This window comes from Manis javanica, chromosome 3 (assembly GCF_040802235.1).
Source record: "Manis javanica isolate MJ-LG chromosome 3, MJ_LKY, whole genome shotgun sequence".
NCBI classification, from domain to species: Eukaryota; Metazoa; Chordata; class Mammalia; order Pholidota; family Manidae; genus Manis; species Manis javanica.
Genome location: NC_133158.1, coordinates 179,426,486 through 179,487,637, shown reverse-complemented (window position 1 = coordinate 179,487,637; position 61,152 = coordinate 179,426,486). Strand labels below are relative to the sequence as shown.

At 45.3% G+C, this 61,152-nt stretch overlaps 1 protein-coding gene across 2 annotated transcripts; it reads right to left on the bottom strand.

Moving 5' to 3' along the window:
- Nucleotides 1-11,045: 11,045 nt before the first annotated feature.
- CCK (cholecystokinin) lies at nucleotides 11,046-15,870 on the bottom strand. 2 transcript variants are annotated; one of them, XM_017672982.3, is made up of 4 exons: nucleotides 15,548-15,870; nucleotides 14,832-14,896; nucleotides 14,239-14,454; nucleotides 11,046-11,443 (listed from the first exon to the last, which is right to left on the bottom strand). In XM_017672982.3, the coding sequence occupies exons 3-4, from the start codon at nucleotides 14,450-14,452 to the stop codon at nucleotides 11,310-11,312; spliced, it is 348 nt and encodes a 115-aa protein (XP_017528471.1). In that variant the 5' UTR covers nucleotides 14,453-14,454; nucleotides 14,832-14,896; nucleotides 15,548-15,870; the 3' UTR covers nucleotides 11,046-11,309. The 2 variants fall into 2 exon arrangements, with proteins under 2 accessions (XP_017528471.1, XP_017528469.1); XM_017672980.3 differs by lacking the exon at nucleotides 14,832-14,896 and having other exon boundaries at nucleotides 15,548-15,865.
- Between the last annotated feature and the right edge of the window lie 45,282 nt (nucleotides 15,871-61,152).

Below are 61,152 nucleotides of genomic sequence, written 5' to 3'. Positions count from 1 at the left end.
CATGATATTGTACATAAAAAATCCTAAAGACTCCACTCGAAACTACTAGAGCTAATATCAGAATTCAGCAAAGTTGCAGGATACAAAATTAACACACAGAAATCTGTGACTTTCCTGTACACTAACAATAAACTAATAGAAAGAGAAATCAGGAAGACAATTCCATTCACAATAGCATCAAAAAGAATAAAATACCTAGGAATAAACCTAACCAAGGAAGTGAAAGACCTATACCCTGAAAACTATAAGACACTCTTAAGAGAAATTAAAGAGGTCACTAACAAATGGAAACTCATCCAATGCTCCTGGCTAGGAAGAATTAATATCATCAAAATGGCCATCCTGCCCAAAGCAATATACAGATTTGATGCAATCCCTATCAAACTACCAACAGCATTCTTCAATGAACTGGAACAAATAGTTCAAAAGTTCATATGGAAACATCAAAGACCCCGAATAGCTAAAGCAATCCTGAGAAGGAAGAATAAAGTGGGGGGGATCTAACTCCCAAACTTCAAGCTCCACTACAAAGCCACAGAATCAAGACAATTCAAAATGGCCATCCTGCCCAAAACAATATACAGATTTGATGCAATCCCTATCAAACTACCAACAGCATTCTTCAATGAACTGGAACAAATAGTTCAAAAGTTCATATGGAAACATCAAAGACCCCAAATAGCTAAAGCAATCCTGAGAAGGAAGAATAAAGTGGGGGGGATCTAACTCCCAAACTTCAAGCTCCACTACAAAGCCACAGAATCAAGACAATTTGGTACTGGCACAAGAACAGAGCCACAGACCAATGGAACAGAATAGAGACTCCAAACATTAACCCAAACATATATGGTCAACTAATATTCGATAAAGGGGCCATGGACATACAATGGGGAATGACAGTCTCTTCAACAGATGGTGCTGGCAAAACTGGACAGCTACATGTAAGAGAATGAAACTGGATCACTGTCTAACCCCATACACAAAAGTGAATTCAAAATGGATCAAAGACTTGAATGTAAGTCATGAAACCATAAAACTCTTAGAAAAAAACATAGGCAAAAATCTCTTAGACATAAACATGAGTGACCTCTTCTTGAACATATCTCCCCAGGCAAGGGAAACAAACACAAAAATGAACAAGTGGGACTATATCAAGCTGAAAAGCTTCTGTACAGAAAAGGACACCATCAATAGAACAAAAAGGTATCCTGCAGTATGGGAGAATATATTTGTAAATGACAGATCCGATAAAGGGTTGACATCCAAAATATATAAAGATCTCACGCACCTCAACAAACAAAAAGCAAATAACCCAATTAAAAAATGGGCAGAGTTGCTGAATAGACAGTTCTCTAAAGAAGAAACTCAGATGGCCAACAGACACGTGAAAAGATGCTCCACATCGCTTGTCATCAGAGAAATGAAAATTAAAACCACATGAGATATCATATCATACCAGTAAGGATGGCTACAATCCAAAACGCAAACAACAACAAATGTTGGCGAGGTTGTGGAGAAAGGGGAACCCTCCTACACTGCTGGTGGGAATGTAAATTAGTTCAACCATTGTGGACAGCAGTATGGAGGTTCCTCAAAATGCTCAAAATAGAAATACCATTTGACCCAGGAATTCCACTTCTAGGAATTTACCCCATGAATGCAACACTCCAGTTTGAAAAAGACATATGCACCTCTATATTTATCACAGCACTATTTACAATATCCAAGGAATGGAAGCAACCTAAATGTCCATCAGGAGATGAATGGATAAAGAAGATGTGGTACATATACACAATGGAATATTATTCAGCCATAAGAAGAAAACAAATCCTACCATTTGCAACAACATGGATGGAGCTAGCGGGTATTATGCTCAGTGAAACAAGCCAGTTGGAGAAAGACAAGTACCAAATGATTTAACTCATATGTGGAATATAAGAACAAAAGAAAACTGAAGGAACAAAACAGCAGCAGAAGCACAGAACCCAAGAATGGACTAACAGTTACCAAAGGGAAAGGGACTGGGGAGGATGGGTGGGAAGGGAGGGATAAGGGTGGGAAAAAAAGAAAGGGGGCATTACGATTAGCATGTATAGTGTGGCGGGGGGGCATGGGGAGGGCTGTGCAACACAGAGAAGACAAGTAGTGATTTTACAGCATCTTACTATGTTGATGGACAGTTACTGTGAACGGGGACGTGGGGGGGGGGGACTTGGTGAAGGGGGGTGCCTAGTAGTTTAATGATACCAAAATAAAATAAAAAAAGAATAATACAGCAAACAGTATGGCCTTACAATCTGAATTGATTAGGCTCTTAGTCACAAATAAGAAAAACTTGCTCTAGTTGGTTTAAGGAGAAAAGGGACTTACTAGGGGTTAATAGGTAGACTACACAATCTCCTAAGGACAGAAAACCAGGGCTGGAAGCCATGAAGGTAGGAACATGCCCAAATCATGCCCCTAGCCCGCTCCAGGAGAATCCCTGTCCCCGCAGCCCAGTCTGCCAATGTTGTGTATGGCAGGAGGAGCTAGATGCACAAACCCTACCCCAGCGGCTGGAGAGGCTGGGGGGGAGTCGTTTCTGACCCCAAACAGGGTAGGATGTTCAAAGGTACCGAATAGGCAAAAACAACACTGACTGTCCATTACAGTCTACCCCTTGTCTGTGTAACACCCAACTACATTTTTCTTCCTTACTTAACTTCAAAACATAAACATCCCCTTGTGGATAAAATGAGGATTTCTATGGCCAGGATTCTCACCTGGCCCTGATTGCCTAGCTCACTGCACACCTGTGGGCAATACATGGCTGTCAACTCCATAAAAAAGAGCTCCGCCCAGTGCTCTGGATGCGACATGGTGGCAGGGTTGCAAGGTTACAGGAGAGCAGAGCAGAGGCTGGAGTGGTGGCAGTGCTGAGGACAGAGGCTCAGAGGACGGCTGTATGGGGTGACTGTGCAGAGAGAGAGGCCTGGAGCATGGCTGTGCAGGACGGCTGCAGAGAGGCCCAGAGGACAGCTGTGTGGACAGAGGGGCCCAGAGGCAGAGACCAGCTTGCTGCATGCAGCCTCACTCTGAGTGAACGGGATTTTAGTGACTGACCTGCCACCTGGAAATAAAGTTGAGTATAAACCCTTTCACCCCAAGAACATTTTGCTGTTATTTTCTTTGGTCACACTGAATCCATAGCGAACTTGCCCAGGGCTAAAACCCATTGGCAAGACACCCTTCAACAACAAGCACTTGTATTTAGTACAATACAGCTCTCCCTCCTACAAACAATGAATGCATGGTCTTCTCTGAAGGGACATTCATGATCTACAGTAGACATGCAGACCTCTTCTTGCTCCCTTGGACCCTGTCTAGATGTGCTGGGGCCTGTGGCTGTGCTGAAATGCTCCTCACTGAACACATCTACACGAGAGAGCAGGGGAAAACCAACCATACCAATTATTCAGTTGTTGTTTCTCAGCTCCAAACTCACCATTTTATACCCTGCTGGGGCTGGGACTCTGCAAACCATTTCCAAGCCAGGGGCTGCCAACAAGAGCACTACTGAGAGGCTTGAGAGGGGAGAGAAGACGTGTCTTCCCATCTGTGTGTGAGTCCCTTCAGCATCAGCCTGGCAGTGCTACTTCACCCTGGCGGCAGCAGTCGGTCCCGGTTTTTAGCTTTTTCCTCATTTGCAGAACCAACCTCGTTGCACACATACCCCTACTCAGAGATAACCACCAGGCAGTGCTCTCCCCTCAGAGGCCTGGTTTCCATCTCCTCACCACCCTCCTCCAAGCTTCTAAGTTATGAACCCCAACTTCTTCCCTTTGTTCCCCCAGGCCTGCAGAGGTGGGGGCTCCACTTCCTGCTGTTACTACCACTATGTTCCCTCTGCTTTCTTCAGTCTTCCCACACCTGTTTAAAGCCTATGTTGAAAAATCCAGTGTGGTAGTCCTTGTTTCCGGTTGGTAATTATGACTTAATTCCTGCACCATCTATTTCATGTTCCCTTTGTCCTCAGCTGGTCAAAATTCTTTACTTATGTCTTGCCTGAGGGGGATTGCCCCTGTGCAAGTTCACTCTGGATTCAGTTAGACTGAGTAACAACAAAGGCGTGTTCTTGGGGTAAAAGGGTTTATACCTGGCTTTACTCTCCCTGCAGGAGGTTGAGCACTAGAATCACATCAGCACTGGGCAGAGCTCTTTATATAGTGACTCAGTCAGTAATAGCTTATTGCCTGTGGGTGTGGAAGCAGCAGCCTAGCAGTAGGCCAGTTACATCATCAAGTAGTTTAGGGTCAGGTGAGGATCCTGGCCATAGGAACTTTCAGTTTCCCCACAACTTAATAGGAGTAATGCAAATCTTATTTTTGGAAAGATCTGAACCAAGCCATGCACTTTGGGCTTGCAGGGAATGTGGAATGATTAGTGAAGCAAGGAAGTCATGAGTCCCAGTTGTAGTCTCATGACCTGTGTAGAAATCAGGACTTCAGTGTCTGCCTACACTGCTGTGATTATATATAGAAATTGTTGGTAGAAACAGGCAGACCAGTTAGGAGCTATTATAATAGTCCAGGAGAGGTGTAATGGTGGCTCAGACCAAGGAGGTGACATGGAAGCAGTACAAAGGGAGTGGATTCTAAATACAATATGAAGTTAAGCCAACAAGATTTGCTGATGCATTAGATGGAAGATGTGAAGGAAAGAGAGGACTCAAGAGTCCAGCAAGGATTTGGGCCTGAGCAACTAGAAGGATAGAGTTGCTGTCAACTGAGTTGGCAAAGGCATTGGTGGAGAAAGTTTGACGGGGAAGATCATGAGTCCAAATTTGGATATATTGAGTTTGAGATGCCTGCAAGGCATCCAACTGAAAATTATTCCTAAATCTTTGCCTTTGGACCCAATTTGGACCTCCCACTAGAATGTGGAAGCCCTGAGGTCAGGGTCCATGTCTCTCATTTCAACCTCTCGTGCTCAGCAAGGTGCCTTGGACCATGATCATCTCAGAAAATAGCTTTTGAATCAGAAGATGAGAAAATAACTAAACAACTGACTTGGGGTTTCAGCCCTGGACAAGTGTGCTATGGATTCAATGAGACCAAAGAAATGACAGTGGAACATTCTTGGGGTGAAAGGGTTATAACCAACTTTACTCCCACGGTGGCAGGTCAATCACTAGAATCCCATCTACTCAGAGCAAGTCTGCGTGCAGCAAGCCGGTTTCTACCTCTGGGCCTCTCCACCCTGACGGCTGTCCTCAGCGCTGCCACCACTCCAGTCTCAGCTCTCCTCCAGCCTTGCAGCCGTGCCACCGTGTCGCCCAGAGCACTGAGTGGAACTCTTTATATAGAGTCAATAGCAACATATTACCCACACGTGTGTAGTCAGCTAGCCAACCAGGGCCAAGTGAGAATCCTGGCCACAGGAACTTTCATTTATCCACAGAACCACAGCCAGATTCAACCCCTTTCTGGTGACCAACACAAAACAGAAGGAATTCATTTGGATAATTTGTATCACAGTTTGATTCAGTCCCAGCTAGGCCTCCTGCATGGGTCTAACTCTGCAGCGAACTGCCTGTCCTCCTGTGCCCTGGTGTCGGATGTCACCTCCCTCAAGAAGACTTTATTGAGTCCCAGTTTTGGCTTATGAGTTCTCATTATGTAAGGAGAGACACAGAAGGTAAAGGTGAGGTGAGAAGACACCGAAAATTGTTTTTCCTTTCAATTTTCCTTCACTTGAATCTGGAAAACATAAGGTGCTCACTAATTAGGAGTTACCATAGTAACCAAGTTGTCTAAAATATACCTCAGAGATCTTTTCTTTCTTGGTTTTAATTCTGTAAAAGCATTTCACTTGTCAGCCATTCTTACTCTTTCTTCAGTTTCCTTCAGTGGTTTTCTGAACCCAAGAGCCTTTTAGCAGCCATAGTAAAGGTTCAAAATTACAATATAAAAGAACCCACTCATTCTTAGAAAACATTTCCAAGCCCTGAATTACTTGGTTTTAATGTTTCAGAGGACAGGTGGGATAACCAGCAGGTAGGCAAAGAGAAATGGGCCTGAATCCTGCAGATTCAACATGTGTGCAGCTGTTGCTCTATAGGAAGAAGCTTGGCACCCAGAGGAGTGTGTTTTATTAACTGTCCATTTGAGGGCATTGCCGTCTGCCTTGCCAATGGGTTTCAGCCCCGGACAAGTTCACAATGGATTCAGTGTGACCAAAGAAATGACAGTGGAACATTCTTGGGGTGAAAGGGTTATACCCAACTTTATTCTCACAGTGGCAAGTCAGTCACTAGAATCCCATCCACTCAGAGTGAGTCTACGTGCAGCAAGCCCATCTCTGCCTCTGGGCCTCTCTGTGTCTGCAGCGGTCTCAGTCTCTGTCCTTAGCGCTGCCACCACTCCAGCCTCTGCTCTCCTGCAGCCTTGCAGCCGTGCCACCGTGTCACCCAGAGCACTGTTCAGGGCTCATTATATAGAGTCAATAACAATGCATTGCCCACCCGTGTGTATGAGCTAGCCGACCAGGGCCAGGGGAGAATCCTGGCTACAGGAACCTTCACTTTATCCACACCATCCTCTGTAGGGGTGGAACCAGGTTCATTTCTTATTAGGTAAGTTACTGTGAAGTTTACTGACCCCTGGTCCCAGTTCACTGCAGTGGTTAATAGATGTCACCTTGAGAGCACCTCCAGGCAGCTGCCTGGCTGGCCTGCCACTTATTTCACAGTTTTGCTACTCTGCCTTTTCTCCCAGCCTCTGCATACTACCTGTCATAGTTCTTGGTGCACTGTTCTATGGCTTTCTGAATCTCCACTTGGCCGTGTCTCTGTACCTGCTACATCAACACAGTGTCTGTCACACAGGCACCATTCCCCACATGCTGTTGAGCAGTAAAGGGGGTGTTGCAATTTGTGCAAGTTGATGCAGGAAAGCAGTTGAATCGTTTCCAGAATGGAACTTCAAGAAAGACCAAACACACTGAAGTCATTCTGGCTGTGGTCCAGAGGTGTTTGGACAGGTGAGGCATGAATTGTTCCCCATCCGGCCTGCTTCTATTTGCCCAGACAAGCATGTGAGCCATGGGAAGGAAAAGATGGAAAGCTGCTAGTCTTGGAGTTTGACTCGATGTAATGTTCCATTTTTCAGTAACTCTTGTTCTCTCTTGAGATTTTCCAAGCCAGAGGTCTTTGGAGGTCATTTTAAAGGATTAAAAATTAAGATAATAAAATAACCCACTTAGTCTTAGAGAATAGCCTGAGGGCATGAATGATTGGGTTTTTAATTTCAGCATATCTTGAGATAGTATTTCATCAAGATTCTAGAGTTCCAGCAAAAACTGCCAGGTTCTGGCAACTGAGAGAAGGCAAGGGCAGGCCTGGAGTCTGTGGGTGGTGCCTTTCTTCAACTTCATGCAGCTGGAAATTGGAGGTAGAATCTGGGCACCCCCTCACCCGGGATTCCCTGATCCTGGTTCTCTGGGGGGACACAGCTCAGAGCAGGAGGCAGACACAAACAGGTCATTTTAATAAATCCTACCAGAACCCAGGGCCCAAGGGAAATTAATGAGGCAACAATTTTTTTCTCTTCTTGTTCAATGTCTGCTTTATTTATCTTCAGGGCTAGCAATAATTTGAAGATGCTGAAAAATATACCCAAGGTGCCTTAAAATACAGCTAAGTGGTCAATTCTTTGCCTTTTCAAACCTCAGACAAGAAAAAGGGATGGTGTTTTTGTGGTGGTGTTTATTTTAAAAATGAACATAGAATACTTCAGCCCATCCTCTCTTCCCTCTCACCTGTGACTGGCCGGACCTGAAAGAAAGATGCCGTCCGGGTTCCGCTGGCCGGAGCGCACTGCCTAAGGGTTTCCTTGCTTTATGGGAGAGCTATGTTAGTCAGGTTTTGGTAAAGCAAATCTCGAGAAAGTGAATTCCATCTACCCTGTGGCTGCCAGCCACATTGAAACTTGAGCAGTCACTGTCAGCGCAGGCCAAGCCCCTCAAGCCAGGGGTCCAGAGGTATCAGCAAGTGCAGGGACCACCAGGCAAGTTTCTTTATGTCTCAGCCTGGCATGGAGGTCATTTCAGAGAGGGCTGCAGCTTCCATCACTGATGCATTGTGTGATCTTGAGCAAGTTTATTATCTACAAAATGGGGTCAGGGGGTTGGTTCTGCTAGAACAATAGCCATTGGGCTTTTCAACTTGTAAATTCCAATGGCTCAAATGAAAGGAACCTTTAGAGCAACCTTAATGAGCAGAGCTGAGGGTGCAAACAGCAGGAACAGCTTCAGGAAGAGTGGCCTGGGGTGGGAGTCCTGTAAGCTGAAGGCATTCACAGGGGCAGCTGGTAAAGGAAGGGAGATGGGGCAGAGTGAGTGGGGAGGAGGGATGGGGGAGAGAAGGAAGTGCGGGCACAGGAGTCCCAGGGCTTTCCCATGGGGTGCAAGTTCCTCAGGCCTCTTTGAAGCAGAGCCTAGGGAGCTGCTGGCTCTTCTGTGAGACTTGCTCAGCTTAGCTGCTGATGTGACCCTAGGAAAGGCTGAGGGAAAGCTGGGTTATAGGTCCTGATTCCTGGGCCCCGGTTCCACCAGGTGACATAGAGACAAGAGCAGGAGACAGCAGGAAGGGGACCAGCCTGAATCCAGTGGAGGTGCCAAGCGTCTTAGTCTTTAGGCTTCCTTCCACCTTGCCCAGTAAGCTCCTTCAGGTCTCCTCAAAGCCACCTCACATTACCACATTTGCTAATTCACTCTAATTCAGACTCATGTAGATGCAGCTTCCAGACAAATCTCCAAGCCCCTGCTCTGCCAGATGGCAGCTCTAAGTGACCTCATAAGAAGTTCTGGAACCAACCAACTTGGTCCTGGCACTGCCACATGTGGGCAAAGTGCACTAAAAGTGAGTTAGCCTCTCTGAGCTCCAGCATCCTCTTTGAAAAGTAGGTTCACAATTGCAGATTTGGGATAGTGTCCTGAGCTGATGTTTATGGGGCTCCTTGGACAGCGTCCTGCACCCAAGAGGAGGCCAGGAAATGTTCCCTCCTTCCCCTTTCCTGCACTAGAAAAACTTGTGAAAGGCTTTGAAATGGGCAAGGGGATTCCTGGGCGTCCTTTCAGTAGGATGCCAAGCATTTATCAGATGCTATGGGTCTGTGTCCTTGTCTGGGCTACATACAGTCTGTAAGCCATAGAAAACTGATATTAATGTGAAAAATTCTTGTCTACAGAAACATAAACAAATATTATCCCCTAAAGGTACAACTAATGTCTATCCTGGATAACAGATCATCCCAAACATAACATTTTATGGGCCTATAGAGATGAACCAGTTTGGGGTCTATTAGCAGTCATTTCAGCATTCTTGACTGCCTGTATGTGTCTGTCTTTCAGATTCTCCTCTGAAATGATGTTACTGGTCCTTCTATTAATCAATGAATTAAATGACACCTCTGACACATGTTCATTTTATATTTATATGAGTTATGGCTTTACCTTTGAAAATAACATTTTGATAGTCATTTCCCTGATGATTTATAAATCACCAATTCAGATCAGACCTTGATCATCCATTCCCTGCTGCTGATTTTATATTAAATTCCAAGTCCCTCATCATCCCTGTACCCAAGACATAAAGAATACACATACACACAAACACACATCCCTATATAAATCCAATATCCCCTACATATTTTTTTATGTGTGTTTTTGCAAGATGTGTGTATGTGTGTGCTCAACACACAGGCATCTGGATATTTTGCCGGGGATTGGACACCTAAGATATGAAACTGTCTTGGACATGAAATTACAGGGACTGAATGAGGTCCCTACATTCGTGAGGGAACAATATAGTGTGTTGTATGTTCATGATCTTAGTTTTATGCTAAATACTAACTTCAGTTCAGGTTAAAGAGCTGCACTGACCTTGTCTTCCTCGGAGGCCTTTCCTGGCATCCTCTCTCCACCACTAAGGAAGAGGGTACTGAGACTGCAGTGGTAACTGTGGCCTGAGGAGGGCCCCTTGAGACCAGTTATAGATTTGCCAACATTCTTTTCAATGTCTGTTCCCTTTGGGGCCCTCCTGGCCCTGTGGGTAAGAACCTGAGGTTCCTGGGGGCCCCAGGCAGAGGCATGGGAAGGCTGGATGGTAGGCGGCTGGTATTAGATCATCTCTGGGTGTTCCCTTGCACTAGTCCCTTTTACTGATTCCTACAGTGGCCCAACAGAGGGATTGGCATATGAAAGGACAGCTTTCTGCTCTGAATAACCACCAGAGTCAGCCCTCATGCCCTGAAATATGTCTCAGAAGTACAGCGAGACCCAAGAGACTGTAATCACAGGCTCTTCTCTACACCACCACAACTCCAAGGGCAGTCTGGGGCCAGCAGCACTGGTGTACCCTGGGAGTGTGCTCGGGCCCAAGCCCAGACCTGCTGAATCAGAATGCATGGTCTAACAAGATTCCCAGGTGATTCATAAGCCCTGCAGAGTTTGAGAAGTGCTAGACTGATGGAGGAAGCACTAGCTGAGGAGCCATGAGCCCTCCAGTCTGTGGATCTGTTTAGCTGGAGAACCACTTTCACCTCTCACAGCCTGGATCCTCATATGTGAAAACAAGGCATGGCCCTCTATGCCACAGGGCCATAGAAGATCACATCCATGTAAAAGCACTCACCAGGAGTGCCCCACAAGAACCCCAGAGAAATGGGGTTGGCAGATGAGACCATCCCATGTTCTCAGGCTACCTCTTTGGGCTTTGCCCAGACACACGAGCACTCACTACAAACAGGGCAGGTTCTCTTTGGCACTGGAACCCAGACATGGTCCCGGGCCAGGGTTGCCAGTGCTGGGCCAGGGAGTTGACACAGAAGGCCCTTTCACCTCCACCTTGCCTGCAGCAAGGCAGTCAGCTCTATGCCTGACCGACCTCCTTTCTCAAGTTCTTTCTGGGACCATCTACTGCAGGATTTACCCTTGGGCACCCTCTTTGAACATTCTGAGGACTAAATGGAGCCCTTTGCCCTTGGTAGACACAGGGAACAAAGGGGCAGAATGAAATCACTTTAATGGCATAGCAACACTTCAGACCAGGAGTCACAGACAAGGGAAACATTTTGTCTTCCATTCATACAGTTGTGCTGAGGTGCATGGTACACTGGACAATCTTACACAGAGTTTTCACATTGAACATGTAATAAATAGATACTTAAAACATCAGACTTCAGAGATAATGAGTTATGAGTGTGATTGCTTTCTCATTCTGCCCCCTCTGAGATGGGAGCTTCCTTCCTGTCACGCTAAGGCTGGATCCCCTACGAAGGGTACTCGTACTCCTCGGCGCTGCGTCGGCCAAAATCCATCCAGCCCATGTAGTCCCGGTCGCTTATCCTGTGGCTGGGATCCAGGTTCTGCAGGTTCTTAATGAGGGACATTCGACCAGAAGGAGCTATAAGGGGCAGGGAGGAAAGAAACAGGGCCATTACATCCAAGAACATCTGTAGTTCAGTTTGTTAAAGAGAACAGTGGGAAAGCCAGAAAATGTGAAACAGGTGCCTTCTTAAAGGTATCAAAGGGCTATCAAGATAGTGGGATTGCTGGACCTATATCTAAGCGAAGAGAAGGATTCATGCCTGTGTAACTAGAGAGAGGGTGTGGGTGTACCTGGCCATCTGTAAGGATTTCGGTGGACTCACTGATGCTGGCCGTTCACAGCGGGAACCTGCCCTGGTTTTCCTAGTCCCAGGGGTGTTTCCCTTACATACTTGGCTCTCAACCAAGGATTTCCCCACTACTTACCCAGATTCTAAAGTTCACCCCCCAATATCCCTGAGCATATGTGACTCATTAAGGCAATGCGATTACAATATTTTGATATTAGAATTATTTAAAAAATGGGATCAAGTTCCAATGCTAGATAAATAGTGTTTAAAAATATGACTCATCTCCTTGCCTGCTAATGATAAATACCACCCACCAAGGTCTGGCCACAGCCTGAAGTTCCAGGTAATGGAAGCAAATTGGCAGCTTCCATGGGAGCAAGTGGCCTCCATGGTTGGTGGGCACTATGTTCTGCCAGGGAAGCTGCCCTTGTTACACACATCAATTTCCCCATTCCACACACATGGTGCTCACATTTGCACATTTACCAGGGTCCTCATCATTTCCCCTGTGCAGACACAGACTAGATACTTACAACTGATTTATGGAATTGAATTGAAGGGCTTGGCTCCTTTAAACTTTAAACCCACAGTGGGCAATATACCCAGGAAGATGAGTGGCTTCCAGACCCTCTGGAAAGGATTTAGCCCTGCTGCTGCCTAGATGTGCAACGTCATGTGCGTTACTCACTCTTCTAGGGCCTGTCTTCCACACCCACCAAACGAGCCCCGTGTGCAGGGCTGTCGTGAGTGCTGAGAGAGACAATCCAGATCTAGCCCTGGGGCTTTGCTGGGCACGGGGCAGGTGTGCGCTGCACCACTCTCCAGTATTACTGCTTCTCCTCCCATCATTGGAAGTAAAAAGTGCATTATTTTATTTAGAATCATAAAGCATAGCATATGCTGTAGTTGAATAAATATCCAACATCTCAAAATATGTAAAATATTAAAAGAAACTATATAGATGTAAACATTTATTCCTAGGTCATATTTTTCAACTAGAGGACTATAGTTGTTTTCTAGTCAGTCCTGACCCTGGGTGTTGGCAGCTAAGTTCCGAGTGGCTGCTGTTCCCCCGTGGGTTTACTTGACACCACAAGCTAAAGGCGAAGGGAGAAGGGGGCTGAGAAGAGACACTAGGGAGGCTCTTTCAGCCAAGATTTATGGGATAAAGCCACTGTCGGGTGTCAGCTCCGGGGAAACAACTTGGTAACTGGCTTCTTCCCTGGAAATGTTTATGGTGAATTTTTCCTGAAGGTGGGGAGGGGCTCCAGATTCTGGCTCAGGTAAAACCTAGACTACTTCAGACTGGCCTGACTGAAATCCAACCCACACCCAAGGACAGTTTTTTAACTACTTTCAGGCAGTCAGCAGGAACCCAAAAAGTTTTCAGGCTTTCTCTGTCATCTGAAAAGTATTTCTGCATATTTTAATTTAATTAGCAGGAAAGCAAAATGAAACACAGTAGTTGGGACAATTTCCCAAAGAGAAGATGAAATATAATAAATCATCTTCTGTTCTTTCCCTGAAATTCCCTGGTCAGAGAGGTCACTGTCTCACTTTCATATGTAGGTATCGCAGACTTTGGAGAGCCAAGCCCTCCATTTTCCCCCCATCTAGTAAAGCCTTGAGTTAAAGTTCAAAGCCAGGCCCTGGGACATTGCAGAGGAAGAGAGCCTCATGGGAAAGGAGCCCCCACCGGCAGCATTTGCAGTGGCTTGTCTGGTTGTGCTGGTCTCGGTCAGTGCACCTCCCTGCTGCTTCTGTGTTCACCATCAGTCACTGAAGTTGGTCCAAAAACCTGTCCCAGCCCGGATAATGATTCTTTTACAGATGAGACCCCAGGAGAGAGACAGAACTGAGTGTATGTGACTCAGCTGGCAAGCTGCTGAATTACCTTATTCCTGGAGAAAGACTTTGAGACTGAAGAAACTGTGGCTTGTTCAGCTCCTGCTGCAACTGGAACCTTCTCTCCAAAAGCAAATAAAACTAAACAGGATTCTTACTGGGTAATCATCTTAAATCACTACACAGAACCCCAAACTGCTCCTGACTCTTTTCTTCTCTTAGAACCTTGGTGAAAACTGACACATTGCTACTTCTTAAACTGTCATTGTCAGATCTCAAGCATTCTCAGCACTGACCACTTCCAGGTAGAAGGTATCCAAGTGTCAGTGGCTCCTGGGTGGCTCCTGATTCCTTTGCATTCACACTAGAAGGTATTTGGTGAATCCACAAACACATTTTGAGTCAGTAGTTTGCTCTTTTATATTCTTTTAATGCCTTCGTAATATGGTGTTGAGCTTAAACAGCAGCACCGTGTCAAAAATTAGTTTAAAGAAAATGTTTTTAAAAAGGTTTCCCTTAACAAAGTAAGCTCTCCAAACTCTGCTACAAAGGACGTCCAGAAAACAGCATTGTCTGGTGCATAACAACTCGAGAAAAGAAAGTGGGAACCCTTTAGCTTACAGCTGTGTTTCCTCCGGAGGGGTTAACCATCTCCACTAGCCAGACACCAGAGAGGGTCAGGACCGGGAGCAGAGCGCAGGGGCAGAAGCGAGGGATAGGGAGGCGGCATTGGTACCTTTCCGGGCCTGGTGGATGTATCTGGCCAGCAGCGCGCCCAAGTGCGCTCGGGGCTCGCCGTCCACCCTCTGCACCGCCCGGAGCTGCCTCCTGGGCGCCGCCTCCTCCCCCTGCGCCCCGCGGCCGACGGGGTACGCCAGAGGCGCAGGCTGAGCCAGGGCGCCCGCCGCCAGGACAGCCATCAGCACGCACAGGCACACGCCTCCGTTCATGGCTGCAGAGAGCAAAGGGGAGGGGACATGAGCGAAAAGGTGGGGGCGGGCATTTGCGGGCCCTCGCGGAGAGTCGGGGGACCTGGGGTATGGAGAAGGTGGCCCAGCCCAAACGCACGGGGCCCCAACCACCCGGGCTGATGCAAACACCAGGGCTCTCCAGGCGCCGACTGGAGCCGGTGGCCACAGCCTGCGCGTTCGGGCGCACGGCGTTTGTCTTTTGGTTGAGCCACACCCGGTGCCCCCGGGCCGACAGAGACCCTGTGTTTTATCTGCCCCGGTTAGCAGAAGGAATGTCTTCTGCTTTCCTTTAGTTTAGTTACAGTGCCCACTTGTCCTAACTGGAAAAACAAGAGATTAAATATAGTGTGAAAAATACCGTAAAGGGAAGACTCTCGGGGAAGAAATGAGACTCTTGAAGAAATGCAGCACCTCTCCAAATAGCTAAGGAGGTTTCAATAGGGAAATAAATGGTGAAACAAAGAGAAGCACAGTTTTAAATGGCAATAAATAAAAGCCATATTTATAAAGTTATTTTCAAGGTGTACACGGCACTTGGCAATAAACCACCACACATAACACTGGCACATGTAACAATGAACACATTTAAAAATGAAAAATGTGAGCCGAGTGCTCAATGGTAGGCAAAGCTCCACTGCATATTAAATGCACTGAGCATAAAACACCCATACATTTCTATCCCCAAAGCCACGAATATTTCTGCAATATTTAGAAAATGAATTTAAATCTTACATCTCGATAGTTTATTTGGAAAGGTTGCAAAGCACATTGCATTGCTGTGTAACATCTAGGAAATCCCAGTTTGCATGCTAATCCCAGCAAGTAGACATTCCAGCATTGCATGCATAAGAGAACAAAGCAGGCATGTGGAATCTCTCAAACAGCTCTACCCACCCACCCCTCACTGTTTTTTTTGACTTCAAGAAATGTCTCTTGAGCTGTTGGAAAGAAGAGAAAGAAAACTGAAAAACAAAATAGAAAGGGCACCAAACTGAAGATAGCATTCATACTGAAGACAGCATTCTTCAAAGATACTTGACATTTGGATTCTCTGCTGGAGAGTGGGGCACCTACCTTCGTAGTAGGACGCAGCTGGCTTCGCTTTGCTACCAGAGCAGCTGGGGAGCGGAGCCAAGTTCAAGGTGGGCGGGCAGCAGACTGCCTCTTAAATAGCCCCGCCTGGCGCTGTTGGCCAGTCATCTATTTACCCAGTGCTGACGCAGACCCCCAGCAACACATGCTCACAGGGCAGCCACTGGGGGGACAGGCGACTGAAGTGACTCCTGGGAGAGAGGGGCAGGGGCCCGTGGAGTCGGGTTAACCCCTCCCAGGCAGGGTGTCCGGTGTCCAGCGCCGCTCTCTGCAGGAGGAGCTCCCTCTCGCTTGCCCATTCCAGCAGGAGCTCGCCAGGATGGGAAACCTAGGTGTTGGAATCTATTCGGATGGAGTAGAGGCCAGAAATAACAGCAGGCAGGGCCGGGTGTCAGCAAAGCGTAATTCTGAGATGGAGGGATGCCAGCACCTGTCAGAGATTCCTGGGCATCTCTGGCTTTTCACCCAGTGAGTGGGCTTCCTGGGCGAGGGAGGACAGGTCTTTGCTTGCTTCTCAGCCCCTTGACTTGCCCTTCAAGTTCTCCAGGATTCTGAGTGCAGGTGTTCCCCAGTCAGTGGAAGGGCTCTGGCCACACCTGGCTGTTGACGTTTTGACCTCTGACCTCTGTTCACACAGCTGTAAAATGAGGTTGGCACCATGACTTAATTGGCCTTTGCTCTGAGTTTGGGAAAGGCCTGTTTTCTCCGAGAGGAGTTCCCCTTGATCGCTGACAAGTAGGGCCAGTGATTGTCTCCAAGAGCCCTTCTCTCCCTCTTCCCCTCTGGCTTCATCATCCATACACACCCTACCACTTCCCCGCACACCAAACACTCACATGTGGGCCCCGCTGCAACTCGGGCTGCTCAGGTCAGAGATAGGGACCTCACCCCTTGTCCTTCACCCACCTGGAGCTGCAACGGGCAGCTGCCACCGCCATGCACCCTCCCTGGTGCCCCAGATCTAGGTGACCCCAAGCTGGTGTGCAGTGGTGGCCTGCACCCATCTGCACCCTGAAGCCGTGTGGGTTGGCGCCTGGTCGGTGCTCGAGTTCTCTGAGTCTCTGTGATAGGCACAGCCAACCCCATCTCACCGATGGCAAGCCGAGGCTCCAGAAAGAGCAGCGCCTTGCCAGGCTCCTCCACAGGCCCTGCAGAGCCAAGGCCTCCCAGCCTGGGACCTGGGGGTCGCCACCCACCCCTCACCCAGGGGTCCTCCACTCCTCCCACTTCTTTCTCTCATGGAGAAAGACTTGGAAGCACTTTTTTCAAAATTAGAATCTGTACTCACCTGTGGGGCTTCTAGGATGGCGGGGCTGTGGGGACAATTTCAAGGGGCTTGGGGTCACCATGGCCATGGGAGATTGGCCAGGAGATGCCTCTGTTTGCCATCCCCCTTTCTAAATGCCAGAGGCATTTCTGCAACCTAGGGGCAACATTTTTAAAACAAAGCAGCAGATGAAATGTTTTCCAACAGTTTCTCATGAGGCTGCTCAGTTTTGTATGGTTCAGTTGGGGAAATTGTTTTATTTGTGATGGTGGCCAAGACATGGCTGGGAACAAAAGCTGTTAAAGAGCAGAATCACCTGAAGGGCTCCTTCAAACATCCCCAGAGTTTCTGATTCAGTAGGTCTGAGGGAGGCCCAAGAATCTGCATTTTAACAAGTTCCCAATGCTGCTGCTGCTGATGGTCCCACTCTGAGAAACACTGCTGTGGGATTTCCCTGCGGTAAGCCAGCTACTTAATGCTCTTCCCCCGACACTTGCTTTGTGCCAGGGCCTGGGGATGGCACTGTGGACAGGGGCTGACAATATGTAGTGGGGAGCAGAATGCAAAGTAAATGCCCCGAGATGATTCTGGCGTATATGGGAACGTTGGGGGGGGGGGTGGTAGGTGGCAGGAGATGGTCCCAGAGAAATGTTTTGATGAAGGGAGGGAAGGAATGAGGTTTTGATTTTAGAAAGATAAGTTCCAAGAGGGGAGAAACTGTAAGCCAAGAACTATTAGGGTCTGGGGATGGGGAGGAGCAGGGAGAATCAAGACAGACTTATATTTAGGATAACAAACCCTTATGAAACCCCTAAACAATCCTCTAAATAATGATGAAAGTAAGTGTTTGGCAGAGATAATTCAGAAAAAATTTTTAAAGTAGAAAGAAAGAGAAAAACTCCATCACTCAGAGACAGCCACTGTTAACCTCTTGGTCTCCAAGAAATCATAGAGGCACTAAGACTAGATGTCTGAAGCTGGCTCTGAGGTTCCAGGTGGAGAGACAAGGGTGGGTGGTGGAGTGCTGCCCAAGACAGGGAATTCAGAGGGAAGGGCGGATTTGGGGGATGGGGGTGCAGTGGGTAATATGAGTTATGGCCAACCCAAATGGCCAATATGAGTCCAGTATGGGGTTGAGCTCTCTGTGCATGTATCATCCAGCAGCAAGTCAGAAACCTGAGCCCTGAGCTCAGGACAGATGGGCACTGGAGGCAGGAAGCAGAGTCTTCGATGTGTGGGTGGCGGAGTGCCTAGAAGGGCAGGTGGAATGGGTGGGCACCCCCAAGCAGACCCTGAGGAGTTGACAGCAAGCAGGTGTGAGCAGAGGAAAGAGGCCTGGCAGAGAGCCAGAAGGGGACTGGCCAAGAGGCCAGAGTAGAGATGCCACAAGGAAAGACCAGAGGTGACAAGGATATTCTGAAGCTAGAAGGGCTCCTGCAGTGGACCTTTTAAATTTGTAATAAAGTTGTAGGGAATTCTGACCAGAGGTGTCTTGTAGAAGATCCTCTGGGAAAATAAGTTAAAAGGGCTCTGAACTCCTTGGCCACAGTAAAGAATTTTCCTTCTTAACAGGTCACAAGGTATTAATAACTCTGACCTTTGTTCTGAAGCAAGATGGTCCTAAGCCCACACTTTTCATGTAATGCACATGCATATCTGCAGTAAGGAGAATCCATCCATTCACTAAAGATATTTGCTTACTGCTTCCTGAGCGAGATGCTTTGGGGCCCTGTCATCACAGCTACACGCCCACCTCCGGCTCCAGCTGCAGCTGGACTGGGCTGTTTCAGACACTCAGACGGCATTCCCTTCTCCCATTTCCAAACTACCCCTCTGAACTTCTCTGCCTCAAAGCTCAGCCCCAGCAGAGATTCAGCCTGAAGTACAAGGGTCTCAATATTCCAGAGGACAACCTGAGCCACTATGGGTTGGGAAGCCCAGTTTCCTACTTCCTGTATGGACCATTTCCAGAATTTTCTGGAAGCTTCTCAAAGTTCCTTGACCTGCAACAATGATCTTAATAACATCCTTTTAGTTGGCTTTTCCTTCTTCCCTGTCTTACTCCTTTAATTGCCTTACTTCTGGTATCTGGTATCGTCTCTCAAATAAACCACCTGCCCACAAGGTTTTATCTAACTTCAGGAAAAGCCTACCAAAGATGCCAGTTGCCTATCAGGCTTTGTTCAGGCCCAACAGGGAGCCAAAGGGACAAAATCTCTGTGTTCGTGGTGCTCCATTCTAGTGGGGGAGACAGATGATAACGCTAGCATCTGCAGTAGGTTGTGGATGGGCACAAATGCTTGGGGACAAAGCAGACCAGGCGGGCAGTATGAGGAGGGCTGGGCAGGGGATTTGCATGAACATGTGCAAACCCCTGCTTATGGTCCCTCTGTTGGGCTCTGTGGTATATTAAGGACAAGGGAAGTTGTAATGGCATTTTACTTTGGAGGTTGTTTTGGTATTTTACCAAGTGTGAGATGGTAATTAAATTTTACTCTAAGCCCATTCTTTCATCTCAGGAAAGGAATAGAGAAGGACAGTGACCTCTCTGTTCCCCCCACCCCACCACCCACTCCTTACCATTGAGGGGGACTCACCGTGGGGGCCCAGAACACCCCATGACGTGGAAGGTCCTGCCCTCATGCAGGAGACTGGAAGCATGGGCACCATGCCTGGATTTGGCATTTGAGAGGGAATAGTGGTGAGAGGAAACTTGTGATTGTTTACTGGTTTTAGAATCTAGAAATTTCCATGTGACTATGGTGAAAAAAGTTTAAGTGAGTCCCATTCAGAGTTGGGAAGGCCCCAGGGCAGCCTCTGAAAGGAGGCTAGAAGGGCTCTGAAAGGCTGCTCTGGGTGATAGTTTCAATGTAAGATGTTTTTTAGCCATGGGAATCGTCTCAAAGACACAAGTCCATATTGCATTTGTAGAAAGCTTCATGGAATTTCCAGGGATATATAGAGCTTCCTAATTTATTCATAAAACTTAAACTTTGCCAACAGTAATCCCCATTTAATGGAGGTCAGGAGACTGCTGTGATTAGAAATGTATTGGTGTAAAGGCTTCTCTTTTGGGTCTTGAGTTTTTTTCTCTTGAACATGTATTAGAAAGGCCACTATTTGTCCTGGAACTTTTTAAAAGCCCACATAGCCAATGTAGTCTGCCATTATATGGGATGATCTGACTGCAAAGAAAGAAATAGCAGTGTCTTTGTGGACAAGGTTTCCTTTTCCTAATGATGAGTTCCCTTAGAACCCCTCTTCTTAGTCTGGGTATTCACAGAAGCAGGTCTGAGACAAGCACCTGGGCTCAGGTAGTTTATTTGGGAGTGACCTTAGGAAGCAGGAAAGAGAGAAAATAATTAAGTGCTTGTTAATAATATGGGCAATGGGTTAGTGCTGTGGGTTCCATCCCACTGGGATCTTTGTGACATAACATCTTGAAGCCTGCCTTATAATCAGCCCACCTGAGGCTGGGAGAAAAGCCTGGGGCATTTACCCAACTCCCATTCCCTCTTGATTGAGGGCTATCCTGGGGGTGTTAGCTCCCCTTTTACTTTCAAATAGGCCTCCCTGCTCCTGCAGTGCCAGAGAAAGCCCTAGAGAAGCAGATGACTGAGGTGGGAACAAATACAGATGACTGTATATGACTGCATATACAGAGGAACCCAGGGAATTCATTAGCTCAGGCTGTTCCAACTAGACCCATAGACTGAGAGGCTCAACCAACACTCATGTATTTCTCATAGTCTGGAGCCTGAGAAGACCAAGATCAGGAGGCCAGCATGGTCAGGGGCTGGAGAGAGATCTCTTCCTGGTTCACAGACAACTGTCCCCTTGTTGTGTGCTGTGTGACATGGTGGAGAGAGGGTGCAAGCTCTTGGTTTTCTTCTTGTAAGGACACTAATCCCATCATGTGGTCCCACCCACCTAACCTCATCTGACCCTAATCACCTGCCTGAGGCTCCACCTCCTAATACCATCACACTGCAGGGAGGGCATCCACACACGGATTTTGAAAGGATACAAACATTTAGTTCATAGCAACATATCTGTATTTGGAAAATGTGTTTTTCTTTTCCTGGAAAGTCTACAAAGTTGGTGAAATACCTTTAATCTAGGGGGGACCTTAAAGAACCTCTCATTCGAAGGTCCCAAATCCAAACACCTTCAGGTGGGTGAAGCAGGCTATATGTAAGAAGACCAACAGCAGAAGTGCAATGATAAATGTCAAGCGACACATGTGGTGGCAGTCAGTCCCACTGGGGAACTCTTGGGATCAGTGTAGAACTGCTCAGAGTTACCTTACCTGAGGGGGTGAGGGAGCTGGGTTACTTTTACATCAGCTACTGTCAGTCACTAGCTGATGGCAGTTCCAGAGAATAGGACATAAGTTCCCTAGCACTTCTGGCTTTCTGGATGGGTGGGTCAAAGCGGTTTCCAGCACCCTTAGGAAGCTTCAGGGGGAGAGCTCCAGCTGGCCACTGGGCACTGGGCCTGCAGACACTGTAAAAGTCAGGCCTGAGGAGGTATGGGGAGGGCAGTGACACTGCAGATACACCCCTCCAACACTTGGTAGACACTCAACATTAGTTAGGGCTCTCCATGTGTTACCTCGATATCCTACAACAGTGCTTGGTACACAGCAGTTGCTCAGTAAGTATTTGTTGACTGAACTCTTCATGTATTTGAACATCTGATCTGCCAATATGCCAGATGACAGGAACTGTGACTTATCCACCCAGGACAAGGATTGTGCTGGATGCTGGCTAAGAGGTCAGTAAATGTTTACAGAGTAAACGACTATTAGATGACTGCATATACAATCCATATGGTAGTGAATGAAAAGCCATTGCCTGACCTGTGGGTGGGTCGCTGACTCCCAAAGTGCCACAGGAATAGTTCTTTTTTTTCTTTTAATTTTGGTATCATTAATCTACAATTCATGAGCAACATTATGGTTACTAGACTCCTCCGATTATCAAGTCCCCACCACATACCCCATTATAGTCACGTCCATCAGCGTAGTAAGATGCTATAGAGTCACTACTTGTATTCTCTATGTTGTACAGCCCTCCCTGTACACACACCCCCACACACACATTTTGGGTGTTAATAGTAATGCCCCTTATTCCCCTTATCCATCCCTTCCCATCCATCCTCCCCAGTCCTTTTCCCTTTGGTAACTGTTAGTCCATTCTTGGGTTCTGTGATTCTGCTGCTGTTTTGTTCCTTCAGTTTTCTCTTTGTTCTTATACTCCACAGATGAGTGAAATCATCTGGTACTTGTCTTTCTCCACCTGGATTATTTAACTGAGCATAATACCCTCTAGCTCCATCCATGTTGTTGCAAATGGTAGGATTTGTTTTCTTCTTATGGCTGAATAATATTCCATTGTGTATATGTACCACATCTTCTTTATCCATTCATCTCCTGATGGACATTTAGGTTGCTTCCATTCCTTGGCTATTGTAAATAGTGCTGTGATAAACATAGAGGTGCATATGTCTTTTTCAAACTGGGCTCCTGCATTCTTAGGGTAAATTCCTAGAAGTGGAATTCCTGGGTCAAATGGTATTTCTATTTTGAGCTTTTTGAGGAACCTCCATACTGCTTTCCACAATGGTTGAACTAATTTACATTCCCACTGGCAGTGTAGGAGGGTTCCCCTTTCTCCACATACTTGCCAGCATTTGTTGTTGTTTGTCTTTTGGGTGTTGGCCATCCTTACTGGTGTGAGGTGATATCTCATTGTGGTTTTAATTTGCATTTCTCTGATGATTAGCCATGTGGAGCATCTTTTCGTGTGCCTGTAGGCCATCTGAATTTCTTCTTTGGAGAAGTGTCTGATCAGATCCTCTGCCCATTTTTTAATTGGATTATTTGCTCTTTGTTTGTTGAGGTGCGTGAGATCTTCATATATTTTGGATGTCAACCATTTATCAGATGTGTCATTTATGAATACATTCTCCCATACTGTAGATGCCTTTTTGTTCTATTGATGGTGTCCTTTGCTGTACAGAAGCTTTTCAGCTTAATAGAGTTCCTCTTGTTCATTTTTGCTTTTGTTTCCCTTGCCTGGGGAGATATGTTCATGAAGAAGTTGCTCATGTTTATGTCCAGGAGATTTTTGTTTATGGTTTTTTCTAAGAGTTTTATTGTTTCATGACTTACATTCAGGTCTTTGATCCATTTTGAGTTTACTTTTGTGTATGAGTTAGACAATGATCTAGTTTCATTCTCTTGCATGTAGCTGTCCGGTTTTGCCAACATCAGCTGTTGAAGAGGCTGTCATTTCCCCATTGTATATCCATGGCTCCTTTATCATATATTAACTGATCACATATGTTTGGGTTAATATCTGGACTCTCTATTCTGTTCCACTGGTCTGTTGGTCCGTTCTTGTGCCAGGACCAACTTGTCTTCATTACTGTGGCTTTGTAGTAGAGCTTGAAGTTGTGAAGTGAGATCCTCCATGATTTACCCTCTTTCTCAGGATTGCTTTGGCTATTTGGGGTCTTTTGTGGTTCCATATGAATTTTAGAATGATTTGTTCCAGGTCGTTGAAGAATGCTGTTGGTATTTTGATAGGGATTGCATTGAATCTGTAGATTGCTTTAGGCAGGATGGCCATTTTGATGATATTAATTCTTCCTACCCAAGAGCATGGGATGAGTTTCCATTTGTTAGTGACCTCTTTAATTTCTCTTAAGAGTGTCTTGAAGTTTTCAGGATATAGGTCTTTTACTTCTTTGGTTACATTTATTCCTAGGTATTTAATTCTTTTTGATGCAATTGTGAATGAAATTGTTTTCCTGATTTCTCTTTCTGCTAATTCATCATTAGTGATATAGTTGATTTCCTATTAGTTATAGGAAAGCAACAGGTTTCTGTTAATTAATTTTGTATCCTGAAACTTTGCTGAATTCAGATATTAGTTCAGTGGTTTTGGAGTGGAGTCTTTAGGGTTTTTTATGTACAAGATCATGTCATCTGCAAATAGTGACAGTTTGACTTCTTCCTTACCCATCTGGATGCCTTGTATTTTCTTTGTTTGGTCTGATTGCTGTGGCTAGGTCCTCCAGTACTATGTTGAATAAAAGCAGGGAGAGTGGGCATCCATGTCTTGTTACTTATCTTAGGTGAAAAGCTTTCAGCTTCTTGCTGTTAAGTATGATGTTGGCTGTGGGTTTGTCATTTACAGCCTTTATTATGTTGAGGTGCTTGCCCTCTATACCCATGTTGTTGAGAGTTTTTATCATGAATGTATGTTGAATTTTGTCAAATGCTTTTTCAGCATCTATGGAGATGATCATGTGGTTTTTGTCCTTCTTTTTGTTTATGTGGTGGATGATGTTGATGGTTTTTTGAAAGTTGTACCATCCTTGCATCCCTGGGATGAATCCCACATGACCATGGTGTATGATCCTCTTGATGTATTTTTGAATTCGGTTTTGTTGAGTATTTTTGCATCTATGTTCATCAGGGATATTGGTTTGTAATTTTCTTTTTTTGTGGTGTCATTGCATGGTTTTGGTATTAGAGTGATGCTGGCTTCATAGAATGAGTTTGGAAGTATTCCCTCCTCTTCTATTTTTTGTAAAACTTCAACGAGAATGGGTATTATGTCTTCTCTATATGTCTGATAAAATTCAGTGGTGAAGCCTGGGGGTTTTGTTCTTGTGTAGTTTTAATTTCATTGCTGGTAATTGGTCTGTTTAGATTTTGTTTCTTCCTTGGTCAGTCTTGGTAGGTTGTATTTTTCTAGAAAGTTGTCCATTTCTTCTATGTTATTCAGCTTGTTAATATATAGATTTTTATAGTATTCTCTCAGAATTCTTTCTATTTCTGTGGTGTCTGTCATGATTTTTCCTTTCTCATTTCTGATTCTGTTTTTGTGTGTAGATTCTCTTTTTCTCTTAATAAGTCTGGCTATGGGTTTATCTATTTTGTTTATTTTCTCAAAGAACCAGCTTTCGGTTTCATTGATTTTTCTATTGTTTTATTCTTCTCAATTTTATTTATTTCTTCTCTGATCTTTATTACGTCCCTCCTTCTGCTGACTTTGGGCCTCATTTGTTCTTCTTTTTCCAGTTTCAATAATTGTGACTTTAGACTATTCATTTGGGATTGTTTTTCCTTCTTTAAATAGTCCTGGATTGCTATATATTTACCTCTTAGAGCTGCCTTTGCTGTGTCCCATAGAAGTTGGGCCATTGTGCTATTGTTTTCATTTGTTTCCATACATTGCTTGATCTCTGTTTTAATTTGGTTATTGATTCATTGATTACTTAGGAACATGTTGTTAAGCCTCCATGTGTTTGTGAGCCTTTTTGTTTTCTTTGTACAATTTATTTCTAGTTTTATGCCTTTGTGATCTGAGAAGTTGGTTAGTCCAATTTCAATCCTTTTGAATTTACTGAGGCTCTTTTTGTGGCCTAGAATGTGTTCTGTTCTGGAAAGTGTTCCATGTGCACTTGAGAAGAATGTGTATCCTGCTAGTTTTGGTTGTAGAGTTCTGTCGATGTCTGTTAGGTCCATGTGCTCCAGTGTGTTGTTCAGTGCCTCTGTATCCTTACTTATTTTCTGTCTGGTATGTCTGTCTTTTGGAGTGAGTGGTGTGTTGAAGTCTCCTAAAATGAATGCATTGCATTCTATTTCCTGCTCTAATTCTGTTAGTATTTGTTTCACATATGTCGTGGCTCCTGTGTTGGGTGCATAGATATTTATAATCGTTATATCCATTTGTTGGACTGACTCTTCTATCATTATGTAATGTCCTTCTTTATCTCTTGTTATTTTCTTTGTTTTGAAGTCTATTTTGTCTGATACAAGTACTGCAACACCTTCATTTTTCTCCCTATTGTTTGCATGAATATTTTTTTCCATCCCTTCAGTTTTAGTCTGTGCATGTCTTTGGGTTTGAGGTGAGTCTCTAGTAAGCATCACATAGATGGGTCTTGCTTTTATATCCATTCTATTACTCTGTGTGTTTTGATTGGTGCATTCAGTCCATTTTCATTTAGGGTGATTATTGACAGATATGTACTTATTGCCATTGCAGGCTTTGGATTTGTGGTTACCAAAGGTTCAAGGGTAGCTCTTTACTATCTAACCATCTAACTTTAACTCACTTGTAACACTATTATATACACAGTCTGATGATTCTTTATTTCTCCCCCTTCTTTTTCTTTCTTCTGCACTCTTTATATGTTAGGTGTTTAATTCTGTACTCTTTTGTGTTTTCTTTGACTGCTTTTGTGGATAGTTGATTTCATTTTTTCCTTTAGTTACAGTTTGGTTGGTCTGCTTTCTTTGCTGTGATTTTATTTTCTCTGGTGACATCTTTTTAGCCATAGGACTACTTCCGTCTATATCAATCCCTTTAAAGTACCCTGTAGAGGTGGTTTGTGGAAGGCAAATTCCCTCAACTTTTGCTTATCTGGAAATTGCTTAAACCCTCCTTCAAATTTAAATGATAATCTTGCTGGATACAGTATTCTTGGTTCAAGGCCCTTGTGTTTCATTGCATTAAATATATCATGCCATTCTGTTCTGGCCTGTAGGGTTTCTGTTGAGAAGTCTGCTGCTAGCCTGATAGGTTTTCCTTTGTAGTTGATCTTTTTTCTCTCTCTGGCTGCCTTTAATACCCTGTCCTTGTCTTTGATCTTTGCCATTTTAATTATTATATGTCTTGGTGTTGTCTTCCTTGGGTCCCTTGTGTTGGGAGATCTGTGGGCTTTCATGGTCTGAGAGACTATTTCCTTTCCCAGCTTGTGGAAGTTTTCAGCAATTGTTATTCAAAGAAACTTTCTATCCCCTTTTCTCTCTCTTCTTCTTCTGGTACCCATATTATGTGAATGTTGTTCCATTTGGATTGGTCACATGGTTCTCTTAATATTCTTTCATTCCTGGAGATCCTTTTATCTCCTTCTGCCTCAGTGTCTCTGTATTCCTGTTCTCTGATTCCATTCCATTAACAGTCTCTTTCACCTCATCTAGTCTGTTCTTAAGTCCTTCTATTGATTGTTTCATTTCTGTTATCTACCTCCTGATTCCATTCCTTAGCTCTTCCATATTTCTCTGCAGCTCCATCAGCAGAATTTTGACTTTTATTTTGAATTCTTCTTCAGGAGGATTGGTTGTATCTATCTTGCCATGCCCTCTCTCTAAGGTTGTTTGAGTGATTTTTGACTGGACCAATTTCTTCTGCCTTTTCATGGTGATAGAAGTGATCGCCAGCAGGTGGCGCATGTGTCAGCTGGGAGAACAATGTCCCTTCCTGCTTGCTGGTCACCTTGCCCTTCTCTGCTGCCTGTGCCAGTTACCTGCACACATGGAGAAATCTCTGGGTTAATCCCCTTATCTTCAGTGGGTGGGCTGGTCCTCAGAAGAGCCTAGGGCACTGCAGGAGGTTGCAGGCATGCAGTGTGTGTTCTCCTATGAGAACTGCACCCCTTCATGCCTTCTGGACCTTACTCTGGCTTCCTGTGCCTGTGCTGGGCAGGTGCATGCTGGCAGCAGCCTCTGGGTCTGGCCTGGTTAGCTGCACACTGGGTGAAGACTCTGAGTGGTTGCTGTGGGTGGGGCTGCTCCCCAGCAGGTCTGCAGCAATAGTGAGTCAGCCGGTTTGCTTGCAGTCTCAGTGGGGGGGAATGAATGGCAGGCTGCTTATCACCATGAGGGGCTTTGGACCTGTGTTGCCACCCAAGGGATTAGGGTGTCTGAAGTTTCTCAAGATTCCTAGCCCACTAGATGGAGTGTGCCAGGACGATTTTGTGCACCTGTTAAGCCCTTATCCCTTTAAGCCTTTTAAAGTGCCAGCTTTTCTTTTGTCCCAAGGTAGGTGGCTGTTGGGACCTGCCTGCACTCTCCATCTCGGATTTTACTTTTCTGTTTCTCTGATACCCAACACACCATGCAATGTGTGTCTGTGCTCCCCATGCAGATTACTAGGGCTGGTCATTTAGCAGTCCTGTGCTTCCACTCCCTCCCCACTGTGACTTCTTTCCTCCAGCCAGTGAGGTGGGGTGAGGGGAGTGCTTGGGTCCCACCGGGTCACAGCTTTGTATCTTACCCTTTTGTGAGATGCTGAGTTCTCACAGATGTAGATGTAGCCTGGCTGTCATACTGTATCTTCTGTTCTGTCTTTTAGGAATAGCCGCATTTGCTGTATTTTCAAAAATATGTATGGTTTTGGGAGGAGATTTCTGCCTCCCTACTCACGCCGCCATCTTGAGCACCTCTCCAGTAAAGTTTTTAATGATTAGAAACCTACAGATTCATTTCATGTCAGGGCTCAGTACACATGGACATGCCTGAGAGTGGAAACCAAGGCTTCGTGAAGTGTTAGTCTTATATATGAGATGCCTTCTGGTATTTTCTGTTCTCTTTCCTTTAAAAAAACAACCCTACCAGCCTGGCCTGGTCTTTCCCCATCAGATTCTTTGCTCCATGAATTGTTTTTAATGCTATTTCTTTTGGCTAGAAATGAAGGAGCTGCCCGAATGGAGGAGTCACCGCATAATGGATGACAGGGATGAGGAGAGGTCAGCTCCCAGCCGACTGACCTGCATGCAGAAGGCGTCTTTGTTTTTCAAACTAATACTGAAAAGCCAAGAGGAACAGTTGCCGGGGAAACCGGCTGCCAGAGTCCTCAGGCCTGTCCTTTGGCTCACTTTCCTTTGTAGAGGATTTAGGAGTGTCCATGGCTGTATGTGGAAAACTCAATGAACAGAGAGGCTCTGACTCTTTGAGGAGCAGTGTGGAGTCTGTGGTTCCTCTGATCCAGCTTCTCTTTGAAGCTGGGGCCCCTTGCAGCAGAGGACAAGTGTGTTTCTGCACAGTGCTCCCAGCCTCCGGCAGAAACACATCCCACCTTACCAGCCTGCCTAGTGCCCAGCGGCGGCCATTCCCCCTTCTTTGAGGTAATGCCTGGGGACACAGCTGTCTGGGACAACCTTATCAGGGAAGGTTCTTAGTTTTAGAAATTAAATTAAAATAGTTTGAATAGGTAATAAATGCACATAATTTGAAATTAACAGGTAAAAAGGGAATATAGTAAAAACTAAGTTTCCCATTATCCCTGTCCTTCCACCATCCAGTTTCTCTTCCCCAGAGGCAAGCAGTGCTTCTAGTTTCTAGTAATTCTCTCAAAGAGAGTCCATGCACATAGAAGCAAATCAACCATCATTCATTATAGAAAGCTAACTTCTGTATATAAAACCAAATTTTTTTGACATTTTGAGACATTTTGAGAATGTGAGGACTATTAAATTATTTTGAACACTTTGAGAATGTGAGGACTATTAAATTAAGTGAAGACTGTATTTTTGTTTGGGATTTTAACAGAAGATAGCCACCATTTTGAAAAATCATGTCACCAGCACTGCTTGTGCTGTTGAGTTCCCTCTGTGCTCTACATTGGCCCACATATCTAGCTGTCCTAGATGATGGGACAGGGACCATGGGTGTGGTCAGAGTAGGGTGAGAGCCTCTGGAAAAAGCAAGGCAGGATATTTGCAGTCAGAGCAATGTAACTACATGCAAAGAAACCCCTAGTTAAACATTAAGCTCTAGGGTCATTCTTCAGTGGGATCAGTTAATATTCCCCAGATAAAGAAGAGAAGCACATGTTTTTATTATGCTAACCATTTATAATCATGTGTAAGATTCACTTTAGCATACTAAAAGGCCCAGGCCTATGTTCTGTCTTTCCTCCTTTAGATCTGATGAAGTGATTTTGCAAACTGGGCAACTAATTTAGCAAGTAAGCCGAGGCATAAACAACATAGTAAAAGGCAAGAAGGATTCCACCTTAAAGATAAGGTTGCATTTTAATACCCAAGAAGTTAAGAGGTTAGAAACTCTTAACTTACTCTTTAGCAAACAAGTGGGCTGGACAGGTGGCCTTGTTCCATATGCCCCCAGACCAAGATGCTGGTACCTCAGGGAGAAATCATCAGAGCAGGAAGTTGCTTGTGTTAAGTTAATTCTAAATATTCAGGGACTACTTAATAAGTCCACACCCCTAAGCTTTTTTCATGTTCCCAAAAATCCTCAACTTCCTATAAAACCCCTAGACAACGCACCACTAAGGACTCTCTTGTCCCCTCCTGGCGTGAGCTGGGAGCTCTGTCCTCTCACTTTATCTATGAATAAAAGCCTCTGCCTTGCTCTCCTACCTTGAGTGTTTGTGAAGCTCATTCTTTGGCTTTGTGAACGAGAACCCCGGCATCAATAATATAGAAAAACCCTGTATTTATGTTACCTAACTTTTATTTCAAATTATCAAACACAAAAAAAAAGTCTAGAAAATTCAGTTGCAAAATGTGCTGTCTTTAAGACAAACTTACTCATTCTAAATAGATGTAAACATGTAACAATTTCTTATGTCTTCTAGTTAGCTGTGCCTGACCATTTACATACTGAGATAACTATTAATGTATTCTAAATTACCTTCTTTTTACAGTATAGAATGTACATTATGTTTGTATTATGCTATATTTGGGAACATACTGCTTTTAAGAATATTATGTGTATAGGTGTATTATAAGAGTTATAGATGGTATTCACAATTATAAATGGTATTTAGAGTCATAAATGGCATTTCAGGACAGTAAAGCAATTCCACTTCTAGGAATTCATAACATATGTAAACTTATTGTCCAAAGTGGGTGCCGAATCAGATGGGATTAGGTATCCAGGTCTTAAGAGCATGGAGGTTGGAGGCCTAATTATAGTCTACCTGTTTCTTTTCCCAACTCAATCTAGGAAATATAGGAGGGCAAAGTTGGGAGCAGGGATTGAAGGCAGGGATTTCAGAAAGATGAGGTAGAATATGTGAGTGTGTGGAGGGCAGGGGGTCAGGATGTGTTGCTAAAACAGATGGGGCACCACAAGAGTGCCGAGTAGCATTTCTTCTGCCTCCTCACGGCCCACTCACTGCTGGGCCTGGCCTCAATCTGTACTCCCCTCTCCAGGACAAACCTGATACCTGAAGGGAGGAAGGGAGGCCCCAGATTTTACTGCATATGTGGACAGAGCAAGCTGACGCTTGCTCTGTTTTAGACTCAAAGTTTTAGGAAAAGCAAGTTTGATGCTACCTGGCATAAGGATAATTCTGAGCAATGTCCAAAGGGCATGTTGGTGGGAAAGATAGCCAAAAGAAAAAGAGAAAATCACTGCATGCTAAAAAGCTGTTGTATTTGGACAACAGGAATTTTACCACAAGAGTAAAAGTTCTATTAGATTTTCACAACTTCCATTCTTCAAGGAATAGCACAGACCTGCAGCACGTACAACAAAATGCTAAGAATTGGCAGCACAGAAATGAGGGATCTGTGTATATTTTCTAAGATAATGACTGACTAGCTACTTCCTGGAAATGGCTGGCAACAGACAGGTCTCCAGCAGAACAGGGAGCTTTGAGGTGCTGGGCCCAGGGGCTGCTGAGAACAGGCAGACGAGAGAGAGTATGGTTGTATCTGCCAGGCTGTGTTCCTTATGTAAGTTTCTGGAGCTTGGAGTAAGGAGGGAAAAGAGATTCAATGTCCAAGCATGAAAGTTGGCTTATATTTTGGGTACCTGTCTTAATTTGTGTCCCCCACCCAAAGAAATAGACACTGAAACAAGACCTGGATACAGGAGGTGTGTTTGGGAGGGCATTCCAGAAAGCTGAACTGAGAAGTGGGAAAATGAGACAAGGACGAGAAAAAAGTCAATCAAGTGTGGATTAATGAATGGGTTACTCCGGGGGCCCCTCTGAGCTGCTGCACGAAAACACCTCACAATTGTCCCACTGGAGCATTTATCCATGACTCCTGTGTCCTATTGTTTAAGGGTCACAGCAACAGGTGGCAGGCAGAGGATGAGATATAGGGACTCCACATGGGAAGCCATCAGCCTGTAGTGGAACTGTCCCCCCAGCTGCTGGTGAATTCAGGCAGGCTGAGGGATTTGGGGTGTACCATCAGCAGTGTTTCCTGCTGCCTCAAATCACAAACCTCAGGAAAGACCCATTACATTCATGAATTGTGAAGGCACTGTCTCCCTATTTTTTCCTTGTTCTTTTGGGTCATGTTCACCAGTGGGTACAAATATTTTGCCCTGGAGAAAAATTCAAGAAACATGTCCTCTTTCTCATGCCAGGCACTGCTACCTTCCTCCTCTGACCCTAGGAACTTTGTGGTGAAAACGCTGCTAGGTTTAAGCACTAGGTCTCCCACCCACTCTTGGTTTAACCCAGAGCCAGCCACTTTGCCTAACAGCATTTGCACAACTGTCAAACATGGTGGGGAGTTCTTGCCACTTCCTAGAGTGCTGTGCACTCTCAATGGGATAAAACTTAGTGGTGTGAGATAGGTCCTTGTGGACAGGATAACCTGCATTTTCAGCCCTTTTCCAAATGCAGCTCTTCTTGGAACAAAAAGACTGGCCTCAGAACCAGGCAGGGAGGAGAAGACAGCCCCTGAGAGGATGGAGTGGAGGTGAGAGGCATCTCAGGATCATCTAAGCCATTTGATTCCTACTGAGCCACCTGAGCTTTTACTCATTCTCTTTTCTGAGAACAGTGGTTCCTCTGAAGTCAAGGGGAGGGAGAGCAGCACTAAAAGTTCAAATCCACTGAAACTGTCAGTGTTAGGAGGTTTATTCTGGGTTCCTCGTGGATGCCCCATTGTATAACAAGATGCTAATTTTGAAGAGAAATCATGGATGCCAAGAGCTGGAATGAAAGTGGAGTTATTTCTTGGCAACCCTAATCACCGCATGGGTCGCCAGGCTGCTAAAGGCATTCGCCTGCGCTGTACACACAGCTGGGAAAATCAGAAGTGCAGAGCTGGGTTTGTTAGCAGCCAAAGCCCTGGCACTCCCGAAGCAATCTGCCTTCCTTGGGCACTTACAGATGGGTCTAAAGCATTCCTCTAGAGAAGCTACCGAATTTGTGACTATGGTTGTGTTTCTCTTCCTTTCTCCCATGACTGTTTCCCTTCTTGCCTTGCAAAGGACCATGCTGCAGGCACTGTGCCTGGGAGGAGCTTGCCTTCCCAGAGCAGCCCTCACCTCTTCCTGCAGATGCTTCAGCTGATGCCACCGGTGCCCAGCCTGTGTTTCCTGAGCACTTTCTTTCCTGTGTGCATCTGACTTGCGGCTTCCAGCCCCGTGCCTCTTCACCAGGTTGTTCTCTCTGGCTGTGCAGGCAGCGTGCTTTGCCTTGCAGACAGAGGTAGGTGTCCACTGCTGGGGATTAAGGCGCCCTACAGGCAAGCCTCAGCCGGCAACTCAAGGGAAGTGGTGAACACGGGCCCAGCTCTCTCACCTATGCCATGTTCTGTGCTGACTGCCACAGGGCCCCAGCAGGAGTCAGCCCAGTGGTCACTGGTAGCATCACGCTCAGTACTGCATCCTTGCTTGGTTGCCTTCCCTGCTCTGTTTCACTTCTCGCTCTCCATACCTGTGTTTCCTGAGCTCACCTCCCAAATGAGCAACTTGCCCTCAAAGCCTTGCTCAGGTCTACCTCTGAGAGAGGGTCGAATTTTCAGTTTCCATCAACCCAGGGATTTCAGAGTTTAAAATATTCCTTATACTCACTACCCCTACTCACGGCAATAAACTCTCTGCTGACCATGCGGCTCAGAGGCCTGCGCGGTCCTGGTTTGCTGGCTCCCAGAGGAGTGGTGCTGGCTTCCATGAGTTCCCTTCTTCCAGGGCCAGGGCTGACTGAATGAGAACACTAGGGTTTATCTTGGCAGGTTGCAGAAGCTTCCTTACCACAAATTGGCAAAGCATTTGATGAATGTTTTGTGGCCCCTCATCCACAGGAGAGGCCTCACTCCAACATCCAGACTCTCATCCATTTTTATGACCATCAGATAAACCCCAGGTGTACCTTTCCTTGAGTCTGACTGATTTCCTTAAGTGTCTGGGGTCTCCTGATTGACCCCCTACTTCAGAATCATCAGGGATTCAGGAAGGGCAGAGTCTGCGCCTCATCTCAGACCCACTGCACCAGAACCTCTGGAGGGGGCCCTGGGGTGTGCTTTTTAACAAGCTCCTGAAATGCCTTGGCTGGGCTCCCCAGAAGCCAACCTCAGTGATGCTCAGGCAGTGCTCTCAGGGGAGGCAGGGGGAAGAGTGGGGCCAGCAGGAGGGGGAAGCCAAGGCAGGGTGTGTGCCACCCCAGAGTCCTTAGAAGGTGGATGCCGCTTGACGCTGCAGGGGAGCTCTGGCCTTTCAGTTTTATCTCAATGACATCCCTACTTTAAGGGGGCATAATCTTGTGCTGTCGGCACTGGCTAGGTGCTGCCTGGGGTTCCAGTTCTCCGTAGTGCAGCAAGGAGACCCCGGTAGCCTGAGCACAGTGGATAGTCAGGAATGGAAGCCATTAAAAGCTGGGGCAGGAGCACAGGGTCCACTGCAGCAGGCGACTCTTACACCATGTCAAGGTGCTGACTCCATGGAGTGGCAATGGTGGAGGGAGGAGGCGGGGTGGGAGAGAGTGGTGCTGCCAGACAATACCAGGCAGGCTTGGCTCTCCAAGCCAGCGCTTTCTGAAAGCTCCCCGCCACTGGGATGTGCAGATACACCTTGTCATTCCTCTCAGTTGTCTGACGGGTAACCGCATGCATACACGCGCACACATGAACTGTTAGAGTAAGCATAGTGGGGTGAGACCATTAAATTATGTCTTTGCTGGAAGGGAAGGAGCCCCAGGGCTATTGCCAAATTCTTCTCTCCCTGCAGAGACTACAAAGGACATCTCATTCCCCTATGGCTTCTGGTTTCCAAATGGAGAGGCCCATTGTTAAGTATTCGAATGATGGGAGAGTCACCCTACAGGCTGTTCTTCCTGTCAAGCACGGCTGCCTTGGCACCAAGTACCAGGACTGTCCTGGGGAATCCAGGTCTCTATTTCTTATTTCTTCTGGGAGGGGGAGGATTAATGCCCACCTCAAATAAATGATTTTTTGAATCCTCATGAAAGGGAAACAGGAGTGGACATATTTAGGAAAGGGAGGCAGGAGTGCTAGGTGCTGCACAGTCTTGCTGCACACCCCTCCCCTGGCCCACGCCCTCATTTGTCCCGCAGAGCAGCCCCTCTCAGGAGTACTCCTTTGAAGGGCCTATCATTGAGATCGGTGATGCGTCTGTGTGGCTAGGACCTCATCACCACTGGAAATGAAAGCACGCTTTTCCTTACAGGGAAAAATTACAAATGGTAGGGCTTTATGTGGGGCGTGATGAAGTGTGTAAAAGTCTGTAGTCCAGTCTGGAAGGCGTCAGCACTGGAAATGTTGGCTGCTGGATTCTTTACCTGTCAAAGCCTAGATGCTTTGGGCTTTCTGGGTCAAATCAAATATGGATTTGATTTCTCTCTCAGTTCCAGTAGTTTAGGTCCTCCTGGGCTCTTAACTGGGCTTTTATCATAGCCTCTGAACCCAGCCCTCCCTCCCTACTCTCCTTCCTTCTGATATCTACTGCTATGTAACAAACCACCCCAAAACTAGGGTGTTTGGGAGCTCTTTCTGGTGGTGACTTCCATGTTCCCCTGCACTTCAGTTTCCTTACCGGTATCTGGTCTCTTTCTGGGCCTGAGATCTGGGGTCAAACCAGAGTAAGAGCACGTGAGGAAGAACATGTCTCTGACCAGGCACCCCCCATTTTAACCCTGGACTTCTCCCTTCCACTGCTCACAGTTAGCTGAATTTTCCTATTTCGCCTTTACACTTGGAGCCACATGTGGCCCATGAACACTTGGGGGCATAGTCCCATATCCCTTTTTAAGGCTAGTATTATTTTAAGAGATGGAGTGAGTACCAGAAAACCGGTAACCCACAGACGTTGGCGAGCCCAGCATGGGCACCACCTGCTGTGTTCGGGAAACGGCGTGCCAGCGAGCTTCTCCCCCTTCTCCAGGACAGGACACTTCCTGCCAGTTGTGGGCTTGCTCTGTGCTCCGAGGTACGAGCAGAGTGTTTATTCCTCACTTTCTCAGACAGCCTCTTGGGCAGAGCACGGTTTCTCACTAGGCAGTAGGTCGTGCTGGAAAGGGGTTTGAGTGGAGAGCTTGGGGAGAAAGGGGAGGACATTCTTGGAGTCATGGGCTTTGGTCAGGTCTTGCCAAGTTTCAGTCTCTGCCCAGTGGCTTGCTTGTGTTACTTTGCCGGGGTTACTCTCTGATTCTCAGTTTTTCATCTGTAAAATGAGTATAATAATGAGACTTCCTTCTCTTGGCTGCTGTTGGGACTAGATCATGCACACAAAGTTCTAACATATAGCCAGCACCAGATATGCCAACTCTTGCCAACACCACGGATAATTAAAACATGCTTTTAGCATGTTGGGACTTCCTAAATCTTTTAAACAAATTTTCAGGGGATAATTGGAAAGTCAAAAGACAACATCAAACGAGTTTTCACTTTCAGGGTTGACTCTGGGATATAAACTCTTAACTTGTCTGAATAATTTCCAACCTGAGAAAATTTAAATGTACTGAAAGCCAGTTTTGAGGAGCCTATTCACTCCTGTCTGTTTCCAGGGCTGAGGGTGGGGCAGAAGGTGTGGCGATGTGCTCACCTGCAGTGCTCCTTCTGCAGGACCCAGCCTGAGCCTGGAGCTGCCTCGGTCCTGCCTCCAAGCGAGGCTACAAATCCAAGAGCAGGGCCCTTCCCTCATTCCTGGGACAGAGACCCTCGGTGCTCCCTGAGCCTGAGAAGTAAACTCAGCTAAGGTCCGTCTCTGCCACAAAGGCTGTGCATTAAGGTTAATTTGTGTTCTCCCGCTGGATGTGTGTGGTAAGAACAAGGAATGTCCTTCAAAATGCCCACTCTCTATGCTTAAATTGTGGCCAGTTTGCAATACTAGGCCAACTAGCAGGTCAGGAGTATGCAACTTTGAGGTGTGCTTGAAGTTGTCAAAATGGAATGCAATCAGAAGACCTTTTATGAGCAAATTATTTCCTTTTAGGTATGATTTTGTCATGTAAGTGTGTGTGTGTATATATATATATGTATATACATAATTTAGATTTACCACATTTTATCAATTATATGATGTAGATTTTTCCCACATTTTAACATTTCTGAAATCAGGACATATTTTATAATCAATGGCATTTTATAATCTCTGGAGACTAGATGGCCTGAGGTTCTCGCTGCACACAGACGAATAGGCTCCAGTTGTTCATACTGATATTGTGTCAGCTGTGTTATGTGCAGGGTTGGGTTATGCATGTTGACTTTAAACACTACTTAAAATGCCTTTGGAAAGGTTACACTACAATTTGACATTGAAATGAAAGGTTGTTGTGGGCATAGAAGGAAACAGAAACAAAAGTAAAACCTAGAAAAGTTGTTAGTAAGGTAGATAGTCATTGCTGGAGAAATCTGCAATTTCATATTTTCTCAGCAAACAAGAGTCAAGTTATATAGGTCATGAAAAGGAAGAGGCCAGTGAGCTAAAGATGTGCTGCATTCTATACCAATGTACTCACGAAATGACCACCCTCTCAGCCATGCAACTGAAGCGGGAGAGATTAACACATTCCTTAAAACACGAAAAATTTCAAAGCAGGAGCTGGGTGTGACTGTGTGCATCATACAGGATGACTCTCAGGGAATTATGTTTAATCAACAGCATTTTTCTTGCTTCAGTGTTCCTAAAGAAATGATGCATTTTGCAATCAACAGTCTTAAGAGTACATGAAATACGATGTATTGAAAATGACACATAACAAGGTCAATAGCAGCAAATGCTGGCAACCTGGAAAATATGTTTGGCATATTTATAATGCTTAGTAAATAACAGGTATGCATTCCCCCCAAAAACACACCTCCTTTCTTCATTGCTCCCTCCTGTAAGCAATTCTAAAACTAGACAAAATATGTGATTCAACTATTTTCAGCACAAGGCAGCAGGCCATATAAGACCCTGATTCTTGAGATAAGAGAAGCTCACATTTGTCTTGGCCCTATGCCTGAGAACAATTTTCAGACAGAAGCAGGAAATTTTAGTCCAAGTGGAACACAGAAGGTTGCTGGGGTGGCTGGACTTTGTAGAGCAGGATGCCAAAGTGGAGAGAGAAAACAGGGGGAGCAGTCTGGGCTGTGCATGTGTGGGACAAGGCTCTGCTGGAATGCAGAGAGCTAAATCAAGGCACCAGAAGCTGCAAAGGACTGAGCAATGTTTGGGTTCCCACACAGTTCATAGTCCAGAGACTTTGCTGAGCATCTCAAGCACTTAGTTGAGACCTCAAGACCTTACTTTAAAGATGAAGACCACACCATAGATTAATGGGCAAGAAGATAAGGACTTTGAATGAGTTATTAAAAATATGTGTTAAGATTTAAAGGAAAAGATGGATGGAATGACAGGATAGATCAGTAAACTGGAAATGAAAACAATAAAACTATAAAAGTGGCTCTAGTTCACTCAGTTACCAAGGAAGTGCTATGTAATGATTTAAGAGCACAAGTTCAGACCCAGGCTGCTTGGGTTCAAATTTTGGTTCTCCCTAGCTGTGAGACTTTGCACAAGTTACTTCTCCTTTCAGAGCCTTAGTAAAATGAGGATGATGATAATAATAGTGCCTACCCTTTGGGACTGTTGTGTGAGAATTAAGTGAGATAAATGTAAAATCCCTTTCTCAGTGCTTGACATATATGAATTTTTAAAAAATTATTTCAACTTTTATAGGGATTGCCTCAGCACTCCAGTATAGTACCCACTTTCCAAACTGAAGAAAGGACATATAATTTGGATTTGGAGTCTGTTTCTGGACCCTCACGTCTCACTCATGGTCTTAGATCATACTTTTGACAAATAGCTGATTTAAGTACCTCACTGTTGTATGGACTGAATCAAGAAAAGTAAAAGCAGTGGATAAACACCCATGAAAAAATTTCAAGAGCTTTTGAATTTCAACTTCTCATTTTCCTCCATGGGAAAAATGTGAATAGGGATTAAGTGAATGGGAGGTAGTGGTGGTGAGAGGAATAAATAAGAGAAAGAGAGAAAAAAAGGAAAACTCAACAAACAAAATCTGATTCTACCCCTTTTGTTGGTTTTAAATTGAACACTTAAAGCCAACTTCAATTTGAGGGGGACCTATTATTTAAAATGTAGATCCAATTTCTTCTATTTTTTTTCCAGCTGTCAGGGTTGTAGGTTATTATTTTTTTTACAGGTGAATGTTTCAGTTTCACTGACCTTGAGTGACTGGGAAGTTCCTAGAAATTAAAGTCGTTCACATTGTTTTTCCTATTTATAATTTGAAGATGTTATCTGAGACCATGTTCTAGCTGTAGGGGTTAATAAGATAATATTAGGCCACCTTATCATACTTTAACAAAATTATTGACTGCTGAACCCAGAAGAAATACTAGTTTACTGGAGAAGCAGTTATGTCACCATGTTTCTCAGCTGAGGCAGATTTTCCAGTGGGAGTAAATGAAATAACCATCCAGGTGCCACTTTCTAAAAAGTTCTGTGCAGCTTCCATAGACTCAGCGAAGCTTTTCTAACCACCCTAAACAACTATGCATTCATCCTAGTCTGTCTTTTAGTTATCTTTTAATGTATTATATGCATTTTTAGATCAAGGTACCATCTGTGCAGTTCCTGAGAGTAGGGACCATGTCTTACATCCTTTTCTATCTTAGTGTCTAAGTGCTTGGTGTACAAATATTGGTGCAATTGATGTACTTAAAAAGTATATGCATTAACACTCATTATTAAGCACAACTGGTGTCATTATTCAAGTTGCTAATGTGATAGATCACCTGCAAAAAAATATTTATTATGGCAGTTTAGATTCCCAGTTGACTGATACCCTCACTGTTGAATTTGTTTAAGATTTATGAAGCTATCTAAATGAGTGATTTTATAATCCATTTGGAAATTGAAATCACCTTTGTTAAGGTGGCTATAGAAAAACAACCATATTTTTTAAAGAAAAAAGAGCAATTCTTATGGTATGGATCAAGCATCCACTTTGGAGTCATACAGATGGAAGGTAATATTTGGCTCTGCTTCTTAGCTGTGTGACCTCAGAGGAGTTAGCATCCTCTTCTGTAAGTTTGTGCTTTAAGGGTTTCCTTTCTCTCCAAAAAGTGGTAGATAAAATGTAAAAAGGGAAAATTAAAAAGAGATAGCTTCAACTAAAAAAATCTACATATACATGACCAGGAACATAACAAAAATATGTGATAGTTAACTGGGTCTAAAGGTACAGGCCTGGTGTTTCCAGGCTCAGAGGCAAGAAATAGCAAGAATTCCCATCATTTGCAGGAGTGGGGGCTAAAAGTACACTATGCAAGGCAGGCACCAGGTCTGGGCTCATCAGTGGAAGCCATGGACTGAGCTGTGATTCCCTTGTCTGGGAAAAGAGCTGAGGAAAAAATTCACATCCCACTACTTTCTGGAGCTATTGCTTACTTAATCTATCTTCCTAAGATAGGGTAAGTAAGAAGACAGAACTTCACAGCCAGACCTGGTCTGAGCCTATGTAAATGGATATGGGAAATCTCTATATCATCACAGAGCTGGGTGTCCTGGGAGGTAAAAGCAAACCAGTCAATAGGGAGTCATGAGTTTGAGGGGTGGATAGAGAGGGAGAAAAGAGGGGAGACACAAACCAATTCAAGGGAAGCTAAAAATACATTCAAAAACACATGAGGGAAAAGTAGTTCTAAGAAAGGCAGTCAGTAAAATCAATAATCAAGGGATAAAGTCATACCAGGTAAAATGAAAATAATGGAGTAATCTGAAAATGACCTTAACTGTGCTAAGAATTCTCAAGAGATGAAGTGTTGTAAAATTGAGAAAATGCTGAACAAAAACAAACAGAAAGGAAATGAGACCAGGGAGATATGCTAAGAAACTAATAAGCATTTTGGCAATTCTAGATTCTTTGCTTTATGTTTCTACAAAAAAGCCTGAGGACTGTGTTGAATCTGTAGATCAGTTTGGAGAGGACTGTCCAGTGCATTGTATGCCCATGAGAGAATAGTCTTGGAGAGATTAAAATACTTGCCTAAAGCCATGTAGCCAATAAATGGCAGCTTAGAAATTAAGGGTGTGAATGGTATGATTGATGGAGTCTCATTTTGTAGAGGAACAGATTAAAATATCATTTACATATTGCATGAATGTGCCCCCATTGTTCAGATGCAGGTGGGCTAAGTCTTGAGACAAGTCTTGTTCAAAGAGATGAGGACAATCTCTAAACCCCTGGGGGAGGACAGTCCAGGTTAGCTGGCAGAGGTGTTTCCTGGAGTGGTCCATTCAAAAGCAAATAGTGACTGTGACTGTTTTTCTAAAGGGATGCAGAAGAAAGAACCTTTGAGATCTAGAGTTGTAAACCATGAGGTGTCAGGTGGAATAGCTCCTCATAGAGTATATGGGTTAGGGACCACTGGGTGGAATGGCACAACTGCCTTATTGATAATTCTTAGATCTTGGGCCAGATGATAAGTCTGGTCTTTCCTTTTGATGGCCAGGATTGGAGTATTGTAAGGTGAATTAATTGGAACTATCAGCCTATGTTTGAGGTACTTGGAAATTAGAGGCTGGAGTGCTTTATGAGCCTCAGGCTTTATAGGATATTGTGTTTGGCTGGGAAATTTAGCTGGATCTTTGAGCTGGATGACTGCTGGGGTGGCATACTTTGCCTTTCCTGGGATTCCCTCATCCCAAATGTCAGGATTGATAGACTGTTCCCAGTCTTGAAAAGCTGACAAGGGGGTTTGGGGAACAACTAGAAGTTGGAGAGTGGTTTGACTAGCTGGGGGAAAGCTAAAAATCACTCTGGTGTATAATTTTTCTAGTATGTTTCATTATGTTTACTAGGCTCCCCCCTTCACCAAGTCCCCCCCACATACCCCTTCACAGTCACTGTCCATCAGTGTAGTAACATGCTGTAAAATCACTACTTGTCTTCTCTGTGTTGCACAGCCCTCCCCGTGCCCCCCACACACTATACATGCTAATCGTAAGGCCCCCTTTCTTTATCCCTGCCCTTGTCCCTCCCTTCCCACCCATCCTCCCCAGTCCCTTTCCCTTTGGTAACTATTATTCCCTTTGGTAACCCTTTCTTGGGTTCTGTGATTCTGCTGCTGTTTTGTTCCTTCAGTTTTCCTTTGTTCTTATACTTCACATATGAGTGAAATCATTTGGTACTTGTCTTTCTCCACCTGGCTAATTTCATTGAGCATAATACCCTCTAGCTCCATCCATGTTGTTGCAAATGGTAGGATCTGTTTTTTTCTTATGGCTGAATAATATTCCATTGTGTATATGTACCACATCTTCTTTATCCATTCATAGTCAATAAATACATTAAAATACTAAAAAATATTCAGAAACAGTTGGCCCTTGAACAACATGGGTTTGAACTGTATGGGTCCACTTATATGTGAATTTTTTACAATAAATATATTGGAAAACTTAAAGAAAAAGACATGGTCAAGGCACTCAAGGCAGTATAAAAAAAAAAGAAAACAGTCCTACCTGCCACGTCCATGGTTACTCTAGGCTCTAGTCCAGTGATGTTGATGCACAGACTGGGGCTGACCAGCCAGGGCCTCTTCATTCCTGTGAAAGGAGCTCAAGGACCATGGGCAACTCTGATGGTCCAGGGGGCCCTGAGGCCCATGGGACAAAGTGCAGCCCAGTGATCCATTTTCTTACATTTGTTGCAGGGAGATTGTGGAGGCTTATTTCTATTAGGGCAGCTCTTAGCCTAATGCTGGGTCTTTCGACAGATGTTACACTTATTATCTCTCTTAGAATTCTGGTCAGGGCCTGGTGAGACTCTGGACATGGACTGAGCCACAAGGGCAACTGGTAGCTGAGTATGTCGGGTCTCCTTCCTCCTTTCCTCTCCCTGAGCCTCAGCCTCCTCTTCCTGATCACGGCCATAGAGCACAGTACTGGCCGTGGTCAGGAGCTCATCAGTACTGTTATTAGGGTTTGCCTGGACCTGCTTTTGTAATTTTTTCCTGATGTCAGATGATGACTGTGAGAGAAATTTATCTCTCAGAATTACTTGTCCCTCATATGTGTCTAAATCTAGATTAGTATATTTAGTGAGGGTGTCTCTCAGGCTTTCTGAGAAAGTAACAGGATTTTCCTCTGGTCCCTGACTAATGGCAGCAACTTTTGAATAGTTAATAACTTTTTTCCTGGAATTCTTTAGCTCCGTATTTATGCAAAAGAGGAAGTGGTTTCTTCCCCACATCTCATCTTTATCATTATAGTCCCAATTAGGATATGTAGAGGGGACAGCTGTTTCCCCAAAGGGAAATTTACTATCTGATAAGTGGAGACTACTGGCAAATTTACAGGCTTCTTTAATAACTCTCTTGTTCAGGGTCAGTGAGTGTCTATCTTGGATTATCATGACCTCTTTCCAGGTGAGGTCATAAGTTAGGCTGATGTGCTGGAATTGATCAATATAGTTACTGGATTGGTAGTATAGCTGCTAAGATTAACTTTAAGCTGTTTCAATTCAGTTAGTGAAAAAGGTTTGTGGACTAGCACTGTGCCAAACTCAACACCTGTCATTTCTACTAGTGGGAGAACTCTAGCAGGTGCCTTTGGGAGCAGATTTGAGTACCCAGGACCCTGTTCTTGATGGCCCTGTGGGGCTGGCTGTGACATTTTGCCCTTGGGTGGTCCTGGGTACTGGGGTGGAGGTAAAGCAGGCAGTTGAGCAGAGAGAAGTCTGGGAGGACTTTTTAACTTACAAGTCCGGAAGATATCCTCTTGGCTTTTAAGGTAGAAGAACGCTTGAACATATGGGATCTCTGCCCATTTACCCAGCCTTTTGCAGGAAAGGTCAAGCTGCATGAGGGTGTTAGGGTTAAGAGTTCCATTAATTGGCCACTGCTCCTGGCCCCCTAGTTGATATTGGGGCCAGGCTGTGTTGCAAAAGAATATTAGTCTTTTCTTTTTTAGTGTCTCTGCATCTATTTGGGATCAATGAGAAAGGATACAGCCCAGTGGCATGGTAACCAGAAGAGATTCTTGGTTGCCCATTTAGGAAGGAATAAATGGATTAGAGAGCCTAGCGTCCCAGGGTCTATCCTGGAGGTCTCAGCATCCCAAGACTTGGAAATCTATTCCTGTTTCGGACATCTCCAGCAACAGGACAGAGGACTGAAAGACTAATCCTGTGGAGTGAGTTAGAGAGCCCAGCGTCCCAGGGTCTATCCCAGAGGTCCTGGCACAGTGGTTGCCCAGGACTTTAATGCATTCTGCCTCAGACATCTCCAAGTGGAATATGGAGAACTAGTCTTATAGTTTCCTAGCAAAGGGTTAAAGGGGCTTACCATGATCTGAGATGATCCCAAGAGCTGGAGATAGTGCAAATCAAGGCTGGCAGAAGGTCTCTGTGGGAGGCAGAAGGTGGCTCAACCAAACGGAAACTGGAAAGGAGATAGTATCAGGCAGCAAAAAAACCTGTTTGGTAGACAGCCAGGGGTTGGACTTGGGTGTGATCTACCATGTGCCTGGTGGTGCAGATGTTGTCTTGTGGGTGGCAGGGAGCCTAATGCTCTGACCCTGATCTGTGACCACCGTATCCTGTCACAGGAGTCTTCTAGCAGGGGCCTGCCCTAGCGGCATTTTAGTGTGGCTGGACCGTGCCTGTTTTTGGCCAGAATGGCTGCCCAACAGAAACTGAAACAAGTGTGACTCACCACTGCTTTCTTCGAGGCACAGCACCAAAATATGTTGGAAAGGAAAGTTCTCGGCTCGGTGTCACAGGGTAGTGAGATATAGTGAGACGGGAGACCAAAGTCAAGAAAGCAAAGTAAGTTAATAAACTCTGCATAGGGTAGCAGAGCGGACCTGCCTAAGATAGGACAGGCAGGTGTGGATGCTCATTCTGAGGCTGCTTTTACATGGTTTTGGCAGGGCATAGAGGTCCTCGATTGATAGCTGTCAGCTATCTATGCTCGTTCTGATTGGTGAAATGGGACAGGGCCAGTGCTGTGCCTGTGCCTCTGATGTTTCTTATCTGGGGGGACCCTGGACATTCCTGGTTCTATTTAATCAACTCCCTGAGTCATCTTTGGGGGACTCTTTCTCCTTTTCATCCCGCTCATTTCTGTCTTTCTGCCTAACGTAAAGATGCCACATTTATGGTTTGAGGTATTGGGGACTGGGGAGACTTATTGATTGAGGGGTCTGGCTTTGCAAATTAGTAAACCAGGGCTTCTGGAATAAGGCTGGCTCTAAAAGAAGTTGAACTAAGAGCCAGTAAGAATTTATTAAACAACTTTATTGAGGTGTAATTAAAGTACAATCTGCTCCATATTTTAGAGGGCATAATTTGATCACTTTTGACATATGTATACACCCTTGAAGCCATTCCTACAATGGCAATAATAAACACTACCATACACCTCTAAAGTTTCCTGGTGTCCCTTTCCCCCTTCCCTCCCCATGCCCAGGCAACCACTGATCTGGTTTTGACACTATAGATTTGTTTCTATTTTCTAAAATTGCTAGTAAGAATTATAAAGTGAGTTGAAAACAATGTCTAGGTAAGATAGTGCTGCTTCCTCAAAACAGATGGAGAGAGCTCCCCTGAGCCAGAGGAATTGGGAGCAGAGACCCTCTGCCCAGTAATGAATTCCTGCAAGTGTTCCTTTCACTGTCCCTTAAGAAATGAGCTGTATGCTAGTGGGGGGTGGGGGGTGGCATGTGAGTCAAAAACTTTGCAATAGGAATTAGCCAAGTAGAGCCAAGGTTATTAGGTAGAGGGAATGGAGGATGAGGGTGGCAAGATGGCCAGGGGACTGGGTACTCTTCTTTGCCAAGATCAGAACCAAAGGAACTAAGTTTAAACTGAAGCACAAGGAATGTAGGAGGATGCCTTTAAATGTCAATGTCTCTAAACAATGGAGTAAGTTAGTAGCAGAAGTGGTGAAATAGTTTCTTGGGGGCAATAATCATTGGAACAAATGGTGAAATTGATCCTTGAGGCATTTATCATTATCATTGATTTTTATTTAAAAGATGAATTCTTATCTTTATGAGTTGAGGTAGTCACAGCCAGGTCTAAAGGTAGAGGAATGGACTAAAGACATCCTAAATTTTCATCTAGTTCTGATTCATCATAAAGTTTTGGTGATTTATATAAACAGACTTCAAAAGTGCCCAAGCCTAGCTTGACAGGCTGCACTGTGAGACTGTGGGTGGTAAACCTCTGTGTTGAGAAGGGTCAGCAATAGGTCCAGAGAGTGATGCAGGACAATGGCCTGTCACACACCCACTGCAGTGTGCCCCTGTGCTAGCCTGGGACTGGCAATGGAGTGACCATGACCCCACTGCCATGAGATGAGCCACCTTTGGGACATAATTTTAGGCTCAGAGACAGTTAAAAAGTCACCATTAATAACTGACATGATTTACATCTACTACAAATAAATGCTCATTTGCCCCCATACATCCTCTCTTGGGACCATTAAAACTTGATGGATACAATTCTATCACTGAACAAGTATTATCTCCCGTATCTTGGAACTTTTCAATATTTCAGGGCTGCATGTGATCAATACGTGCTACCTGAAAAATCATTTTATTTATCTTTTATAAGCCACATTGCAGTTACATTAGAAATTAATGTCAAATGAATTGGAAATAAATTCTTGAGTGCTTCCTCATCTGGAGAGTTGGAGCACTGGGGGAAGTCAGTAGAGATGGGAGATAATCCCTATTGTGTTTTTTTTTCACTTAAATGTTTATGACTGCATGTTTCCCCGAGCAGAGCCCCAGTCAGGGGCCATCCCCCACGGTCTTTATGTCCCTAGTTCCTAACCCAGTGTCTAGCACATGGAAACAGCTAATTAAATGTCTATTGGATAAAGGAATGAATGAACCAGACTTACCACTTGTTTCCAAGTTTTTCTTAAAAGAGGTATAAGGGCCCCAAATCTTCATGTATAGAGTTTTTTCATTATTACCTTAAAACATAATTCCATGAATTGGATTAGTGGATGAAAGAATGTCAATATCTTTTTATCTTTCTTATATGTTTTATATTATTTTTAAAAGTGATCTTAAATCAATCTACAATTTTGACATCTCTAATAATAGAACCAGACCTTACCTGCCTCCTGAGGCAGTGCAGTGAAGTACACAGTGTCTGTGACATGCTCTTGCTCCAAATTTTCACCTAAACTTAGAACTTTCAGTCTTAGAAGATGAGTCATTCTGTAGAACATCTATGGGACACCATGTCTTTTGGGTTGGTCCATGTCATGAATGAATAAAAATGGGGAAAGGGAGGTTATTCTAGATTAAAAGAAGTTTAAAAGACAGCAAATACAATGGACCTTGATGATTACCTTTGAAAAAATGAGGATGATTTTAAAAATAAAATTATGTTTCAGTAGTACATCTTAATAGATTTTTATTCTGATTGTCTTTGAGGGATTTTTATTTGCTTATAAACTGGACTAGATTATAAATTATTCTAGTTTCCTCAGAAATCAAATTATGACTCTTCAAACTAGTCTTTCCAATTTTCTCTCATCCTTTTGATGTGAAATCATTGAGAACTGAAGCCCTACACACCAAAAGTAGATGACTTGATATTGAATTTCAATAAACCACCACACTGGCCCATGTTTAGACAATCTTTATGCCTGTTACTGTGTGGACCACTGAAAGTCTGGGGAAAGGAAATCCTGGAGCAAAATACCCCTAAAAACCAAAATCAGTCAAAGGGAGAAATAAAGTTTAACACCTGTTTATTGCTCAAAAACTGCAGTCCCAGGCCATCTTTCTGCTCTGCTCAAGCAGCCACCACCCCGGCCCTCCCCCTCAACCTCTCAGGTACAGATAAGCCCTCTGTTGCCCAGGTAATACCCAATGATATGGAGATGAACTTCTCCACCCCTGAGGAAAGATGCAAGTGCACTAAAGCCTACTTGTTTACACCTCTGAACGCCTGTTGATATGCAGATGCACTAAAGCCAGGAGAGGTATTCTGGAAATGTTTCAATTTTACCCACAATCCACCCCTCCAGAAATCTCACCTTACAATTTACTCGATCCCCCTCTTCTGACCAATCTAGTAACATGCAATAGCAACAGCAATAAAATCTTGATAATCCTCAAGACAGAGGATTCAGCTTATGCAGATTAAGTAAATGTACTTTACAGCACAATCTCTCACTGAGCACAAAATACGTTTCTACACTTGTTTACTCATTCCTAACAATCATGCTAGATTGCTCACAAAACTTTTACCAAACATTAGACAAAGTCAAGCCTCTCTTTAAACATTATTTTCTTGACAACAGCAACACAATGATAATTCTCAAGCCAGAGGATTCAGCTAGGTTCAAAGTCCCATGCAGATTAAGTCCAAAGCTCGTCCATTCCAGCCATCAGGTGGCAGCTGCAGCCAGGGGGCACATCCAGGACACAAAGACCATAGAAGCAATTAACCGTGATTGTTGGGGGTCAATTTGCTGGTATTACAGGAATACACAGAAGGCCATCTTTCAGGCCTTTTCCCCAAGGTGCCAGAAGAGCCAGCCATCACTGATCCATGTGTTGAAATGTCCAGGGCCATGTCCATTTCACTCCTAATTGCTGCACTCATCCTTGCAACACATGTCCAATAAAGTGGGTACCTCGATAGCTCTCAGTAACCAGTGACCGATCATAGGCTGCAGAGAAACGCTCTAGGCCCCACTTGGTGGTTTGCTGATCTGCGCAACGTGCAGGGCACTCTTTCCGGGCTCGTCTGACTACTTCAAAGGTGAAAGGCAAGCCACACTGATGGGCCCACATTGTCTTTTGAGGTGTCTGTGTCATGCCACTCCATGGCCTTTGGGTCCAGTCTTGCACCCACCCCACGATAGGATAGGAGGTTATTACCTTGGTCGGAGCTGGTCTGGTGATTGGCTCTGTAGCCAGCAAGGTGTGGTACACAGCAGCCAGTTGCTTCAAGGTGAACTGGACTTCTGCTCCTTTCCATGGTTGTGGCCAGGCTCTGGCTGGCAGCAAGAGCAGCAGTGGCAGAAGCAGTAGCCTTAGGCTCGGGCCATGGGCCAGGGTCGGCGTGGCTAGCAGCGGTGGTGGCACTTCCACAACCACACAAGTGTAGACACATGTCCATCAGTGTGAGTGCTGCTTCTCCCCATCACTTCTAGGGGTGGCCCTCCCAAAGGTCACACCCATTATGACAGGTTTCGGGTTCATAGGAGTCCTGCCAACTACACCAATTGTAAGTCCAGGGAAAGGAAATCCTGGGGCAAAATACCCCTAAAAACCAAAATCAGTCAAAGGGAGAAATAAAGTTTAAAACCCATTGATTGCTCACAAACTGTAGTCTCAGGACGTCTTTCTTCTCTGCTCAAGCAGCCACCACCCCAGCCTTCCCCCTCACCTCTTTGGTACAGATAAGCCCTCTGTTGCCCAGGTAATTACCCACTAATATGGAGATGAACTTCTCCGCCCCTGAGGAAAGATGCAAATGCACTAAAGCCTTCTTGTTTACACCTCTGAAAGCCTGTTGATATGCAGATGCACTAAAGCCAGGTGAGATATTCTGGAAATGTTTCAATTTTACCCACAACCACTCAGAAAGACCTCAGAAAAGTCAAACTAGTAAAGCCATCTGTTAATTTCTGGGTAGTTTAAGTTTCAAAAGTGGGACTGTTTCTATGCCACCCTAACCCAGAAACTCAAGATTGCCAATATTTATGAAAACAAAATCCAGGGAGCCATGAGTACTTGCAACTTTAGGGCTCTTCTTGTGGATTCCCAGTGAGATTTGCTCAATCCTAAGGGGAATACTTAAGATGGGTCTCACTATTCTTCTTATGTCTTACTCATTGATATAGTGGCCAAACTCTTTATGTTCTGTCTAACCAAAGGTTGTTCCAAAAATAGGTGAGATTACTGACATTACTAAGAAGATACCTATAGTCACTCCACAGGCCTCTGTTCCTGAGCAAGGCACTAAAGCAATTTCATTGATCAGGTCACATGGTTTTGCTCCACAGTAGCCACGTGCCTACTCCTCTGTCAGGAAGTAGTCAGATGAGAGATGATGTCCCTTTGTCCCTAGTCCCAGAAGACTGTGAAATGGACCACTAACAGTGGGGAACTGTAACAGGTGGAAGAGGCTCAGCATCTCTGCCTCCATCCTGTGTTTATCCCTTGGCTCCTTTAACCTTTGGGCTAAAAAGGAAAAAAGGAAAAGGGCTCTGCTCAACCCTGCATCCCTGCTGCAGATCATCAAAAGGAATTTTGCTCACAGCTTGAGAGTTCTGCAAATAGCCCCTTACTCTGAGCATGCCTCCCCAGAGGAGATATGTATGAAATATGTGTGAAAACAATGAGTGCTGAGGCCAGCCAGAGTCAGCTGGTGGAGGACACAACTCCACGGCTCTCCTTGGGCCCTCACTGGTGCCCAGGCATCGTGGTCTCCAGGCACCCCCAGCCTGCTCGCCCTGTCCTTCCCCTTTCCCCTAGCATAAGAAAGGCTACAATGAACCCTGAGTCAGCAGGTCACCTCAGGACAGAAGCCCCCACCCTCTCAGTCCTCTTTCTGAGCAGAGTTGCTGTCCTTGCCTCTGCGCCTCATCTCTCAACTTATTGGCACGTCACGTGGCAAGTGGCACAAGCTTGGACTCAGGAACAAAAATACTACATCATTTAAAAACTTGTATATCACTTTCTGTGAGTCTACAATGATTGCAAAATGAAAAGGTTAGAAATTATCAACAAGGAAAAAAAAGTCTGCCTTGTATATTCTTTGCTATCCCACAGCAGTGCTGGTACTTCTCAGTCATTATAAAATGTTTGCATCCTAGACAGAACTATTTCAGGTCCAGAGCCCATGACTAACAGGCTTCCTGTACCCTGCTTGCACCATCCCAGGCCCAATGCTGTGTTAGTGAACAGCACAACCTAATTTCTGGGCAAGGGAGTCTGAGGGCTATGTGTTAACTTAGAGATTCAAAAACAAAGAAGTCCAGGACAGAAATAAAAGTGTGTCTATGACTGTGCCACTCACTGTGTTTTGTGTGGGGTCACAGCCCAGGGCCTCCACCAGCCAGGCCCACCCCAGTAGGTTCCTCGGCATCTCCCAGCCCCTTGCCTCCTCCAGCCTAGCTCTCACTGCATACCAGGCCCGCTCTGCCCTGCAGACATGCCCTTCCCAGAGCTTTGCTTCCCTTTCTGGGAGATGACAGAGCTGAAAGCTCATAGTGGTCGGCAATCCTGGGCCAAATGCCCCCTCACCCCTCACTGGTCTCCTGATCTTGGACCAGCTACTTTGCTGAGCCTCAGCTTCCTCTTGTCTCATTCAGGATGACCCCTCTCTCTGAGGACTGGGGTGCAGCCTGGGAGGACACAATGTGGGGGCCCTGCCGGTGTACAGTGCCCTACTAGAAGATGTCAGCTCCCTTCCCCTCCACCCTGCTTCTGCCCTTCCCCTCCCTGCCAGCATCCTGTTTCCTCTAAGAGCATCTCTGGAGGGGATGCTACTTGTTCACCTCCCCCATCGCCCTCTGGCCTACCTGCCCACTTTCCTGCTGTTTTCTCACCAAATAACTTCCTATTGCCAGACAGGGCAGACCTTTCCTCAGTCTGCATTCTGCTCGACCTTACAGCATTTCATCTGCTCTTCCCCTCTCTGCTCAGCTTCTGTAACAGAAATCCCCCCTCCTGGTGGCCCTCCCAACTTGGCCTGTCCTCTCTTACCTGCTCTGCCTCAGCACCATCAACCCCCATCGGATCCCCAGCGCTGACATTGACTCTTCTCTGTTGCATTTCTCAGAATGGCCTGCTCCTCACCCAGGCTTCCAGGCCCTTCTCAGGCTCACCCAGTGCAGGAGAGAGACCAGAGCTCCATACCTGAGCTTCAAGAGCTTCTGGGCACGTTCTCCATGTAAATGTTCTGTAGACAAATTTGGCCATCCCTCAATTCTGTTTCTTCTCCAAATACAGTTTCCTTCCTTGCATGAGACACTAAACTTATGTGCGTTATTGCATTGCCTTGCCTCATCTCCTCTGCTCTCTGCATCAGTTAGCACCAACCCCATGAGGTCATTCTTCCACCCCACACCATGGACCAGGGGATTAGACTTCCTTAGTGGAGGACAGGGATCAGGTGACACCATGCAGAGGACTGGGAGTCATCTCCTAGTGAGGTAAGGATTGACTAGTGAAAAATAGGTGATAAAAGGAATCCAAGCAGATTAATTTTTCTTCTCCCGTGGTCACATCAAGGTGTGGTTCCTGTTTGTGACCCATCATATATGCTGGGCAGACTTCCTGTTGAATGATTTCACCTTGTTAGTTCCCCCTAAAGCAGAAATAGAGGCAAGGCAAGCATGTAATTTATTTGGGAGCTGACCCCAAGGAACAGGAGTAGGAGGAGACCCGGTGAGACAGACAGGGGAGGACGGCCAAGGCAAAGGCATGTTCAGCTGGCACTGCCACGGCCAGGTGCATGGTCCTCAGTGACGTGGGGGTCTAAGGAGCCTTGCAAAAGGCATCCCAGAGCTTCCCTTCAGGCGCAAAAAGGGGAGTGTCCATCCATCAGCTCCCACTGCCTCATGGATGTGAACTCCTGGGTCCCTCCTGGTTGTGCAAGCAGGGGTGCCAAGTGGGTTCCCAGCATCCCAAGCCAGGACATCAGAGAGGCCCTGGGGCAGGAGGACAGTGTAAGGTAAATGAAACCAGACCAGGCAAGCAGCAACAAAGGAGCCAAAAAAATTTATTAGCACAATCCCGGGCAAGGTTCACTGGTCCTCGCACTGGGCCAGGGAAGTCGCGCCCAACAGGAGGGGAGACAGGTTTATCAAGGGTGCTGGGAGAGCTCTGAGGGCATGATCACTGATGATTAGTCATGCTGGGTTTCTGGGGAAAGAGTACTGGGATGCATGTTTTAGGCGGGACCTGGGGCTAGGGACCTCCCACTGAATCATTTGAGTGACATTCACCATTCTCTTCCTTATTTGGCTCAAGTTGGGTTCCTCCAATGAGACCCATCCCTTTCTCTGCTCTCTCCAGTCTTACATTCCAGCCTTTTTGTAATAGGAGGGTGCCGGCTCATTCTAGCTACTTCCTGCTGAGGAGGGGTGGCATGGGGTTACAGCTGGTATCTGTCCGGGGGTGTTTCAGGGGGAAGGGGCAAGTACTGGTGTAACAGCATCTGGTTAACCGTAACTCAGGAGATTTCCACCAGTCGCTGCTGAAAAAATCTGAGGAGACAATGGGCAAGTTTTAAGGCCTCCTTGGATAGACATGCTGCCACTGCCAGTGCTTGGAGGCAAGGTTGCCATCCCTGGGCAGTGGAGTCTGCTTGGATAGAAAGGCAATGGTCAGTATGAGGGCCCCACTGGTTGGACTAGAACTCCAGTTGCCACTCCAGCTTTTTCTTCAGTGAATAGGATGAAAGGCTTGTGAGGATTGGAAAGCATGATGGGGGGGGAAGTGAGGGGAGTGCTCTGCAAATCTTCAAAAGCATGAGCTACCATTGAGGGGGAAGTGAGGGGCCTGGTGGGGTTCTCTTTGGCTGCAGCATATAGCAGTTTAGCAAGTATAGCAAAGTTGGGGACTCAATGTCTGAAGAAGCCCACCAGTCTAAGGAACAACAAGATCTCAGCACCTGAGGGCTGGAGTTCCTGATGGAGGTGGTGTGTTCCACCGTGAGGGCCTTGGAGGTGGGAATTAGGGCCACCCCTAGGTAGGTGACTTGTGGGGTGGAGAGTTGAGCTTTGGAGGGGGAGACCTTAAATCCCCATTGTGCTAGGAAGTTAAGGAGGCAGGCCATGTCCTGGAGGGAGATTTTTTTTGAGGGGCTGCACAGGAGGTCATCTACATACTGGAGGAGGGGCTGCACCCAGAGTCATAGAGGGATAGGTCTCTGGCCAATGCTTGGCCAAAAAGATGGGGGTTATTGTGGAATCCCTGGGGCAGAACCATCCAGGTTAACTGTTGGGTTCAGTGGGTGTCCGTATCCTCCCAAGTAAAGGCAAAAAGCTGCCTGGAATCAGGATGTAGGGGGATGGTGAAGAAGGTGTCTTTAAGGTCTAGGACTGTTAAATGAGTGGTAGTGGGGGGTATCTGAGATAAAAGAGTATATGGGTTAGGGACCACTGGATGTAGTGGCACTACAGCAGAGTTGATTTTCATAGATCTTGTACCAGTCGATAAGCACCAGATGGTTTCTTGACTGGAAGGACAGGAGTTTTACAAGGGGAATTGGTGGGAACCAGGAGACCCTGGGCAAGAAGCTGATTGACAATGGGCTGAAGACCTTGTGGTGGGTGAGTGAAATAGGAAACTGAGGCTGAGAAGGGAAGCAGGAGGGGTCCTTGAGATGAATGAAGACTGGGGTGTGGTGTCTGGCCACTACTGGAGTGGAAGTGTCCCAGACCACTGTGTCTACTTTCTCAGGGGAAATGGGGAAGTCTGACAAGGGCTCAGGGGAGGAGACAGCCTGGGTGAGAGCAAGGACCGGAATTGAAGGGGCTCAGTGTGAGGAGAGACAGATAGATGCCCCAAGCTTAGATAGGAGGTCCCTTCCTAGCAAGGGGGCTGGATATGATGGAATGACTAAAAATGAATGAGTGAAGGGGCAGCCTTCAAAGAGGCAGGACACTGGGCCTGTTTCCAGGGGTTTAGAGGGGTTCCCAGAGACTCCCACAACTGAGACCTGGGAAGGATGTAAAGGCCCATGGAAGGAGGGTAAAACAGAGTAGGTAGCCCCCGTGTCCACCAAAAGGGAGATGGACTTACCCAGTAACTGTAGTGTAGCCCTGGGCTCAGCAAGGGTGATCAGGGTACTCGAGTCCAGGTGGCTTCAGTCATCTAGGAGACCCAGGAGTTCTGAGGAGGGGGCCCATTTGGGGATCCAGACACCCCATGAAACTCTGTCACCAGAGGATGGCTAGTCCCAAGGGGGCACTCCGACTTCCAGTGACCCTTCTGTCTTCAGACAGGGCAGGGCCGAGTCGGTGGCCTGGGGTTGAGGCAATGTTTTGCCCAGTGGCCATCCTGGCCACACTTGAAGCAGGCTCCTGGAGGCATGCGGGTCCTGAGGTGGGGGGCCCCTGAGGCCCCTGTTGTGCCGGCTGCAGGGCAGCAAACAGGGCTTGGGTTTGAAGGGCCACCTTCTGTTTTAGTCTCTGGGCCCAAATGGCCTCAGCTTCCTCCTCTCAGGCATTACAAACCTTAAAGGCCATATTTACCAGGCCTCGGGGTGGAGGCTGGGGGCCTTCTTCCACCTTTTTTAGTTTACGCCAGATGTCTGGGGCGGACTGGGTGATAAAGTGGGTAGCTAGGACTGCTGACCCCAGTAGTGAGAAGGGTTCTAAATGGGTGTGGAGGGTAAGAGCTTCTGTTAAGCGATTAAGGAAAGAGCCCAGATTTTCATTAGGCTCTTGAGCAACCTCCCTCAGTTCATCATAGTTAACAATTTTTTGTGCTGCCTTATCCATACCTGCAATAAGACAGCAGACCATCTGATCTCTCCTAGTTCTACCTGTGGCATTATCTTGATAGTTCCATTGTGGGTCTTTGGCAGGCACTGCCTTGGCCCTGACTGGTAGAGACTGGTCGGAGTTGTGTACCTGGTTGGCATAGTCTCGAGCTGCTGAGGTGACATGACCGCGCTCTTCAAGAGTGAGAGTGGAGGTCAGAATCATGTGCAGGTCGTGCTACGTGAGTTCATATGCTTAAGTGAGGTACCAAAACTCCTTGGTATAGGCAGTTGGATTGGCAGAGTATGAGCCCAGGAGTTTTTCTATCTGAGACAGGTCTCCCAGGGAAAAGGAGACATATACTTGAAGCAATCCGTCAGTGCCAGCCACCTTCCAAAGGGAGCCAATAATTGGGCCCAGGACCTAGTGACCAGAGGGCTGGCCCAGTTAGAAGGTGGCTTGGGGATATAAGACGTCAGTGGGGTAGGGGTAGGAGGCGATGTAGAAGGACAAGATGGCAGTGCCGATGGAAGAGGGGGGTATAACTTGTAGGTGGCAGGAGTAAGGCCAGAAATAGAGGAGTTAGATGTGACATCAGTAGGACCAGAGGCAGGTGGTTATGTCTCCATGGCAGGAACAGAGGCAGGTGGGGGAAGGGAATTGACTGAACTTGGTGGGACTGAAGTGGAAGACAAAGGAGGAATTAAAAATGGCAGTTTGGGGGGGAGCTGGAAGGGGAGGGGTGAGATAGGAGATGACACAGGGGTAGGCACAGAAGAGGCCTGAATGGAAGAGGCTTGGGCACCGAAGGGCAAATAAGGAGGGGGTTGGAAAGGGGCAGATGGTTGAGGAGAAGGAGTCAGGAGAGAAGGACGAGGGGAAGGGGCTGGAGGGGGGAGGCCGAGGTCCTCTAGGGGATCGGTAAAGGATGATTCTGGCGCAGTGAGAGGTTGATAGTCCCTATTGGGGAACTTTTCCAGGAGGACCTGGGCTGAGGAACACTTAAAACAGAGTTCTGTGTGGAAGTGCAATGCCCAAAGAACCTCAGACCATTTCCCAGTCTGGTGACAATAGTTGCTGAGATCGTGAGGAGGCTGAAATCAAAAGTTCCCTTGGGAGGCCAGTGAGACTGGTTATCCAGAGGATATTGGGGCCAGGCCCGGGAACAAAGGAAGATCAGCCTCCATTTATGGATGTCCTAGGATTAGCCCAGAGTAGTGAGATGGGAAGTAAGACACCTCAGTGGGGTCTGTGTCTCAGGTTTTGAGTGCTAGCTTCCCATGACTATCTCCTCTGTCCCCGGGTCCCTAAATGAGTAGGTCTAGCATCCCAGATCCACTCTGGTTAGGGACAGGTAAAGCAGGTTTGGCAATCTGGAGATAGGGACGTCTCCACTATACTGGAGCCAAATAGGCACAGGCCGGAGGGGCGTCCGGATGCAGCCACAATTTCAGACTGGGCGCCCTGCAGAGGGTAAGTGGAGGGAGCAGGGAAGAAGAGGGACTCACCAAGTTGTCTGAGGCCCTGGGATCACGTCATGTTCAGGAGAGGAGGGGGAGCCTGCTGGGGCCCCACACCATCCTCCCGGGTTTGAGCACCAAATGTAAAGTAAATGAAACCAGACCAGGCAAGCGGCAACAAAGGAGCCAAACAAAATTTATTAGCGCAATCCCGGGCGAGGTTCACTGGTCCAGCAGAGGGGGAGACAGGTTTATCAAGGGCGCTGGGAGAGCTCTGAGGGTGTGATCACCAATGACTGGTGATGCCAGGTTGCTGGGGAGAGAGTACTGTGACGCATGTTTTAGGTGGGACCTGCAGCTAGGAACCTCCCCCTGAATCATTTGAGTGACATTAGCCCTTCTCTTCCTTATTTGGCTCGAGCTGGGTTCCTCCAGTGACATTGGTCCCCTTCTCCACTCTCTCCGGTCTTACAGACAGAGCCTGAGGAAAGACGCTCTCAGGTTGCACTTATGAAAAACTGCATAGAACTTGCTGAAGTGGCCAGAGTAAGAAATAGGGCTGAGAAGATTTGAAGTGGTGACAATAAAAATTGTCAGCAAAGGCCCTGCTGTGTCTCTGCGGCTCATCGTAGAGCAGTGCTCCATGCAGTGGTGCATCAGCTGCCTCACACATTTTCCCTGTTTCACATTCACCTTTTCCTTTTCCCTCATTCTTCTCGGCTTGCACTTCCCAAATAAAGTGTTAGTACTTTAATCCTTGCCTCAGACTCTGATTCCCAAAGGCCTCATGATAAGGCAGTGTCCTAGGAAACTGGATAATAGCTTCACTTAATCACTATGGAAATATGTTAATTAAAATGAATCTGAAATAGTCTGGCCATTTAAGACAGCACTAGAGACTTACAAAAAGAGAATGACTGGCTCAGGGCACTTGACATCCAAGTTTCAATATACTTTAAGGCCAGATGGCCTCTACAGCAGCTTTTATTTTTATTTTTATTTTTTACTTTTTTTTATACCAAAGTGTAACCTACAGAAAGGTGCACATATATAAGTGTAGATCTTGATGAATTTCCACAAAATGAATGCAACTAATGAACCGCCCTCAGATTAATAAACATAAGATTACCAACATCCCAGAAGCTTTCCTTCTGCCCTCTTCCCATCACTGCCTCCCTCTAGGGAGGGAACTACTGTCCTGACCTCTAACACCAGCATGGGGAGCCTTGTCTGCTGTAGTCCCAGGTCAGGTTGTGCTGAAATCAGACCCAGAGTCTGATTACATGGCAAAGCTGCAGAAAGGACTGCAGGAGGTAGCTAGCAGTGACCAAGAGAGGCTGTGATATATTTTGGTGGCTGAACCCCAAATCTTGAATTCCAAGATGCCCTTCGGCTTTTCCTGGTTGGCGAAAGCAACCTCCTCCCTCTGCCAGAAGAGAACAGTCTCCCCTCGCCCAAGACCACGCTGATCTTGCATTGGCACTTCACAAAGAGACACTGATTCTCTTCAAGTCTTGCTCACACTCCTCATTTCCTCAGGCCAACAACTAGGATCAGATCCCAGGTTGGCTGGATGGGGACTAAAGCTCACATCATAAGGGAATTTCTAAAACATATTACAGTGCGACAGGAGGGTGTAGGAGACATGTGTGGGAGCAAATTGTATTAGCTTTTTTGTGGCTCCTGAAACAAATTCCCCACAAACTGTATGGTTTAAAACAACATAAATTTATTATTTCACAGCTCTGGAGGTTATTCCAAAATCCAGGTGTCAGCATAGGACTGGTGCCTTCCAGAGGGTCTGAGGCAGAATCTGTTCCTCTCTCCCAGCTTCCAGTGGCTGCTGGTGATCCTTGACTTACATCACTCCACTCCATCTTCACATGCCTGCTCCTCCAGGTGTCTGTGTCTTCTCCTTTGCTGTCTCTTATAAGGACACTCAGTCATTGCATTTAGGGCTCACCCAAAGTCCAGGATGATCCCATAAGATCATTAATTTAATTACATCTGCAAAGACCTTATTTCCAAATAATGTCACATTCACAGGTACCAGGTATTAGGACTTAGACATATCTTTTTGAGACCACATTTAGCCCACTCCATGGGTCTTGAGAGTGTTAGATCGTGCCCAGGGAATATTATAAAACTGAATAGGGCAGACTTCTTGACATGCATTCATGTTATTGTGATTTTTGGACCAGAAGAGCTTAACAAAAGCAGTGTTATTCATTGCCGGTCTATGAAGCAGAGCTCTTCCAGGTAACACATAAACCTATGAGAAAGAGTCAACTCAGCAACCACAGTCTCTACTTCCACAAGACCTGCAGTTAGGAGCAGAGCCACTATAGCAATCTGGCCACCACAGCCTGGAGCAAAGGTGCTCAGTCAAGTGCATCATAGATCAGCTGAACCCACTGTACTGCATCCATGAATAATAATAAGTAATTGTTTAAAGCCCTTGAATTTTAAGGGTTTATTTTGCAGCAAGAGCTAACTGATACAGAAATACATACATCTATCTCTCATAAATGAATAAGCAAATAATTAGTAAGGTTTTAAAAGATTTGAATAACGGAATAATGTAGCTTAATATAACTGCTCTATAAGAACTCTGTACCCAATGCAAAAGAAGACACAGTTTTCCTAAGCAAATGTGGAAAATTCTCAAAAAAATAAGCATATGTTAGGTCTAAAAGCAAATTAAACTCTTTCTAAAAAGAAACACTCTACAGGCAAATTTAGTAATCAGCAAATGATAGCAAAAAACAAAAACTGAATTAAAAATCCTCCCAAAAGCTATTAATTTGATTGGAATAGAAATAACCCTTCCAAAATACTGGAATTATAGGGAAAAAAATCAAATTGAATTTACCGATGAATTAGAAATGAATGGCAAGAGGCACTACATGTTAAACTCTGTGGGATGCAGCCAAAGTCATACTAGAAAAAAAGATCACTTTAATACAACTGTTAGAAAATAAGATATCTTAAAAATAAGTGAACTAAGTTTTCAATTCAAGAAACTAAGAAAAAAACATCAAGGTAATCCCAAAAAGTAAATAAATAATAAATATAAAAGTAGAAATTAAGAGATGGAACAGTAGAACCCATGTGAGTATTTTTTTTCTTTTTCTTTTCTCTTCTGGAAGAGGGAAGACACAAATAAAACAGACAAGTTTTGACAAGTTTAATCAAGGTAAAATCAGAAAAGGCATGAATAAACTGCATTAGGAATGATAAAGGTGCTATAACTGAAAATACAGTGGAGTTTTAAAAAATTGAATATTACATAAAACTTTATAATAATAAATTTGAAAGACAGAGAAAAAACACATGATTTTCCAGGAATCGAATGTCCAAAACTGACACAAGAAGTAGGAAATTAAAAAAGATAATAAACATAGAAGAAACTGGAAAAATGGTCTAATAGCTACATCAAAATGTCACCAAGCTCAGCTAGATAAAATCCCCATATTAAGTAGATTTTCATTTCAGTCAATCATGTAAAACTATGGAAAACCTTTCCAATATGTTTCACAGGCTAGCATAATCCTGATACCAAAAGGAAGGAAGGAAGGAAGGAAGGAAGGAGGGAGGGAGGGAGGGAAGGAGGCCATAAGTTTAGCTCACTTTGTAAAGATGAAAACTCTAAAAAAAAAAAAAGCAAATTAAATCCTGCTATATATTAAAAATAATATATCCTAGCTATGCAAACATGATTCAACTGTAGGAAATTTTTTATGTAAGTCACTTTATTAGCACATTAAAGAAGAAAACCACGAGCACATTTCAATAGATTACAAAAAAAATGACAAAAATCAACTCATTCCAGGAAAAAAAAAAAACTCAAACTAAGAATAGAAGGAGCTTTTCAATATGATGAAGAGACCCTTAGAGCATGACTGCTCTGGAAGCATCCCCCACAGGCGCCCCTCTCCCACCCCCACAGGGAGCCAGGGATGGTCCTGGGGTTCGGTGGGCAGCGGGTTCTCATGTTTCTCCCCCAAACGTGTTTTCCTTCACTTGTGATGGACTGTGTCGGTCAGCCCACCTTTTCACTTGGTCCTATTTCATGACATTTTGAAGATACTCCTGAACATTTCTAGCATGGGTAGTAGCCTTTCTCAGCTTTCAGCTGTGCTATGTTTTTATGTATTATTATATTTCTTTGATTGTTATAATTGAAATCTGGAAAAGGAGAAGTGCTTTAAATAACAGGTTTAGAAGAGTGGCTTCAAAATCTAGGCTAAATTAGAATCATCTAGGAGTTTTAAAAATGAAGAGTTCTGGACCCATCACAAGTAATACTTTATGTAACTTCTTTCCTAATTATGTTAATAATCCATATTCATTGTATAAATTTAAAAAAAACTGAGGAAATAAGACCACATACTTGAAGT

Bases quoted from the DNA above. Each gene is read 5' to 3' on its own strand.
- CCK (XM_017672982.3), bottom strand. From the start codon at position 14,452: ATGAACGGAGGCGTGTGCCTGTGCGTGCTGATGGCTGTCCTGGCGGCG. The intron at 11,444-14,238 runs GTACCAATGCCG...TGCCCCTTATAG, and splicing joins CATCCACCAGGCCCGGAAAG to CTCCTTCTGGTCGAATGTCC.